General features: G+C 37.2%; 3 protein-coding genes and 2 long non-coding RNA genes across 14 annotated transcripts in view; 1 reads left to right on the forward strand and 4 right to left on the reverse strand.

The window, feature by feature from the left end:
* LOC117279599 (protein FAR1-RELATED SEQUENCE 4-like) overlaps window positions 1-2,176 on the reverse strand; it is a 2,400-nt gene extending 224 nt beyond the window's left edge. The window contains exons 1-2 of the mRNA XM_070201021.1: window positions 1,886-2,176; window positions 80-824 (exon numbers count right to left, since the gene is read on the reverse strand). Coding sequence (XP_070057122.1) covers window positions 80-824; window positions 1,886-2,175 — 1,035 coding nt within the window. The 5' untranslated portion in view covers window position 2,176. The remainder of the gene's footprint in view (window positions 1-79; window positions 825-1,885) is intronic.
* A 5,114-nt stretch (window positions 2,177-7,290) lies between these two features.
* Window positions 7,291-11,582, forward strand: LOC104108107 (uncharacterized). Its single transcript, XM_009617086.4, has 3 exons — window positions 7,291-7,670; window positions 8,287-8,417; window positions 10,430-11,582. The coding sequence occupies exons 1-3, from the start codon at window positions 7,545-7,547 to the stop codon at window positions 11,217-11,219; spliced, it is 1,047 nt and encodes a 348-aa protein (XP_009615381.1). The 5' UTR covers window positions 7,291-7,544; the 3' UTR covers window positions 11,220-11,582.
* A 1,526-nt stretch (window positions 11,583-13,108) lies between these two features.
* LOC104108106 (ENHANCER OF AG-4 protein 2) lies at window positions 13,109-36,507 on the reverse strand. 9 transcript variants are annotated; one of them, XM_070199830.1, is made up of 15 exons: window positions 35,971-36,507; window positions 34,891-34,967; window positions 32,048-33,904; window positions 31,387-31,894; window positions 29,052-29,160; window positions 27,958-28,070; window positions 27,693-27,880; window positions 24,975-25,659; window positions 24,409-24,904; window positions 22,687-22,779; window positions 22,505-22,588; window positions 22,172-22,326; window positions 21,470-21,692; window positions 14,382-14,492; window positions 13,109-13,506 (listed from the first exon to the last, which is right to left on the reverse strand). In XM_070199830.1, exons 1-11 carry the CDS (start codon window positions 36,079-36,081, stop codon window positions 22,533-22,535), a joined length of 4,293 nt encoding a protein of 1,430 aa, XP_070055931.1. In that variant the 5' UTR covers window positions 36,082-36,507; the 3' UTR covers window positions 13,109-13,506; window positions 14,382-14,492; window positions 21,470-21,692; window positions 22,172-22,326; window positions 22,505-22,532. The 9 variants fall into 9 exon arrangements, with proteins under 9 accessions (XP_070055931.1, XP_018630323.1, XP_009615377.1 ...); XM_018774807.3 differs by having other exon boundaries at window positions 21,466-21,692; XM_009617082.4 differs by lacking the exon at window positions 21,470-21,692.
* On the reverse strand, window positions 23,342-24,402 carry LOC138908966 (uncharacterized). Its single transcript, XR_011415425.1, has 2 exons — window positions 23,514-24,402; window positions 23,342-23,390 (listed from the first exon to the last, which is right to left on the reverse strand). It is a non-coding gene; the product is annotated as an uncharacterized lncRNA (long non-coding RNA).
* A 19,079-nt stretch (window positions 36,508-55,586) lies between the features above and the next one.
* On the reverse strand, window positions 55,587-57,803 carry LOC104092608 (uncharacterized). 2 transcript variants are annotated; one of them, XR_685474.4, is made up of 2 exons: window positions 57,331-57,803; window positions 55,587-55,991 (listed from the first exon to the last, which is right to left on the reverse strand). It is a non-coding gene; the product is annotated as an uncharacterized lncRNA (long non-coding RNA). The 2 variants fall into 2 exon arrangements; XR_001968538.3 differs by having other exon boundaries at window positions 55,587-56,191.
* Between the last annotated feature and the right edge of the window lie 14,286 nt (window positions 57,804-72,089).

Below are 72,089 nucleotides of genomic sequence, written 5' to 3' on the forward strand. Positions count from 1 at the left end.
AAGTTGAAAAACTATAAGTTAGTACATTATGTTAAATTATCATTAAAATAATAAGCTAAAGTAAGAACATAATACTTACATTTAAAGTAAAAGCTAAATCTATCTTTTTCTTCAATTCCTCTTCTACCAAACAAGAAACGTCATAAAAAGTTCCTTCTGCTTCATTTCTTCTTTCATAAAACCAACGTTGTAGCTTCACTTGGATGAAATCCATCATTCTTAATATAGGCAACTCCCTTACTTCTAATAGCATAGAATTCATTGACTCAACTATGTTTGTTGTGAGCATGTCATATCTTCGTCGTGGACTACAAGAACGTGCCCACCTTTCCGGTGGTTCTTCCATCAAGTAGTCAAAAGTCTTCTTATCAACTTTTGCTATATCTGACATGTATAGATCAAATTCTTTGCGCCTGTATACTCTTGCAGCACTTTGGAAAAGTTTTATGACCTCACTTTTCACTTTCCTTCGCTTTAGGTTCTGCTCCAAATGATAGATACAAATCCCATGGTGGCTTTCAGGATATACCTTTGCAATACCATGTGCAATAGATTGATGCCTGTCCGATAAAAAAATTAAATTGTCACGGCTCCCAATTGCATTGCGAAGCTCACTAAAGTACCACTCATAGGAATTGTTATTTTCAGATTCTGCAATTCCAAAGGCTAGTGGGAATATTTGGTTATTTGCATCCTTTGAAACTGAAATCATTAAAACACCACGATATTTTGACTTCAAAAAAGTTGCATCAACAGCAATCACTGGTCTACAATGATTCCAACCAGCTATTGATGATCCATATGCATAAAACATATAAAGAAACCTGAAAATACAGTTTAACATACGATTAAAAATACAGGACACCAAATCCTTAATATTTTCACTGCACATATCAAAGTTAAGGACACAATGTCCTTAACATTTTCAGTGCACACATCAAAGTTAAGGAGAACTTGTCCTTAACTTTTAGAATGCACACATCATAGTTAAGGACACCATGTCCTTAACTTTTACAATGCACACATCAAAGTTAAGGACACCATGTCCTTAACAATTTCACTGCACACATCAAAGTTAAGGACACCGTGTCCTTAACACTTTCACTGCACACATCAAAGTTAAGGACACCACGTCCTTAACATTTTCACTGCACACATCAAAGTTAAGGACACCATCTCGTTAACTTTTTCACTGCACACATCAAAGTTAAGGACACCATGTCCTTAACATTTTCACTGCACACAGCAAAGTTAAGGACACAATGTCCTTAACTTTTTCACTGTACACATCAAAGTTAAGGATACCATGTCCTTAACTTTTTCACTGCACACATCAAAGTTAAGGACACCATCTCGTTAACTTTTTCACTGCACACATCAAAGTTAAGGACACCATATCCTTAATATTTTCACCACACACAGCAAAGTTAAGGACACAATGTCCTTAACTTTTTCACTGCACACATCAAAGTTAAGGACACCATGTCCTTAACTTTTACAATGCACACATCAAAGTTAAGGACACCATGTCCTTAAGTTTTTCACTACACACATCCAAGTTAAGAACACCATGTCCTTAACTTTTTTACTGCACACATCCAAGTTAAGGACACCATGTCCTTAATATTTTTACTGCACACATCAAAGTTAAGGACACCATTTCCTTAACATTTTCACTGCACACATCAAAGTTAAGGACACCATGTCCTTAACTTTTTTATTGCACACATCCAAGTTAAGGACACTATGTCCTTAGCTTTTTTACTGCACACATCAAAGTTAAGGACACCATGTCCTTAACATTTTCAGTGCACGCATCCAAGTTAAGGACACCATGTCCTAAAGTTTATAAAACAGACTAATAAAAATCTTTTTGATTGTTTACCTGTTGTTGTCGTCTATCTTTATGTTAGTGTATGTTCCCAGATTTTTACTTTTCATCATATATAAGTATGAAGACAATAATTCATAATTCTCTTCAGGAGTTCCTCTTATTAAAGCTGAAGCACGTTGAATAGCACGCCACGCCTTGTGATAACCAATGTCTAGTCCATGCAATTTTTGCATTTCTGCCATGACAAAGGCTGGTGTAACTTCAAACCTTGGGTCTCGAAGATTGTCGATAATGTAACCACTAATCAACTTTGAAGTTGCATGCCTTTGATCAGCTTTCATAGTATTAACTGGGAAGTCATGATTTTTCTCAATCTTTACTATCTTGAATAGTGTTGAATCTTTAATTTTGAAAGCACGCACACATCACCCAAACCTATCATCATTGCATTTCAACGAATATCTTGTTGAGCTTGATCTAACAACCTTGAATTCAAAATGTCCTTTAATTGCTATATTGGAAAAACAGTTAATTATACTCTTCTTTTTGTCAAATATTGATCCCACTTTTATTTCATCCAACGAAGCATTTTCTCTTAATATCGTAGTTGGGGATTCTTTTTGTTTTGAGTTTGAGCTTTGTCTAGTTAGTTGAGTAAAGGTTTTTTCAGCAACTTCTTCTATTACTGGTGCACTCTCTAAGACTTGAATACCCAAAGCTTGTTCGTTGTCAATCTCTATAATGCTTTGTCCTTCTAATTGAATAGAATCAAATGTTTGAAACACCTCTTTAATTATTGGTTGAGCTTCAACCACATCTATTTCCATTATCTATTGGCATTTGTCTTGATTGTCTTGTTGAGTTTCTGTATTGACATGTTCAAAGGTGCTTGTAGAATCAAAAACTCTTTCCGAAATATCAACAATGAAACGACAGCCCTTGCTTGTTCCCAGATTGATATCAAACCATATCATTGCTTCAAACTTGTCTCTATCCAATTCAATAACTTCAAAGACCTGGTTAATGAAATCTTCAAATCGAATTGCCTCAGGTACTAGAACAAGCTTTGTTTGATGATCAAGATACTTATAGTCTGCAGTCCATCTACCATTAAAAGCAACTATAATACATATTGTATCCATCCTGCAAGTCAAAAAAATGAGAAATTCAGGACATATTTATACAACAATCGTGAAGTTAAGGACAAGATATACTAAACTTTATCAATACAAGTTGCAAAACACAGGACACTATGTCCTTAATATTTAGAACAACAGTCATAAAGTTAAGGATATCATGTCCTAAACTTTATCAATACAAGTTGCAAATACAGGACACTATGTCCTTAATATTTACATAGTAGTCATGAAGTTAAGGACATCATGTCCTAAACTTTATTAGTATAGGTTGCAAAAATAGGACACTATGTCCTTAATTTTTACATAGTAGTCATGAAATTAAGGACATCATGTCCTAAACTTTATCAGTACAAGTTGCAAAAATAGGATACTATGTCCTTAACTTTGATGTGTGCAGTCAAAATGTTAAGGACATGGTGTCCTTAACTTGGATGTGTGCATTGTAAAAGTTAAGGACAATTGTAAAAGTTAAGGACAAGTTGTCCTTAACTTCGATGTGTGCATTATAAAAGATAAGGACAAGCTGTCCTTAACTTTGATGTGTGCAATGAAAAAGTTAAGGACATTGTGTCCTTAATATTTAGAACAACAGTCATGAAGTTAAGGACATCGTGTCCTTAACTTTATTAGTATAGGTTGCAAAAATAGGACACTATGTCCTTAATTTTTACACAGTAGTCATGAAATTAAGGACATCATGTCCTAAACTTTATTAGTACAAGTTGCAAAAACAGGACACTATGTCCTTAACTTTGATGTGTGCAGTCAAAATATTAAGGACATGGTGTCCTTAACTTGGATGTGTGCATTGTAAAAGTTAAGGACATGATGTCCTTAACTTCGATGTGTGCATTGTAAAAGTTAAGGACAAGCTGTCCTTAACTTTGATGTGTGTATTGTAAAAGTTAAGGACAAGTTGTCCTTAACTTTGATGTGTGTATTGTAAAAGATAAGGACAAGCTGTCCTTAACTTTGATGTGTGCAGTGAAAAAGTTAAGGACATTGTGTCCTTAACTTTACTGTGTGCAGTGAAAATATTAAGGACATGGTGTCCTTAATATTTAGAACAACAGTCATGAAGTTAAGGACATCGTGTCCTTAACTTTATTAATACAATTTGCAAATACAGGACACTATGTCCTTAATATTTAGAACAACAGTCATGAAGTTAAGGACATCGTGTCCTTAACTTTATTAATACAAGTTGTAAAATACAGGACACTTTATCTTTAATATTTTTTAGAACAACAATCATGTTAAGGACACCAAATCCTTAACATTATGTCCTCAATATTTACAGAACAATCACATAGTTAAGGACGCGATGTCCTTAACGTTATCAATACAGAAAAGAAAAAAAATTAAATTCCTAGCATCTTATTCTTCAGTAACGAAATAAAAATCCACACAAACACACAAAAGCATATAGAGATATCTGAAACTTTAGAACTTACTGTAATTTATGGTGAATTTTGGCCGAGAAAGTTGAATTCTGAACTTAGACAAAAAGTTTGAAATCGGAAGAGAAGCTTCTGGAATTTTGGACGATCACAACAATTCTCTGCAAGTAAGTTTGCACGTAAGTTTGAGCTGCTGCTGATCGTGAATAAGGAGCGTATGTATCAACGATATCCTATATAGCAGAAGGGTATTTTCGTCCGGACGGATAAAAATATATTAAAGCAGTGGCTAAAGACTAAATACATTTAAAACAGTGACTTAAAAGTAAATACATGTGTTATTACTGGCTATCTGTGTACATCGCCTTATAGAGGGAGATGTGCATGGGCTAAAATAGAACACGTGGAGTATAAAAAAGCAGGTCCTTGAATTCGAGTTCGGTGTTTTTTGAACGCGGAAAGTTGTCGGTGACCATCCTACTAAAAGTTTTTTGACTTTTAGTTTTTAAATAAAAATGTTAAAGCTAGAGGAGTCCTCTATTCCCTATATGACTAATATTATTGATTATTATGAGTTCTACCCCTGTTACTTCTATAAATTCACAATCTTTTCCTCAAATTGACTCCAACTACAAGTCAACTTTGTCTAAAGGGCAAAAAGAAAAACTTACAGAATTTCTAAAAGATGTTGCACATAGTACTTTCTTGCTTGCTTAGAAAACGGACTGAGAACTTGCATATATATCTTTTTAGCTTATGCATAGAGACTAAAGAAACTATTTTATTTGGGAATTTTTTCAAGTGAAAAAGAAGAGTTAATCTCTAAGATAATTATTCAATTAATAGAAATTGTGTAAGAGGGTTTTTTTTTAGTAATAGAAAAGTTGCTCAACTAATGAAAATTTTGTCAAAAAATCACTTCTTTTGTTCTTTTGTAACAACAAAGTAACTCTCTATTTTTATTATTTCACCTACAAAGCCACTCTACACATTTAGGCACTCTACACATTTAGGTAATAATTTCGCCGGCTTTAGTTGATGTGATAATTTTTATCAAGCCAAAATTTTAGAAATAAAATATCACCTATTATATCTGTTTTATTCAGCCGCTCCAATGATTTGATCTGATATAATTATATGGATCAAATATATAATAGAGGACCCCTTTTTATTTTACTAATCGATGAATTTAGTGTTTCTTCTCTCAGGAAGTGATTTAGGATTTTTTCTCAGTCTAGTCCAAATTTTTACTTTTGAAGGTTCCTTGATTTTTCTCCTCGATCATCTATTAAATTCCATCTTCAAAAAAAAAATGAACTAGACTGAAAAAAGTCCTAGATCGCCTTGACTAAGAGAAGAAATGATGAAGCCATCGATTAGTAAAATGAAAAGGAATCCTCTAATATATTATTGACCTTTATAATTGTAGTAGGTAGGAGCATTAGAGCGGGTCAATAGAATGGTTAATTAAATTGGGTGGCTTCTTATTTTTAAAAATAATTGTTACATCAACTAAAGCCACCAGAATTATTACCTGAAGGTATAGAGTGACTTTGTAGGTGAAATAAAAAATAATTTATTTTTTTGTTATAAAACAAAAAAAAGTGATTTTTTACACAATAATTATATTAACTGAGTAACTTTTTCTATTACAAAATAGGAAAAAAATAACTTTCTTTCACAATTTTTATTAATTGAATAATCGTTTAAGAAATAACTCAGAACCGTTCGAAATAGAAAAAATAAAATTTTATCAATGTTTAAAGGTGTTTTGAGAAAGAACATTTCGTGATGGGAAGAATATCATTTTATTAGAGTTCCGAGGGAACATAAATAACCAAAGGTGATTAACCCCTAAGTTACCCACCTAAGCACAAAAAACAGGCTTGTTTTCAAAGAAAATTGTTTTCATCTAGAGGAAATCTTAAAAGTTGGAAATCGGTGGAAATTCAAATAAATTAATTTTCGTTCGTTAAAATTTCTAAAAAGTATTGGTTTCTAATCCTTTAGATTTAGACCTTTTGGATAGGTTTTTAAGTCAAAAGATAAAATTGAAATATCTTGACTATCTTGGAGAGTTGAAACGAGATTAAGAACTAAATGATCATAAATATAGTAATCAATAACTACCAATATATTGAGCATTAAAAACATTACTTGCATAAAGACCCTTCATTTATGTATTAAAAGAAAAGAACCCAAAATATTGAGACTCTTGATAGTTGATACCTTAACTTTGCACAATAACTATATCCAATTGGCTAATAGAGTACATTAAATTACCTACCAAGTTAATTTTTCTTGGTTGTTTAAAATATTTTGATTTATTATAATTCATTTTACGTTTAAATTTTAAAAATTTTCTTTTTCTTTTAAACTCCGAATTCACTCAAACAACTTCATATAAATTGAGACAAAAAGAATAATTAATAACTCTTTTCTCCCCTAAAGTCCAACCTTGTTAAATTATTTCATACTCAAATTCTTTTATACAACATGTAAATGGCTCTCTCTCTTTGTATAGATTTAGTTTATATTCACTAATAATGAAAAAATTTACATTGTTAGTGTAGTTTTTCACTTTGCAAGCAAAGTGATAATGCTCATCAATAAATTCACTTGCAATAACCTAATAAGTTGTCTGATTGAGTTAAATTTAATTACACCACACTACGTAGAACTTAATTCTTTTTCTTTTTCGTGGGAAAAGGTGTGTTGTTGCAATATATGAAATTTCATAGGCTAGCCTTGTAATTTGAGTTGAACTACTCCTATTATTCTTTTATTTATATTGTAGAAATTAGAAAATTATAGAAAAAACAAATACTAGTACTAGTAAAATAAAATAAGAAAAAGAGATTCTTGAAAAGCCGATGCGAAGAGTCATAAGAATCACAATTAGCCTTTAGCCATCATCATCCTTATTCCTTTTCCCATTCACTCTCTCTTCACATTTTTTTTTTTCTTCTTTTTCCTCAACGAGATCGGCAACGCAATCTACCAGATCTGACACCCTTTTCATCATTCTCCCCCCCCCCCCCCCCCCATTTCTTGTATGCGGCACATAATTCATCTACTATTGAATCTGAATGTGTAGATTGAGTTTTTGTTAGTTTTTTGGATTTATTTATTTATTTATTGGTGGGTTGTAATTCGGGAGATTTTTGGGTTATGGAAAGGAGAGTGAATGGAGGAGGGGATTATAGTCATAATCTGACATCCTCTTCAAGTTATATACAACACCCAGTTTCCAAATTCGATACACTTGCTGGTGTTGCTATCAGATATGGCGTTGAGGTAAATTTAATACTACCTTTTTACTTAATCTGATTTCATTCTTTTTTCTCTCTTCTGATTATTGAGTTGAATGCATTTTTCATCCTATAGAGTAGTTTATGTACAGACAATTAATGTTGGTTTTGGTAGTTATGTACATTGCATTACTAAAACGGAACCTGTGATCGAAAGCAATTTATGAACTCCCTTTCCCACTTTACTAGTATTTCTTCAACAGCTTATATATAACCCAAACACACACACACACACACACACACACACACACACACACACTAGTTTTTACCCTGACCTATTTGCACAGTATAGTTTTTCAGCGAAGGGGATTCACTTCAATTCCAAACTAGCTCCGCCACTGTCTTCTAGTGGCGTGACAAATTTTGCGAATGCCTTTTACCTTTTGAAACCTAATGTTAGGATGGCTAAAGGGTTGATTCTTGAAACTTTGTAACTGATTCCATGCAGTAATGTGCTAAAGCGACCCGTTGTTTTTTTGTGAATTTGTGTTTGCTTTGGTTTTTATGTGAAGCAAGGTGCATCACTCCCTGCTTATATCATTTTGCTATTGGGGATTGTTTATGTGAAGTGGATGATGATTTTATGTTGTTGCATGTGGCAGGTGTCTGATATTAAAAGGATAAATGGCCTGGTATCAGATCTCCAAATGTTTGCTCTAAAAACACTTCATATACCATTACCTGGGAGGCATCCCCCATCTCCAGTCTTATCAAATGGTCAAGACACACAAGGGTATTGCCCAAAAATTTTCTGTCATAAATCATAATGTTTCTTTCCTTCCTCTTTCAACTAGGCTATTGATAACATAAGACTTTCCTGTCTAAGGAACTATAAATTTATGTTTTGCATTTCTGGTTTAGATGTGTGTTTTATTACTTGTTTATGCATGACCAATTGCTATTATAAAATCTATGTTAATTGTTTGTTTTCACTGCATACTGGTATGGAATCCGTATACTTCCTCTATTTTGTATTGTGCCCAGCTGAGATGAGGTCCAAAGTTCATGGCTTTCAGTTACTTGCTGCACTCCGGTTAATATAGTTCATGAAAATTTCTTCCAAAAATCGAGCTGCACAAAGTTTTAGTTTTCGTGACATTTACGGTGAAATCATTGATGTTCCCCTCCGCCAAATTATATTTACTCCCTATTTGTTAGTTTAATACTTTATCCATCTACATATTATTATTTATGTTTGTGCTTTAATCTCTAGCTACTCGAACCATCTCTTATTGGTCCTGTGTTGTATATTGAGGTCAACCGACCTTTATTTGCTTCTGAATTTATACCGGGCGTGCTTGGTCGAGGTTTTGTTTGATGAACCCCGTGAAAGTGTAAAGCTAACAAATTAGAACTCTTCCATACACTTGCACTAATGGACTGTGTTTTGGTGTTCAAAGATTGTGGTTTCAATCAGTTTCCTGAAAAATAGTAAATAGTACTAGCCAGCATTATTTGACGGTGAAATCATTGATGTTCCCCTCCGCCAAAGTATATTTACTCCCTATTTGTTAGTTTAATACTTTATCCATCTACATATTATTATTTATGTTTGTGCTTTAATCTCTAGCTACTCGAACCATCTCTTATTGGTCCTGTGTTGTATATTGAGGTCAACCGACCTTTATTTGCTTCTGAATTTATACCGGGCGTGCTTGGTCTAGGTTTTGTTTGATGAACCCCGTGAAAGTGTAAAGCTAACAAATTAGAACTCTTCCATACACTTGCACTAATGGACTGTGTTTTGGTGTTCAAAGATTGTGGTTTCAATCAGTTTCCTGAAAAATAGTAAATAGTACTAGCCAGCATTATTTGACACTAGCTGTAGAAATAAGTAGAGATAGGGTGGCAAAGAAACCAAGCTGTTCATGAATGATTACTTCGGCTCATTTTTTCTTTTTGATAATTGAGATCAGCTTGATGTACTTAGATTTATTTATTGATGATTCATGCTTAATAAGTGTTTTTGTGAGTGATTGTTTTACGTGATGTTCTCATGGCCTTAGTTTTAAAGAGAATAGCAGAGATTCATATCAATTACAAAGAGAATGCTTTTATTTTTTCCTGTTTCAAGATTGATAAGCTTACTTGGGTTGTCGTACGAGATGTTTCTTGCACTTATAACTGTTGTCATTCACCTTCACAAGTTCAGTTAGTTCTTCCCTCGATTTAGGAAATATCCATACTGAAGGGGGAATTGCGTTCTTACATGGGATATTTCTTAAAGTTTGGAATTAGTGTCTTACATGGGACATCTCTTAAAAACATGTTATATGTGTCATCTATCAACTAGAGGCAGATGGAATTAGGGCCCTGAGAAAATGTAGGGAACTTGTTCTGTGCGGTTTCAGGTTAGGAATTCAAAGTCACTAAAATATAAACACTATATGATAATGAGAGATCATAGGAATTTATCACTAATCTGACCTAGACAAGTTGAGGGGAGAACCTGAACTGTGTCTGAAGCTCATGCTTTTGAACTTACAAGTTTCAGCAGAACTGTTATATGTACCTGTTGAAGTTACGCGTATGAGGATTGCTTAGTTTTATTAAGTTGATTTACCTCTGCATTGTGTATTTGTAGAACTGTGTAACTACATGCAAAGTTGATTTTATTTATTTGGCTTATTCAACGCGAAAAACCCTGAAACCTTCTTTCAAATATGCAAAGCTTGTCCCTTGGTTCTTTTACCTTTTCACCCTATGATTTGCAACAGTGGCTAAGTGTGACTTATTTCTTTTCAGACCTAGCTGCTCTGAACAGACCTCTTCAAGCCGTCGACACTCTGATTTATTCGATTCGTTTCAGTCCCTGAAACTGAAATGCTCTCCCCAGTCAAAAGTTTCGCCAGCCATGAGCAGCTTACAAGGTTATTATGGGCTTAAACAACCAGATCAGAAACATGCATCTGAAGGATTTGAAATGGCAGTGTATCGAAAGGGAGGATCACATTATCTGGAAGACGGCCCATTTGTCAAATCCTCTCCTCTTTCAAATCCACCACTTAGTCTGCAGAGAAAATCTAAAAGCGTAGCTAATGGTTTTATGTCAGAGAATGGAGTTCCTGCCAATCATCTATCTACACAAGACAACAGAGACAATGGTTCAGATAGATGGTTTGAGAAATTAGTGAGAAGGCGTCAAAAGTCGGAGACTGATTTCACACGTACCCCAGAAATGCTGTTGAAGGAAGATAACAGCAACAGTGGCTGGTTTTCAGCTGTCGGCAGCAAGGGCTTAGCTTTGAGACCCAAGTCAGCTAATCGAGCTCTCTCTGGAGCGGATGCTGAAGCAAGTTCAATAAGTCCTATTCCTATTGGCTTGGGGGATTCTTTCCTAAATGACAGTGCATCCATAGTTAGGAAGTCATCAAGTACATCAAATTTGCAGGATTCAGATAGCGGTACATTGTCTTCCCTGTGGAATTTGAAGCCAGATTTTCAAGCAATTTCTACTGCAGCCATTACTAAGCCAATCTTTGATGGCCTACCTAAACCAATTACAGGTCGAAGAAACAAGACTGCACTCGATTAGCTTATTCTTTCTAGATAACCTTTTTACAAGTTCCTTTCTTAAATACTTTAGACGGAGCATCCTCCGGTGAAGTGGTAACTGGAGAGCTGAAGATAGAAGCAAACACTTTGGTCGCTTCCTTTGGTTTATCAATTTTGATTGGCACATGTTCATATCTTCAATTTGTGAAGTGAACTGGTCTCAGAAGTTGAAGAGTTATAGCAGCACCAAACTTAGCAGCAATATATACGTTTATAGTCAAAATTTGCATTGTGCAAATTGCGACTCACAGCATATGTATATTAGGCATTTAAGTTCATTGATCTGAAATGGGGAGAAAGGATATTGTTCATACCTATATTATATATTCCCTGCATTATTTCACATGGTTTGTGTTTTATTTCATCCCTTATGCTTCAGGAGTGGAGATTGATAATTATTTTACGTTGAATTGCTAATTTTTTTTCAATAAGGAGCCTCAATTTTTCCATGAAGTTGTACTTCCGAAATTGTGTTGCAGTTAATTAAGGATTTGTCCCTTGAGAATGTGGGGCAGTGTCCCACTTTCATGTTTCGCGTGATGAAGACGACCAGTGGTGTTGGGTCGAAGCTCCAATAGATAGCCGCTCCCTTTATCAGATTATCGTAAGTATTTTACATTTTCTTCTGTAATACGATGATTTATCCTTTTCAATGACAGCGATTTTCCCTGTATCACAACTCCTCATTGGTTGTTTTCTGTCACCTTTCGCTTTCTCCTTTTTTTTTTTCAATTTAATTCTCATTGATACCCAACTAATTCCTTTACAGCTAGTGTATTTCTTTAGAATCCTCTGTTACAATTATAACAATCATTAAATCATGTTGTCCAACCGCTAATGTTTATAGCTCGAAAAGTCATACCAGGTAAGGAAAACAAAGCAAAGGCTGCTTCAAACCTGTTTCATTCCTTCATTTGTGCTGCAAAATTCATCAACTTGGAAATGAAGTGTTTGACTCAAAATAGTCAGATGATTTAATGATGGAAGAACGTAAGCACAAGAGGAGTTTAAGCGAAACCGAAGCAGTTGAGTTCCCATGGTCAACGTTTTAAATTTTTTTATCTCCTACTTCTTCCGGCCAAAAAAGCCAAGTAAAAAGAAAGGAGAAGACGACTTGAATAATTTTAGACATATAGGCGGTATAGCCCTTAAATTACACGAAATTTTAACTAATTCGATTCATTACCATTACGTCATCAATATTATTCAACTCTAACAAATTTCTTACTCCAATATCATTCATATGCATAATACATATCTAATCAAGATCCTCCCAAGCCTCAAGATTGTTACTACAATTAATACTGATGTGTGTATCCTTAAGTTACTTTCCAGGAAAAATGCTAGGAGTAGTTCCTTACTATTATTATTTTTGGTTGAGAAAGCTCAATACGAGAATAAAACAGAAGTGCTTGAAGAGGTGCCTACCACGTCGATTTCTTGAAATTAAGGTTGCTTCCCACGTCTTTATTTCCTGTGAAATAGACGCAAGAAGACTAGCGACGATTTTTAGTAACAGTCGACACTTCGCTTACAACTCCAGAAAATCAAACGGAAAAAAGACCAACTTTTAACTTTTGCTGTATACTTTTACTTTTTCCTTCTTCATATTTCACAGGGGTTTGTATTTAAACTTACAAAGCGTAGCTTCTATTTAGTTCAAGTACCCACTCTCCAATGTAGATGATTAAGCACTAAAAGTAAAAAGGTCAGATCCGGCTTCTGTAGTCCTCGAGAAGGTCAATGCTGAAAACTGAATCTCATAGGGAAATGCTAAACAAAGTGTAGCCACTCTCAAAATAATAACAAAACAAAAAAAAATGTTTTACACAGTATATATATATATATATTATCCATTGCAACAGCCTCTTAAACGATACAGATATTGCATAAAGCACTGTGGCTCAAGCCTACATGTTAGTAGGATAATACTTATTGGTCTTCTGTGCTTTCCGCTTTTCTTTTCTTTTTGAGTAAGAAATGCAGACTAGGGCAACAATGAACACAAAATAGCAGCTACCTAGATTTGAAATGCTTTCACAAAAATATTTGGATATATTATGCAGCATTTTACAATCATAATCATTATAAGGTAAAATACCCATAATTTATTTGCTTCAGCTTAGAACACAAGAGGTAGAAAACGTCCATACCACCTTGTCTCTATGAACGAATGGCTCTGTTAGAAGGGGCGTTATTCCGCGTCCATTCGAGCATGTTAATCTGGGTCCAAGCAGCCATCTTGATTGTTCACCTCAGCTCCAACACTTCACAATGTATTATTATTATAAATTTTTAAAAAAACATATAGAAAACAAATTTCCTACAATTTCGGTTTTTTTTTGGCCTTTATTTCACATAACCCAAAAAATTTCTTAAGTAGGTCAACACAGATCAATTAGCAATTTGCTTTCACCTCTACCTTCTCCCTCAACGTTTCTCCTTTCTCAACTCTCTTGTGGCATTCCCTTCATCCTTACCAGAACTCAAGCACAGATCATAAGTTAAACGCTCAGCACTAAACAGCAGTGAGTGAATCAGTGCACTTCAAAATTTAACAAACATAACCCAAAAGTTACCATGGTCTCAATGAATAACATCCTAAAGTGATTGATTATATAATAATCATGAATACTTCAGATGCAAACTCCCGAATACAACATCACTGTTTAGACATGTACGCTAGTCAACATCCATAAGCAGTTGCAGATAATGAAAGCTCAGATGTGTAAGATTAATATCCATAGCACAAAATCACTGCTTAAAGGTCCCAAAAAGAAAAACCACTAAAGCAGATTGCTCAATGTCAATTGGTCAATCAACAACATAGAAGTGCAAATATTTGCCGGGTGGAAAAGACGAAATATTCTGGATATCCTATTTATATAATATTTCAAATTATTTACAGAATTACCTTTTTTCTCCAAAATTTTAACTCCATTCGATGACAGATATACATGAAAATTTTACATAAGCAGTACTTTCTTGGTCAAACTATCAACTCTTCTTACTTTAAAGAAGCTACCAGTGTCATATGAACTGCAAATGCTCTTTCACAAAAATGATCGCCATTTTGTGGTGAAAGGACAAAAAGGGAAGCAGTATCACTGCTACAGTTCAGGGATCTGACTACACAATTTACCTCATAATTTTGCAGCAGAAATCTGCCAGGATCAATCAAACCTTATTTGAGTACCGCTGACCAATAAAGGGCTACAATGTTGCATTCTGACTAGCTACCTTCTGTAAATACCTGAAACAATTGACATTTGCTGACAAAATCACTCTCAAATTAGATGATCTCCATCATGTAAACACAATAAGAGATATATTTCTAGCGTTGCAAAAACACCAAGAGGGAAAAAAGGAAAATTAGGAACAAGAATCACACAAGTCAGGAAACCAATTTAAGAAAAAGAACTTTTAGATCTTCCTTAGGAAGCATACACAAGTCACTTGTACAAAGAACAAATAAAAATCGCTATAACTAGTTACTCTAATAGCATTCCCTTTAAGGGAGTTTCATTAAAACGTGCTGCAATTGCTGAAATACAATTGTACAGAAGTAGCGCACATGACTTCTGTCAACACTTCCTATCCAAGGGATTATCAAACACATTCCAGTATAGAAGGCTTATAATGTTATGCCTTGAAAACAGTTCTTTTTGGGTGATAAACAATGTTTCTCAAGGAAATTATGTAGCCAAGAGAGAGATCAGTAAAAAAAACTCAAAACCTATCAAACATTTCACATCAAAAGGCTGTTTGATAGTATTATCTCAACAAGCAATAAAGGAGGATGGGGAGATAGAGGTGATAGAATCTATTTCCTAAATTTTGAACACATTACACCTCCCATCCATGGGCCAATATTGAATAGCTGTTTACAAATGCATCAATCAATAGACAGGAATCTTCGGCCCTAGCTAACTACCAGGACTAAGATACAATGTGATCAAACATAAGATCTATAGGCATTGGACGATTTCAATATGAGCTGCAGTTTGATATTCGGAAAAAGGTCATATTTGCCACTGTAGTATTAAATATTAGTTATATATACCTTCCGTTATAACCAAATACTCAATCAGATGTGAATGAATGAAAGAGATTTGTGCCTTTTTATTGTCTAAGTCTAATGCAAAATGGTCTCTAAAAGGTAACAAAATTAAGCATTACTTTTCATTCTTTTCAGTTGTTCTACATGTTTCAGGCAAGTTCAAGTTACACGTCTAACAGAAGAGAACTAGTTCTCTTAGAAAAAGAGCAATACTTGTCAAAGTACAAAATAAGATGATATTAGATGCCATCCCTCTCAGGCTAAACTTCATTCAATTTTGAGAACAGGGGCAAAGATTCCATCAACAACATGCTTCAAGCATTCTCCATTCTAGTTTGGATTTTCCTCAAACAAGGACCCCATTATTGCTAACCCTCCTCTCTAAGAAGCAAAAAACAACTATAGTCATCCTTTCTTTCTCTTAAGAGTCTGGTCGTCTTTGGGCCTTTCCGGCATATCCAGGAGGGGAAAGGGGTCTCTTGGTTTTTCTTTTTGGGTCTCGTTGATGGATTTTTGGTTCCGGGAAGATGGGTTATTTCTAAGGGTATGGGTTGGCTAATCACCCGGATTAACAGATGACCTCCATGTGTTATTTTGAAGGTGGATCCAAGTTTTCCGTTAGTGGGAGCCGGGAGGGGTATTTGTGTTCAAAAGTGTAATGACGAGGGTAATTAACGTCGAGTATATATAACTAATATTAAATAGTACAAGGGTAAATATGACCCTTCCCGTTTAACATTTATATAGAACCTAGGCTCTCAAGCTGAAAGCATGCAACCCCACAAAACACCGTAATAATCATTTTGTAACACTAACACATCACACATCATTTGATACACAACATGACACGGACATACACACTGAGATAGCCTTTATTATGTTACATCACAAACCCAAATCTTACAGAGACAATACGACACACCCTATGTCATGATTTTACCATGCAATATTAACAAATTTCCACCCCAATAATAAAAGCGAGTGAATCATTGGGCCTATCTCACATAACGAGTCATACAAGGGCGAAGTTCATTTTGGGGCATAGCCCAAAGCAACTTCAAACTCCACATGAAAAATATTTCAAGAGTGTCCAAGTGTTAGGATGCTGAGAAAAGTACAGCAACGAGAAGTTCTGACAGATGAAACTAAATCAGCAAAGTTACTACTAGACCAGCCCATTATTCTATACATTCCAAGACATCATTTTTTAAACTGAGCGAACACGTCAAGAAGTTCATCGTTTCCTACTAAAGCAAACTTTGTCTCATGCCCCAATAAACCCATGCACAACACAACTTTAAACTAGAGCAGAACAAAATCTTAAGGCACCTATGAGATTAAAAAAGGCTTACGGTGCCTACTGAAACACACAAGTAGGTCTCTTTCATTAGCCAGGACCTGCAATTTGTTGCTTGAAGCAACAACTAATTTCATGCACTATGCTGCTCCGCAAACAATAATAGATACTTCTATACCAAATTAAGGACTTCTGCACCAAATCTTACCCATGAAAATAAACATACACAGCAAAATATGCATGCTCAAGAAGCACGTTAAAATTTTGATGTGTTTCCAATAGCTGTGCTGCATCTGCTTACACAAGTAAGGGCATGGCTGACATGCTCCCTCAGTGATACTAACTTAAACTTTTCCACAGAGCACATGTAGATATTAGAGAAAGTTAACAAGCTCTTTTGCCAACTGAATATTGAATGGTACTTTTCCATCTAGCTTCACACACATCTTCCCTTCATATACACATTTGAATATAAATGCTAAAAAGCACATCTCTTTCAGAGTTCCCACACCAAAATGTTGTTATTTCACTTAGAGGTCGTTTGGTTGAAGGGATTAGGAAAAACAGTCCCGGCATAAAATCTCACATAAAATAATACAATATTTGGTTGGATGGATTAAGAAAATAATTTCTGCATAACTAATGCAGCGTTTGGTTGGCGTATAAAAAAAAATCCCTATACAACTAATGCAACGTTTGAGTGGTGGTAATAAATAATACTCCCTCCGTCCCAAATTACGTGTGACTCTTTCTTCTTTGGTTAGTCCCAAAAGAATGACACCTCTCTATATTTAGTAATAATTTAACTTTAAAATCTCCACTTTATCCATAATGAGATGATTTATACCCACACAAATATCTATAGCTCATTTTAAACCACAAGTTTCAAAAGTCTTCCTTCCTATCTTAAAACTCGGTGGCCAGTCAAACACCGTCACATAAATTGGGACGAAAGGAGTACACGCATAAGTTATTTGAGAATCTAGGTATTATTTTATGTGGAGTATAATGTGAAATAAAATTACGTGTATCAGCAATGCAGAGACAAAAGTATTGAAAGAAAAAAATACCTTACCAAAAAAACCAAAAAAAAAAAGGTATTGAAAGACAAAAATGCTCTTAAAATAGATAATCTTTAATTATTCACTGCATAACAATCCCGACAATATTATTCGCAGTACAACAAACATATCCCTGCGTAATTATATTAGCATAACTAGCAGGTGAACCAACCCCTTAAGAGTTGTTGGGATTTCATTGAAATTCCATGTTTCAATAAAAAATGGAAGATATGATTTCGGGTGCTGTAGTCCAGGTTTGGTTCTTACCATCCCCATAAGCCTGAAAGAACCCAGTTTTACTTCCATTTTTGTGAGTCTCAATCCACACCATGCTCCATACCCAATTTCAAAATAAAATACTTAATTTCAGAATTATCAAAGTTTGTAATATTAGTATTTTTTATTGATGCCTAATTTACTCTGTAATGACCTAACCAATTACTCTAATCTTTACCTGGTTCAAACAAGTCAAAATACATTAATAGTATTTATTTTTAAATGGAACAAATAATACTCTTAAACAAAAGGCCACCGGTATTTTGTTAGGCACCATCCCTAATCCCATGGCATGAGAAGTATTCCTACTACAACCTGCAATCAAACACCCCTCTTAATTCCAGTAAAATGAAGGCTAGAGATGTCTCTGTTTAGATCCTCCACTTGCAAATAATTGCTAACAGTAAAGCCTGAACCTAAACAACCAAGAAGCTGCAATCTCAATTAGACTAAATCACAAACTTGCAAGAATCAGAACCAAATAAAAGTGCCAATTTAGCAAACATATCCATTTTCCTCCAAGTTTGGGCTTGAGGTAAGGTTGATTGATAACAATTCTCCTCGAAAATCTAGGCTGCATATAAAAGATATGGGGTCTCTCGAGAGAAACTCCAACTTCTCTCTAGAATCTGGGAAAAGAGAAAATATAACATTCACAGGTGCTCTGGCTTGGCCGGCTCTTGAAATTGAAGCCAACAGTAGGAAATTGGATGCATGCAAAGAACCACGTTTCGACTTTCACACAAACACATACAAAGAAGGAAGAAATTCTTGAGTACTTGTCTGGTTGGGAGCTTTTGTAAAGTGTGTCGGCTCTCCAGAAGCAGTCAGAAATCGGGCGGCAGTAGGTTGGGGTTTAAACACTGGGTTGAAGGTGTCTCCTTTAGGTGATACCAGATTTCTTTTCAGACTTCAAAAGTGAACAACAAGCTACTCGGGGTCTGAATAAAGGTCGGAGGGGGGGGGGGGGGGTAATAACATAAGTTTTTTTTTTTTTTAATGTTGTGCATAGTTTGGCAAAAATGAGGACACTCTTGCAAAAGCACCAATTACCACAAGATAGGATTGACGAAATCTCCCCTGAAAACCATGAGTAGAACAATAAATGATAATCACCCCTAAACCACCAAGGCATATCACATCTGTTAACCATCAAAATTCACAGGATACCCAAATAGAAGATGCTTTCTTGTGGAAGGATAATGTAATTGTCAGCAAATGTGTGCCACTAGCAACAAACTAATGCTAAACCAATCAAAAACTGTTAATCTTCTTGTATGTGGATGAAACTATAGAGGTAGGTAAAGTATTTTGATAAGAACAATCTTTATGCAGCATCTTCTTTGTGAATCCTGGAAGAAAAGTATTTGAAAGAATAGAACCCACATTCTTGAAGGCTCCAATAGGGGTTTCAAGAACAAGAACAAGGTGGTTTTGGTGATCCCGCTTCAACCAGCGAAAAGTGGCAAATCTCATACTTATTATAAACCATGCTCTCTCTCTAACCGACATGCAGAGAAAACATATCCAAGTATACTAATGTGTTCAGAATAAGTGGATCTGGGAGCCAACAGAACAAGAGGCACAATCATTCTCTGAAACATTTGTATGTGTGATTATAGGAGCTTAGTCACTCAAAACTGTCTTTTAAACCCTATGCTGAGACCACCTTTTCTTGATGCCATTTCTACTCACCCTACTCTAATTTAACTGCTACAACGTATTACACATTAAGAAACCTGCGCAAATAACACTACACCATAAAAAGAAAGAGGGGAAACACTAGATAAAAAGCGTTGAGGCATCGGTTTGATTTGAGCTTCTAAGACCAGAATTCTTTCTAGACTAGACTGCACCACAGTAACTTAATTGGACTTGAAATGCTTTCTCTTAATTTCAATGTTCATAAAGTTACATGATTTAATTCCATTGGTTCGCCCAGAATGTTCTAAGTATTAATAGTGCTACCAGATCCATACTTCACAATAGGTTGAAATGGAGCCTGTAATTTTTGACATTCCATCAACTATGCAATAAAATTGAGAACAGTTAAGTACTTTGCAATTTCTGTCACATCCAGCAGTTTTAAGAACAAGACCAGCCAATACTATGAATGATTTGAATGCCAAATAACATCAGTTTCAAGGCAGTGCCAAATGGAGGAGCTGTTTCAATAAATGTACGAAATAAAATGCTGAAATGCCGACAACACAGCTAATAAAATCAAAGCATTTCTGATGGCCAGGTAGGCCTTTTCAGATTCTTCAAAGATTATGATTGTAAGAACTAACCATCTGAACAGCTTATTTTAATACTTACTATGTGGTAACTGCAGCTTCTGAGAATCAGATTACGCGAATAATCAGATAATACACTAACCATTGTTCAATTCTAAAAGTCAGTACGGTGGTAGCTGCAGCTTCAGAGAATTGATTACAGAGACTTATCATCACCGTAATCTGATATGTAACGAAATTTAATTACACATGCTTCCATTTTTGTCCCGAAATTTTGTTATGATAATTATTAGGCTATATTTTCTAAATCAACTTCAGATGAGGTTCCAAATTATAAAATTAAACTATCGACCAAATAGAGAAGCGACTCTTTGCCAGCTATGTTGGCCGGGGATGAAAAAATAGCCACGAAGACGGGATACTGCAATTTGTAGCCCATGGGAAGAACATGTGAAGACATTATTTCAATAAAAAAACAAATGGTAGACTGTCAACTCATTGACTATATCAGATATGCCATTTTTATTGTTTACAGCTCGGTTGCGGAAAACAATGAAACAATGTTGTTTACAGCACAAGTGATGGTTTTCTTCAACGGATTCCAAAGTCAAATCTTTTAGCTCTAAAGAACCCCATCCGATAACAATTTACCCAAGGAGATTGACGCAGACTAAGAGGCCAAAAAATTAACTCTATAAACAGGAGGAAAAAGATAAAAAGAAACTCCCTTCATCCTTATGTTTGAGTGAACTATATGGAGTCTCGTAGATGTTTAAAATAATAGTTTGAATTCTGTAAAATTCAAAAAGTTGGTTACCAGATGTCGCATCAAAGTTGAACTAATAAATATTTCTAGGTTGCACTAACTTCAGTCATTACTCATTAGAGGGAAAATAATTGCAATTTATGCAATTGGGACAACTTTTTAGGGTAGAATGAACTAAAAAGTAGACAGCCTAGGATGGGACTGAGGGGTAAGAAATGCATTAAGCAGCATGACAACATCTCAATAATGGTGCATGTTAAGATTTTAGCTCAGCTATTTTTTAATTTTTTTGGGGGGTTTGGGGGGGGGGCAATTTATAGGACTCTTGATACAGATTACTGTGAAACAGTTTAATATCAGAAAACAAAAAAGAGAGAGATTACTAACTTGTTACTTTTTAAGTCAGAGAGAATTAATGAAATTATTATATTTATAGATAATAAATAACACGAGGCAAAATCAAAATATTTTCACCAAGATGATGGATATTCCAAGGTAGAGATCGGAGAAGATGAATGAAGGTTTGTACCTACTCCTAATTTGCACTATGAATCCAATCCTATCCACATAGATGTTCTTAGCCATGCGATGAGGGGATGCTTTGAAAGGTTATGTTAAAGCCCGTCGACTTTTCTTTGTTTGCATCAAGAGACACCCGAAGGGTCTGGCCATATGGTACCTTGGGAGCCCCAACCCTAATGTTCACGTGGATGTCCAATTAGAAATTTTGAATAGATAGGTATCATAAGTCTTCAACTGTAAAACAAAAGAGAGTCTGATTAACTTCTGAACTTTTACAAGGTTAGGTTCAATGAAATGTGAGCAATTGTTAAGAATGCCAACATGGAAATGCTTAAAATAAGAATCTGAAAAAGGAAAAGTCTGGTAGAGCCTATATCGGTTATGCGTCTCTCAAATCCTCAGTTATCTATGAAGTATGGCAGCAAAAAATTATATCACTCAGTGGTAAACATATTTTCGAATTATGAAGGATCCTCATTGTACATGTACAGGGTCAGTTACTCATTGCTAATATATCAGTGATTTATTCTGCATCACCTGGAGACTAAAAGGCATCACCAAATCAAATAAGATTAACCAGGAGTTTAAAAAAACACTTTTATGTTAGTAAGAAAATAAAAGAAAGATGACCAGCTAATACAAGTACTTCTCATCTGAACCGAACTCTATAACTCAGTATAGTGAGAATAATTACAAGGGTCAACAGGGCTTACACTTTGTTAAGTATATGTCTGTGAGATGCATTTGTCAGGAAAATTACAATAGTACAAAATCCTGCCAAGGGTCACCCAACTTTACAGCAATTGCTTAAATGACTGACGTTTGTCCAGATACCAATCCTGAATCCTACTCGAGTCACCATTAGATGCTGCAAAGAAGAAACACAAAGGTCATATTTCACCAAGAAAGAAGAATTTAAGATAGAAGTGCAGTAAATGACATATCCTGAAGAGCCGAAGCACTCTACATGCACAAGGCTCAGATGTAGAGATATGTCAACCAAGTCCTGTCCCCAAATAAAAAATCTTGATAAACCAAAAACTCACCAAAGATCAAAATCCACTCCAACAACTCTCATGCTGGCCTCCAGTTGAGGGCAGTTACATCCGGTCGGCAAGGCATTCCATGACCTACCACACTAGCAAGTCAGTTCCTTCTCCCACAAAGCTGAGACTGCGAATCGAAAAGCAAATTAAACTATAACAGAAATTCTTGACCAATTTATCACCTGAAATTGGAGGACCAGTAGGGAAAGCATTTGATCCAGAAGGTTGGAATCCAACATTACTCACAGATGGTCTATCGGGAGGTCTGAAATAACCTGCCATCGAAGTCACTCGTCAAACTAACCTATCGCAGAATGGCTATACCATGACTGACAAATCAAATTCAAGATTGCTCCATGTTTTCTTTTTAGTTAACAGAAAAGTACAAAACTTTTTCCAGCAACAACTTCAACATTTTACCAAGTAAAGAACATAGGTATGTATTGTAGGCCCACAAATGTGAAGAAAGTACAAACTCCACATTAAAACCGGACATAGAGACGGAGTGGAATTGGAACGGGAAAAGAAGGAAAGAGGCAAAGCCTACTAAAACTATAAGTGAGTTCCCACGCCGTCATATGAATCATTTAAATACATTTCCATCAAATGCCATGCCACAAAAGGGATTGAGACGAGCCTCTGCCATAAATATTGAAGGTTAAATTTTAACACGGCAATATTTCTCCGAATATATTGATGTTTGTTGCTGATCATGATAAGTATATGGGAGAGCTGTATTACCATCCTTAACTGTGGTGGAATGCCAAATACACTATCACTTCTCTAAGTTGCACGGACTCTTTGTTTTTGGTGCCGCACCCGTCTCGACACGGGACGGGTGCGGGATACGTCCCGGATTCGGTCAACTAACTTCGGATACTTTGACCTGAGTCCATCGACAAATTTGGGGAGAAAATTGAGATTTTGATTTCTCAAAATTAAAAATAAAACAAATTTTTTTTTTATAAGGAAAAAAATAAAATAAATTAAGACATGGGAAATGGCATACCTTCAATATTGTAGTACTTTTGTCTCATATTTGCTGCTTTGTGTTTCAAAAAAACCAAGAATTCAAGGGGTCGTGTTCTAAGTTCGGACTACTGGTAGACAGTAGCAACGATATAGATGGAGAGTTGGTGGAAGGCCTTGAATGGCTTTAGACAGTAGCAATGATATAGATGGAGAGTTGGTGGAAGGCCTTGAATGGCTTTCTTTTTCTCTTTATACCTCTATTTTTTATAATTTTGAATTTTCTTAGCTGAATCACCGCACCCGTATCCCATAACTGGATCCGCACCCCGGTATCTTAAAATTTAAATTTTGCCGAATCCGACACTCGGATCCATGCCCATATCAGATACCCACACCCGAGGCCGAGCAACTTAGTCACTTCTCTTTTCTGATTAAAAATAAATTTTACCAAGAATTCCCGCATACAAGATGTATCCAAACTAGATACTTATCATACAAAAACATGACTCTCTACTAAAAGCGCACAATCAGGTGCATAGTATTATTTGTCAACAATGAACAAGCAGCAACACCTAACTCGAATTACATGTTTCACTGGCAATAACAGACAAATCTTAACTACGCCCTGACCAGTGACAGGCAACAGCTAGGTTTTGGTAAGTCGCTTCAATGACGTTGTGTTTCAACTGATCCAGTTCAACACTTCACCAAACTTAGAGCTTGTACCAGTTTCAGCACTAACCCATTTAACAACGCAGATAAAAGCCAGCCAGTATGAGCATCATATGCAGGTTCAAGAATTTGAATAATATTTCCTAACAAAATTCATGAATCTGGGAAATTTGCTAAGAGCTAGTAGAAATTTACTATATCCAACTCCTGCCACTTTGCTTCCCATGTAAATTAACGAAAGCACAAAGAAAGAGACAAACCTTCCTGAGCAATAGTTGGACCAGGGCATGCTCTTCCTGTACCAATCCATATACCGCGCTGGTGGTCACCATTAAACTCATTGGATTGCACCCTCCATTGTTCATCACCAATATAACGTCTTGATCCATCAGGGCGCTCTGGTAATGAGCATGGTGCAGGATATGCTTGCTGTGTATGCTGCTGCACTGGGGCCCTTGGATACGAAAAACTATTGGAAGGGATTTGATGTGGAGGGTTAAGATGCACGGGCCTTGGGGCAAAAGGTGCACTACCAGGTTGAAATTTCTGTGCGGACTGAGAAACTGGTGGGTTTATATATGCATCATTATAACCATATTCTAAAGGCCGTGAACTATATCCAGAAGGTTCCCGTGAACTACTGACTCCTGCTGGTGTAAAAGAAGGTGGTTGCAATGGGAATACCTCATTCCTAATAGAAGCATTGATACAAGGACCATGAGGCATAGTTCCAGCTATCTGTGGTAGTCGATGACCCTGTAAAGGATTATAAACCTTAGTGTTATATAATGAGAGAACATAAATAACTCAAAGCAAGAAGCCTTACACTAGGCAAGCTACCAACTTCAATTGCAAGAGGAGGTTGCGAATATGCCACTACAGGTGATGATGATGGTACTGTTGGAGTGAGAGAGTGCAAGTGTTGTGTCCCTACTTCGTGTTGAAGTGGAAAAGAAGGTTGAGGGAACATCAGCGGAGGCGGTCCGGTGGGCAGTGGAGGGAAAGTATGTGGCTGAGATGGAGGTGGTGGGGGTTGTGATATAGGAAGTGGTGGTGGTGGAGGAGGTGGCAATGGAGATGATGGAGGTGGAGGTGGCGCAGGCGATGGAGGGGGTGAAGAAGGCAAAGGTGGAGTGGGTGGAGGAGAACAAGGAGGTAATGGAGGGGATCCCATAGGTAGAGGAGGCAAATCAGATATATTATCTAAACATGATTCCAGGGTTCTATCAGAGCCAGACCGGTTCACATCATCTGCAAATAAAGGTCTTTCATCTTTTGGGTGACCAGACACATCTTCCATTTCAAGCTCACCATCCACATCCTCCAAGATACAATGACGCCTGTCACTAGGAATGACCATACATCTTCCAGCATTATCACCTGTTGCAGGTGTACGTTCCACTGCTAATTCCTCAGCAGCTTCTTTTTGAAAATTACAAAGAACATCTTCTTCTTCCTCCTCGTCAAAGACGTGAGAAGATAAAAAGCCAGGCAACTGAAATGTAGCATTGCTGGAAACGCAAATGGGAATAAAATATGTCAGATATTAAAGTAAAAACATCAGCAATAACAATACTATCACTTTACTGACAACGAAAAAGCAAATGTTGCTACCGATAAGCACATAAACAGAATGCCACAGATTATCAGATAATTATAGAAGTGGAAAGGAGAAATTTTGATGGGCTGATAGATGGAGTTTGTGGCAAAACACAATTGGCTACAATCTTAAACACTGATCTCAAATTGGTGTATGACCCAACAGTCAAGGTCTTACTCCCACAACTAGTCAAATTTGTGGTCTTACTCCCACTCTGAGATTACCATTTGCATCGACAGGAGACAGATAGCATAATAATCATGCGGTGTGCTCAGACCCAAAAACAAAAACAGGGGTTCATAAAATCCCTGAAATCCATCTCTGAAATTTGTGGCCCAATGAAAAACAGGGATTCAGATTTTCAGAAATTCAATTAACACTTCCAAAAACAGAGAAAAAAATATTGCACACCGATTCCTGTCTCAAGTATTCTCCTAACATTCGAATTGGAATCTGAAACAAGAATCAAATACCTATTTCATGAATCAAAAATGAAATTGAAAGGCTCGAACAAATTAAAGAAGTATTATGGAGCAATTCCTTTATCAACTACCAACATATATTCAGTGCTATTCCAACATATCCAAATATTTACAGCTAATGCACTCGCAAGGATGGCAGTGGGATAAACCCGAACTCAAATGTTAGAGTATGGTTCCATGAGTTAGCTGGAGGAAAACACAATTTAAAATTTGGAAAAAAAAATAAGGAAAAAGGAGGGATTTACGGCGTTTAGACAGTTTCTCTACAAGTGAAAAGCAAAAGCCGACAAAGTTCCTGGGGATTTAAGCAAGAAATGAAAAGCAGAAGTCTTAGCATGCGCTAGTGTTGTCAAGGGCGAAAAGCTCTAAAAAGCGCTCTAGGTCTATTTGGGCTTTAAGGGCAAAGCGTACTTAAAGTGTGGGCTTTAGTTAAAAAAGGCACAATGAAGGAAATAAATAAAAATTATATGTAATTCAAGAACAAAGTAACAAATTCATTCATAATGTTTCCCTTAGCAGCTAATACACTTATTTCTGATTATAGTTGTTGTTTAGTGCCGCTTAATTCAAGAGAGAACTCATGGTCAATGGGGCGCACGCCTTAGTGCCTTGCCTTATATTGAAGCGCAACTAAAGCGAGGCGAAGCGCCCTCCTTGAGTTTTTCTGAGCTTCAGGGCTTAAGCGCGCCTGAAATGAGTCTTTGACAACGCCTCACTGTCCAAAGCACATGCTTCTTCGAAGTAGCGTTGTGTCCTGAGAAATAATGACCCCTAGCTCACGTCTCTATGTCACTTGACTTTTAATAAGACTGGATTTTAGCTTTAGAGCCAGTTTCTAACCATTCCAAAGAAAAGAGAATCTACAAGTTTACAGTCCTACACATGGGACAGACCACTTCAAAGAGGTACGGATAATCGCCTTCATCCCCTATCTGAAACTCATAAGTGGTTTGTTGTAGATTCACATCCAAAACTTTTTCAGTCCCAAACAAAGTTGAGTCGGCGATATGAATCCTCACTTCTTACTTTAAGCTCAACTCATATTATCACCATGCCAAAATAAAATAATAGTAGTGAAAATAAGTTTCATATATATATATATATATATATATATATATATAACAATAATAACATTAAAGGTTCTCTAACAAATTTAAAGCCTATTCCTAACTAGTAAGTATCACCTATATGGATCTTTTTCTTCCATTGTGCCCTATCTTTAACTAGTCCACAGCAACATCAACACAAAGAATTATACCGAATTCAGATCATGAATCGAAGCGGTAACGATAACAACATAGCAAGTTACAGTGCTTTGCTTTTTTCCAAAACAACCAATAAAACAAAGGGGCACTATTTCCCAGACTCCCATGACAACCAAATGAAAGTTAATAGCATTCTTTTTATAAAATTCATAGCCAAAAATATTTCAAAAGAACAAAGATGAAAGTAAGTTGACAACCTGCCATACTCATCAACAAGCATGCCTTCCATCTCTCTAATAGGATCATCAATAGCACGCTCAGCTCGAGATGGTCGTCTAAAGGATAAACCACCAGATGAATCATCATTTGCCGCACCGATATCATCCATATGACGGCGAAGAAGAGAATCAGGATATATTTTCCTCTCAAGCCATAATCGCAAAACCTGGCAGAGGAGATGAAATCAACATCATGCAGGATTTTCTTTAAATGACCAACTGGTTCTAGTGTTTGCACAATCACCTTGAGACACTGACGACGGTTTTCTCGGGCACCCACTCCTGGCGGAGCAGCAGCTCCCAAAAGACGAGGCAATGCTGCTTGAACAGCAGGAATATATGATGCTCCTGCTATGCCTAAACAAAAATACACGTAGCAAGGCAAAGAGAATCAAATCTAATTCAAGCACAGATTTCACAATTTTTTTCTAGATTCTAGCAAGTAAATAGATTGAGAAATTACAAAATAATGTGTTTCTTAACTGGATCGGTTAGATGATTTGATCTTACCACAGAAAGCATCCACCAATCTCCATACAAACCGGACTCCCATAACCTCCGTAATTTAAGGAGATGACTTAGGTCCTTGTTTATATCTTCTTAGATCAGAAAAATTTGCAAACCAAACTGAAGAATAGCAGATAACCTGCCTTATTTTCAAAATTACAAATCTCATTTTTTATGGAGGGTTACCAAATATCTTTTTTGGTAGTGTAAAATTTTCAATTCTCTGTCCGATTATGTAAGTTAAACGCTTTGGTAAACCTGGTAACATTGTGCAGTGCAGGAAGATACCTTAAGCAACATCCAATTCCACAATGTAATGTTGCTACTAAATTAGCACAAATCATCCTGGTCACACAGACTGAATTAATAGAGAATGCATCTGTAAAGTATTGGTACCCACATGCTATAGCAAATACCCTAAAAGATTTGAGAAAATGAAAATCAGGGAAGATCTCGTTAACCGGTGCAATCCCACAAAACTATGTGCAGAGATGGACTCGGAGATCTCACTTAATGAAGGGAGGTGCAATCCCACAAAACTTAATGAAAATCAGGGAAGATCTCGTTAACCGGTGCAATCCCACAAAACTATGTGCAGAGATGGACTCGGAGATCTCACTTAATGAAGGGAGGTGCAATCCCACAAAACTTAATGAAAATCAGGGAAGATCTCGTTAACCGGTGCAATCCCACAAAACTATGTGCAGAGATGGACTCGGAGATCTCACTTAATGAAGGGAGGTGGGTGGAGAAGGAATTGGTGAAATATGAGAGGAGATGAAAACAAAATTAAGAATCATAAAGGTAGTGTTCTTTGACAAGAATCTTTACCTTTATGACTATGAGAGCACTGAGTTATAGAATCCACCAAAAAAAACAGGTCCACTCTGCGATGAAAACTAGCTTCATTTTCCAACTTCCGGATAAGAAGTTCCACGACCTGCATTAAAGAGGGTTGAATGCTCAAGAAGACTACAAAAGGTGACAATAAATGTACCCATCACAAAAGTTGCAATATGCAGATATTTTTATTTATGATGATTATTTAGCAAGTTCGACAAGTTAAAATCTTAGTTCCTACAAAGTCACTCCACAGAACCCAAATCTTAGTTCCTAAAAAGTCACTCCACAGAACCCACAATTTACGTAATAAGAAAGATTCAAAGCTCATTTAAGTGGTTCAAATTTCAAAATATTTAAGAAAGAACTTTCGGTAAAAGCTTTGTCTAGATTAAAACTGACTTGAGATTATAGAGGAAAAAGAGCAGTTTTGCCAACTAAATCTTGTTTTAGGTTTTCCAAGAAGGCCTACGATATGAGATGTGTAGCAAGTTAGACTCGTAAAAAGTCTCCGAGCAGGCAAGTCAAAAGCACTTTCATTTGTTGTTTTCTCCCTGCTCACTACTCCCCTTCAATTTTCCCTTCCTTCCTTTTTTAGCTTTGACAAAGTGCAGGTACCAGATTTAACCACAAAGTTTTAACCATTTCAGCCAACACAGGGAAGAGTCCTTTACTTTTACTGGTTTAACATTTTTAAAATTCAGATCAATATTACATGAACTGCTATGATCAAACTGACTTGATTTTGCAAGTAAACAGAAACAAACTCTGTGAAGCCAGCCTCTCACCCAGTTATCTTGCTGTTTAAGTCTTAATTATCATAGCTTATTAGGTTTGAAAAGGAACCACAAGACCATCATTTGTCCTGGTTCATGACACTGTGCAACTCTTTAAGCTTTGGTTAGAAAGAAGATTTTTGTGGAAGAAGCCCAGCTCTAAAAAGCCATTTCAAAATAGTTTTTCCGATTTACAAGAATGATAAACTCATATAGCAAAAACATACCCAGAATGTCCTTGGAATAATTAACAGAAGAAATTTATCCCACAAGAATCATCGATAATGAGAACATGACTATAAGCTCTTAAACTTCATACAGTCATCAGACTCATCACTAAGCACTTCAACTATTTCTGGTCACATCACTCTTGCACAATCGCTTTTACCTCAATTAGCCACTGACACTTCATTCCACTAGATGAACCACAAGGAAATTTAAGATTTTTTCTCCTAAAACCTCCATTTAAATTTCATACACTCGAACCCTAAAACAACCAGATTACTCCTCTCTTTCTTTCTCTCTCTCTTCTCTATCTAACTCTCTCTTTATCTGATGAGTTGAACTGTTTTTTTACAGTTTATGTCTATCCGCTCCTACCTTCTTCTATTTCAGTTTTTTTTTAAAATCACCTCCCCCCAGCCTCTCTTCTCTTTCCCACTCTTTTCACCTTCTCTCTCTCTCTCTCTCTCTCTCTCTCTCTCTCTCTCTCTCTCTCTCTCTCTCACTGTTCTCCATTTTCTCTCTCTATTCTTCCCTTTTCTCCCCTTTCTCATTTCTTTCCCTGCATTTTCTCCCTTGTTCCCTTCTTGGTGTTACATCAGTCCCGCCGGCAAAAATTATCAAGTCATGAGCAGGAAGGCCAGTAAATAAAGGATCTTATCATGCAGAGATGCACACAAAGAGACAACTCACACATTTTCGAGCCATAAGGCATACTTGTACATGGAAGCACTGCTATTTACCTCGTATTAGACATCTATTTAATGAGAAATGTCAACACAGAGCCTCCCAATAATGACGCAGAAGGAAAAGCTCAATCAAACACACCAACTATGCTTTGACACACCACCCTGTACCCTTTAACCCCATGAAATAAAAGAATAAAAAAGGGCGAACAGAAGGCATGCAGATGGAAAAAGTTGGAAAACACGAACATAACATGAATAAACTTGCATATTATATATTGTGAACCCATAAACACTCCTAGATCTTGTATCAGCACAATGACAGGCAAAGAGGTGAAGAACGACCAGATCAGAATTTCTCGTGCAACGAGAAGCCCAAAAGGCAATATTGCGGGACTTATGACTAGTCCATAATGGCATTTAGAAATACTTGTATGAAACTTTTTGACACAAAAACAGTTGTCGCAAACTTTAGGCATCTACAAGTACGTCACCTAATTTTTCATTCAAGGATCAACACAGATTCTCCCAATATTGACATCAATGCCGAAAACAAATAAAACACGAAAACATAAAAATCGCAGAAGAAACTCATTAAACTTATTATTATATCAGTTAGAAAGGGAGAAAAGTGTTGCTTACCTCATTAGCAATGCCATACTTTGCACAATCAATTGCTAGACGGGTTGCACGTCCAATACTCTCTTTGGTCCGTGATAATGTTTCTATCATTCCTTCAAAAGCATCACGAGCAACAGCTGCCTCAGTATCGCCGCTGAGTGAGCCCCCAGCGGCCACCAGGCCTGAACTCACTCTCTTCTCCTCATTTTCTTCAGGCTCAGGTGGATTAATTGATGATAACTGCTGAATCTCAGACGAAGGAGATGAGCGAGGAAATACTTGGACTTCGGGGTGCAGCATGATGCCAGAGCTTAATGGTTGAGAACCAAGAGCTGGATAGGGACTCCCTCCCTGTGGTTCAGTATAGGGGGCCAAAGCACCAAGGGTATTACCATGAACGCTCTGTAAGTGAGCTTGCCGCCTTTTAGCCTGAGCAGCTGCTATAAGATTTTTCATGGACATTTGAGGGTCCAGAACTTTGGAATCTATGGAAAAATTATGCTTGTCATCTCTCACAAAGTCCAGCCTGCTTTTGCCACAAAAGTGGAACATCACATTAGAATGAACTGTCAATAAGAGGCACCAAAGTAGTTTCCTGGCTGGTGTAAAACATTTCCCTTACCCAAAAAAAAAAAAGTAAATAAATAAGAGGCATCAAAGAAAAATCAAATACCAAATGTACCTTTCTGCCCGTGTAGACATACTTTCCACAGGATTACCAGGCACAAGAGCAGGTTCATTCATGGAGGAACTGGACCGAGGAGTTGTTTTTTTCTTTTCACCGATAGAAGCCATCTTACTTCTTTCATTAATAGGTTGATCATGAGAAGGATTTAAGTTATCAGCACTAGTGCCTGTATTAGATTCAGCTACCAATTTTCTATGATCACCCTGTGCTTTACCAGGTACTTTAGCACCTTTTTGTGGCTCTGAGACTGGTTTTGCAGTGGACCCAGGGGATTTTTTGGGGGAAACAGTATCACTTTTACCTTCCCTGATCGCTGTTTTCGGAGTTCCCAATTTCCCAGGACTACATGAAACACTTGTATCAGTAGGTATACGCTTTTTCTCTACATTTTTCTGAGAAATACGTACAGAAAGTTCTTTGTGTAGTCTGGCAGATAGTGGATGTTCCTTGATAGAGCTATTGTCAATTGTGCCTGAATCTTTCACACCCAGTTGATCATTACTAGCTGTTCCGATAGATAGGTCAGGCTTCTTCACCGAATTAGGGACGCCGGAAACGGCATCCCTTTTAATAGATCCTCCATGAATTGGAGTTTTGGGCTCTTCATTTTCTTCATCCTCACACAAACGAACAGCTCTCCGCTTAGTGGGCAGTTGAGGAACAGGAGAGGAGCTGGACATAGCCTCCATTGCCCGTCGATGGCGCTTTGATGGTGGGAGAATATCTTCTTCACCACAATTATTTGAACCAATAGCACCTTCCTGGAATTTCAGCGTAGTGCAGTCCTCAGCTTTTCCCACTGGTGTTGATTTTTTAGCCTCTGATTTCACCACTTTAGCCTCATCATAATTTTTGCTTGAGTGGACTACTGTAGCGGCATCAATGGCCCCATCAGCAGATTTTATCTTCTTAGAAGGATCTGCTATTTCATTGCGTCGCAACACCTGTCCAGGTTCAACTTTCAATTTCTTGCTTGACAACTGAAGTTTTTTCGCCTCAACATGGTCTACAGCAGCATCCACCGTCTCAGGTATTCTATCATTCTGCTTTTTTGCCTTTTTCCTACCATTTGTACCTGACTTAACCTCTGGCAATAACTTTTTTGTACTTTCTTTTTTAACAGTCAGATCACTGGCAGTATCACTAATTCTTTGCTCTTCATCTGCACCCCCAGGCTTCCTCTTCGCCAGCATTGCTTTGTGTCCATTTGCCAGTTGGTTCCGACCACCATCAAGCTGCTTCACATCATAAGATGATGTAGAAGGCAGTAAATCTGGATCAGGAAAATGACTCCTCCTCTCAGCAGTTCTCAAGCTATCCTTGTGGATCAATTGCTTATCATGCTCCTCAGGATCTCTATTGTCCTCACTTTGGTTATCATGAGTGCTTTCTGGACTAGGCAACGAAGCCAACTCCTTTCCTGAAGTAGAAGTCCTACTGGGAATTGAAACCTTCTTTTTAGAAGATGTCGATGGAGACATATTACCCTCTGAATCATGTGAAACGAAATCAACTGTCTCATTTTTTATCATCGAGCAGCGCTCTAGTCCAGATCCTTCTACCAGGCTTTTGATATCTGTTTCTTGCTTAGACGTTTTATCCCCATCCATTTGATCCAACTCAGCAGCAGCATCCACCCTTCCAAAAGAAGCTATTCCACAGTTTGGAGCTATTTTATAGGCCTCATCTCCGGAAACACTTGAGTCTTTCCGTTGTAACTCTTCAAATTCTTCACAGATTTCCTTCACTGCTTGGGCAAAATATTTAACTGTTTTACCCTGACATCGAGCTGACAGTTTGTTTTTAACCTCAACAGTAAATGCCTGAATATCTGCTGGGGCGACAAATGCTCTGTTGACAAAGTAAAAGAAAGGGAAGAAAGCATGCTTCAATGACGAACGGAATCTAGAAAGGCAGAATATGGTTTTTCACATTAGGGTATTCAAATTGTAGACAACTTCATATTTGTTGCCAATTTCACATAACAATTCCTTAAATAAGCACACAAACACAAAATCGTCATATCAAAAACCTACAAATCAGGGACATTTCCTGTCCAAAAAAGGATACAAGACTTAAATATTACAATGATACCACAATGTTACCTGCTTTAGGCTACTTGAATATGTTACTAAAATGAATGTAATAAATGGAAAGATCACAAAGCATCCGGATAAATCAAAAGTTAATCCGCACCAGCCAAATTGACTACCAACTATGGAAAAAACCATGTAGTTGGATTACTGAAAGAGAGAAAAGAACCAAAAGGGCATGACTAGTTATACAAAAGAACGACACATCAATACTCATATCAGTACCTAGAAGACGAAATGAGTTATCCTAAACACATCGACGAGTAACAACGCAGCAAGCCGAAGTGAAAAATAACCTTTACTAATTCTGCTAGGAGGTCTGAAGCTAAGACATTTTCAAAGGTAACCAACACAGAACCTCTCTAACTGTGTATGCACCTGTTGAATAAACATTCAATCACGCCCCAGATTTCACAGCTCAACGAGCATGACATGTGAATGTCAGTTAAAAGAATGGTGGCGGATGTTACTTGAGCTGCAGTAGCATTTTGTAAAGCATCGTTCCATAAGGAACATAATGAGAAATTCAGTTAAATAAATGTTGGCATACACTCTTCTCTTTCCTTTTTCCCAATAACTGGCCTGGGCAGGTACTCCCATATACCAGAAGAAGTTTACAAAGCTTGCCTTGCTTCCATATTTCAGTGAAGTTAAGCAAAGGATGTTATAGTGTAAAAGGAAATCCTACAATAAACCATTTATCTTCACAAACAAGCATGGAAAACAGATGCAGGAAGCACTTACATTTCCTCTGTACCATAGAACTGGACAAAATACTTTTTAGGATCAGGAGCTCGATCCCAATCTTCTGGTTTGCTAATCTGGAAAAATTGAAGGTAACATAAATAAAACCACAACACAAAGCGACAAAATGGAAAAACGACAACGCGACGAGCACCGAGACAAAAGCACCAGAACTGACAAAACAATCTCCCAAATGTTCTGTACTACCAAAAAGGACAACCCCAAGATCTTATTGAGAAACAGAAATCAATGAGGAGACTGTTAAACAAAATAGCAACGTGTCAAAAAGCAAAAAGCGCAACGAATAAGCAAACAAACACCACATTTCAAAGTCTCCGAAACCAATGAACGAGGACCACTTACTCTACTGGTCAACATAACTTGGAAAACAGGAACACAAAAAGGGACAGACACACAAGTTCCTTACAAAGAGCTTTTCTACCACAATTCACAGCAGAAAAAAAATCTCAGGAGCAACAGGAGATGTAGGAACTTATCAAATGACATCAATTACAAACAAAAAGGAAACAGACAAGCATTCATGGGTATTTAATACCCGTGATAAGAGGTCAAGAAACTAAGCAAATGCATTGCTGATTTGCCCTCATCCTTTCAAATAGAGTTGTCATCTGAAACTTCATGAACTGAAACATACTAGACAACCCACAAGATCCATTATTTAAAGAAAATCAATATAACTCCTTAATAAGAACTCACATCCAGTTTTACGATTCTCTAAACAAAATCGTAAAACAAAGATAGAAAAAAACCTCATTCTTAAGTCAACCAGACCTAAATTTCCAAGAAAAGTCAAGATAAAATCTCAAAAGCTAAATAATACTTATGTACATATCAACTAAATGAAACTTGATATCTTTTCACCACTAAATTCACTCCACACACTTCAAGAACCATTTTCCGAGATTATTATCAAGATCGAGAAACAATAATCAAGTACAGTCAAAAGATTAAGATTAAAGCAACGACCATCAATAAATTTAACTGAACGCTCCTTCATATAACAAAGTACATTGAGATGAAAAATTGATGAGCATTGTATCGGGGGTTTTGTTTCTTTACCTTAGCAGGCCAAGCAGGGAAGCCTTTAACCTTAGCAAGGACAAGATCACCCACACTCAACTCGCTCGTCGTCTTCACTCCTTTAGCTCCACGTCTACGCCCTGGAGCCATCCCCTAATTCTATCAAAACCCTAGATATATATATACTACTCTCCCACCAGGTCTCCTTTTGCCGTCCGATCACAAACAAAGCCGGAAATAGAAAACCTAGCTATACTTCCGGTTATGAAGTTTCCGCGACTGTGCTTTTTTCGACTTCAGAATTCGATTGAAAAAGAGTACCGTCCACAATTGCAACTGCGGTTAACGAATGAAAAAACCTAGAACTCAAGAGGAAAGATATGGCAAGAACTTCGCCGGCGGTGAATGGGCGGTCGACGGAGAGCGGAGCATCGGAAACGGCGGAGTTGCACATACAGAGTTGCTGCTCTCTACATTCGAATTTTGCATTTAGAGAGAGAGAGTGGGTTTGTGTGTGGCGGTGGATGATAGAGCGAGAAAGAGAGAGAAAAGACCGCAGTAATGGTTATTGTACGTCGTATATGGAAATGGGACGACGAAAAAGGAAAATAGGTGACCGCAGAGAGGGTATAATGGGGAATTCGTATTGCAACTGCTGACACGTTGCTATTACCTTGGGTTACTTGCGTCTTCATTGATCAAACCATGGTTAACGTGATTTTTGTTTTCTTATACAATTTTTACTTTTAACCCTTTTTCATCACATACTAAAACAATGGTGCGAATCATCTACACCTCCTAACTTTTGTGATTAAACTTTTTCTCTAATTTTAAGTATGTAATTTTAGTATAGGTGTATTGCACTTATATTCTATTCTATCAATAGAAAGTGTATAGAGTGAGAATGAACTATGTATTTACAATGATCATTTAATTAAATAATATATATTATACATTGACACAATAATTAAATTATTACATCAGCTATAACTACTAACTATGGGATAAGAAAATAAATCATATATAATGACTTGATATCATCCACCATCACTAAATCATGTCAAAAGGAAAATTACAGAAAGAAAGAAACAAATGGAATGAATATATTGGATTGGAGGAGAGAGCAAAAAGATTGAATTAAGTACAAAATGAAGTATTTATAACTTTAACCTTGATAAATTATTAAAAAAATAACTCACAAATAACTCATGATTATAAAGATAGCAAAAAGAGGAAAGCCAAAATAGATATTGGCTTTAAAGAATAGCTCAGAAGAAACATAATTAGGCAATATTTAAAATTTTTTTACATAAACCTAGCAGAGTAGGCAATTAACATAAATGGCAACTAAGTAATTACATTACTTAATTAAAACTTATAAATCTGGTCCGAGAATCACGTTCAAGGAAATCCAAATCGATCCAATTCCTAAAATAATCAAGCTGACAAGATTCACGGAACAAACAATCCTAAACGTTTGCTTCCTATTTCTTTGCTAGGTAATATTTTCAAGAGAATATATTACAACTTTGACCGGTGGTGCTTATATGTTTTATACTTAAATGGTATATGTGATAAATTATATAATAGTGGCATATATAAAGTATAATACACATCTATAAAGAATATGTATGGTATATTTTATTTATTTACATATTATGATGTGTATATATATAATTTATATATGTGGTATAAAATACATATAAATAATATATATAACATATTGATGAAATATTTACATTATAAATTATCACAATATAATATGCTTAAAAAATATTAAAGGTATATTCTGAGTAAAAAAAAAAATTGTACAGCAAAAAGTTTAAAACTTAAAGAAAAAAAATAGTACTAAAATTCTCATTGTGCAACCTCGTTAAAGACGGGATTATTTTTTAGATATTCTTTTTTTAAAATCATTGATATATTTGGATAAGTGTTATTTATGGAAGAGAAGAAAAAAATTATGGAAGAGAGAGGAAAAAGGAAATGCAATAGTAAAAGTGTATTGATGTAGAGGGATCCCTTAGTTAATGAGTTATCAATATGAAAGTGCTAAAGAAGTAAAAAAAAATGTGCCAGTTTTAGAATAAACAAAGATTACTATCATTTATGAGAATAGTTTTTAAAAAGGGAGTGGCCATGTAAAAATCTCTAAAAAATATATATGACATATTGACGGAATATTTACATTATAAATTATCACAATATAATATACTTAAAATATATTAAAGGTATATTCTGAGTAAAAAATAAAATTATACAGCAAAAATTTTAAAACTTAAAGAAAAAAAATAGTACTAAATTTCTCATTGTACAGCCTCGTTAAAGAAGGGATTATTTTTTAGATATTCTTTTTTCAAAATCTTTGATATATTCGGATAAGTGTTATTTATGGAAGAGAAGAAAAAAATTATGAAAGAGAGAGGGAAAAGGAAATGTAATAGTAAAAGTGTATTGATGTAGAGGGATCCCTCAGTTAGTGAGTTACCAACATGAAAGTGCTAAAGAAGTAAAAAAATGTGCCAATTTTAGAATAAACAAAGATTACTATCATTTATGAGAATAGTTTTTAAAAAGGGAACAACCATTTAAAAATATCAACAAATAAATTTACCACCTCTTCTTCTCTCCTAATCTATAACTCTTCTAGATTTGCTCCCCTATATATATAATTATTGTTATAATATTAGAAAGAGAACCAATTTATATAACTCATTGATCACAAAAAGAGGGGGGAAATATTCACAAGCCCGCTTACTAAAGGAAAAAAATTTAAAAAATGATTTACACAACGCACTAAACAAAAGAACTTAAGAATTCACAGTAAATCACAAATATTCACCAAAAATCCAAACGAAAAACATATACCCCAATATCATTCTCATAAATATCTTGAAAATATACATACATGAAAATGAACTCTTATCTTGAATATAGGTAAATCATCTTTGAAATGGATCATAAACGTTGAAATTGCAACAAAGATTCGTAAAAAAAAATTAAACTATAAAGATATTTTATTAATAAATCTTACATCAACTGTCTAACCAATTTTTTATTATGAATTATAATGGTCCAAATTGAACTAGTAAGGAAAAATATGCATGATAAGTACATTTTGATGTTATTGAATGGGACAAAAATATAGATTATAATTATGAGCATGAGGACATATGTGTTCATACAAATACTTATAAAAAATAGTATAAAATATCATTGATGAGAGTAATAGGCAGGAGATACAACCTAAAATTTGTGATGAGTGAAAAGTGAAGCAACATCCAAGTACTTGTTTTCGCACTAATAGAATCATAAAATTATTTTTATTTTTATTTTTTGTAAATAAAGAATTTTATTATTATTTGTGAATATCTAAAGCTCAAAGAATAAAGAAAAGAATATCAAACAAATAGGAATTGGACAGAAATCCCCAGTTTCATATCATCAACAACATAAACTCCATATCACCATCCCTAACTATACATGGATTAAAAATGTAGTTCAACAGCATCTTGGGGCGGACCCACGTAGGGTCAAGAGGGTTCAAATGAACCCGCTTCGTCGAAAAATAACACTGTATATATAAGTATATTTTATATTTCTAAGAACATTTTATGTATAAAAATTATTTTGACCCCGCTTAAAATATTGATGACGAATAGCCTGTTGGCAAAGTGGGTTCAAATTTTTCCCAAGGTCTTGAGTTCGAAACCAGTCAGAATTATTTTGTTTTAATACGTATTTTCTATTTAAATACGACGTCGTTTATGTCTAAAATACAGTGACCTAACCCATTCCCAAACTAACACCCCCAATTCCGAAACCCTTCTCTATTTCTTTGTATATTTCATAAAAAATGCTTGTTGTCTCTCTCTATCTCCCTCCCCTTTCTCTCTCTCTCTACTGAATCTTTTAATTCAATTTCAAGGTCATATTGCTTCCTTCCATAGCTGTCTCCTGCCATTAGCCTCTCACTCTCTCACCGTCAACTATTACCGTCAGGTTTCTCTCTGATTTCTAAATTTTTTTCTTGTACATATAAATTAGGTCTATCTTATCAATTATCATTAAGTGATTTAGGGATGACTAATTGACTATAACACATTGGATTCAGATTAATTTTATTTTTTAAGTGTATGAGTGTATTATGTATATGTGTTTGGCTAACTGCATTATATAGGTGTTCCTTTCAATTAACTCAATTATTCTATGATATAAATAATCTGCTTTTAAATACTTGCCCATCACTAGAATTTACATTGCTGATTTTTTTATTTGTTCTCTTTATTGCTTCAAGAAAAATTATGATGAAAACAATAACTCTTGTAAAGACATTTTGAACTTTCAAAGATGTGGTCCAAAGCTATTTAATGATGATTAAAATCTCATCTAACTGTTTTATAATATAATGATATGTAAAATAAAAAAAATTAAATTATTGGTGAAGAATGAATAAATGTTAGTTTAAATTTAAGTTTAATTAAATTATTCTTCTAATTCGAATTCTAATTTGGTAATCCAGTTTATGTTACAATGAAGAGATTTTATCCTCCGGTATCTTTCAAGTTGCCACAATCAAGTTCATCCTCTCTAATTGTTACTCCCGTGGAAGAAAATTTGAACCAATTAGTAGAACAACCTCAATCCTCTAAAAAACAAAGATAAGGAATAGATCTTGATTCTTTAAAGACTGATCCAAAGGAGAGATTACCCATTAGAAACTTTCATCCAAATGAGCATGATGAGATTATAAGAGAATACCTCTGAAGAGGTCCTTGCCAACCCCGATATCATAAGTTTCCTCAAAGAAATTTTCCGGGCTTAAAGCGTCGTTTCAATCCTAAATGGTTTAAAGGATATCATAATTGGTTGGAGTATAGTGTGATTGAAGATGCAGCTTACTGTTTGTATTGTTACTTATTTCAAGATGAAGGCATTCATCAAGGTGGAGGTGATGTATTTTCAAGTTTAGGATTTAAGAGCTAGCACAAAAAGAACAGATTAGATATGCATGGATCGAGCAGTATTCATAATCAGGCAAAAAGGAAATGTGAAGATCTATTAAAACAAAAACAGTCAATTCAAACTTCATTTGATAGGCAATCCACTCAAACCAAGCTCGAATACAAAATTCGCTTGAAGGCTTCAATTAAGGTGGTGAGACTCCTATTGAATCAAGGATTGGCATTCCGTTGACATCGTGAAAAAGGCTCCAAAGAATGATCAGTTGACTTCTCATAAAATTCAGAAAGACATTATCATTGTATGTAAAATTGAAACAGTTAAAGCAATTATGGACGATTTAAATAGAGACTTTTTTGCATTGCTAGTTAATGAATCATGTGATGTATCACGCAAAGAGCAATTAGTTATTGTCATGCGATATGTTAATAGATGCAGATCTGTGGTGGAGCATTTTATTGGGATCGTTCATGTTCGTAATACTACTGCTTTGTGCCATTTATTATTTTGCATACCAACTTCAATTGACTCTTGTTGCGGTATCCAAAAAGTATCTTGAAGTGGGAGAACTTGTATTATTGGTTTCTAATGTATTGAATATAGTGGGAGGTTCTTTTAAATGTATGGATGATCTTCGAGAATCTCAAGCAGAAAAAGTTCAAGAGGCATTAGACATGGGTGAACTTGAAACTGGTAGGGGTTTGAATCAAGAACTTGGTCTTGCTAGAGCTGCAGATACTCATTGGGGTTCGCACTACAAATCTTTTAAGAACTTTATTTCTATGTTTGGCTCAATTATTGATGTTCTTGATACTATCGTTGTTGATGCCCGAACTTTAGAAGAAAGAGCTAAGGCAAAGGGATATCTTAGCACTTGTCAAACATTTGAGGTTGCTTTCATGTTGCACCTAATGAGAGATGTTTTGGGGATCACAAATGAGCTTAATACATCCTTACAAAAAAAGGAGCAAGATATTGCAAATGCTATTCTACTTGTTGAAGTGGCAAAGAGACGGTTGCAAAAGCTAAGAGAAGAAGAATGAGATTCACTTATTGATAAGGTATCTGCATTTTGTGTCAAGTATAATATTTTGATACCAAACTTTGATGACCTCTATGTTAACTCTGGAAGATCTCGACGTAAAGTTGCTGATTATACTATTTTACATTACTATCGTGCTGATATATTTTTCAAGATTATTGATTGGCAAGTTCAAGAACTCAATGCTCGTTTTAATGAGGTGACAACGAACTTGCTTGTTGGAGTAGCTTGCTTAAATCTAATTGACTCATTTTCCAGTTTTGACATAAACAAGATATTGAGGATGGCTGAATTATATCCTGATGATTTTGATGAGAATATAACGGTTACACTCAAGAATCAGCTTGAAACTTATATTGTTAATGTTCGTGATGTTGATGAAAGGTTCTCAAATCTACAAGGACTTGTTGATCTTTCTGAAATACTAGTTAAGACAAAGAAGCATTTGAATTATCCATTTGTGTTTCGCCTTGTGAAATTTGCTTTGGTTCTACCTGTTGCCACTGCTACCGTTGAAAGAACTTTTTCGGCGATGAAGTTGATCAAGAGTGAATTGCGAAACCGAATGAATGACGAATTCATGAGCGGTTGTTTGGTACCTTATGTAGAAAGAAAAATATTTAACACCATTTCTGATGAGACTATTATAAATACGTTTCAGGAAATGAAAACTCGTAGAGGACAGTTGTAATAATATATTTTATTAATATATTTTTTTGTTGACCTCTTTATATATTTGCTTCTTCGTATTTTGAACCCGCTTGATAAAAATTCTGGGTCCTCCACTGATCTTGACTAAGTGAGGTTTCCTACTTGCTCTGTAGAAGACATCTTGAATAATCACCCTAGTAATAACACTAGAACTGTATTCCTTCCCCGTAAATACCTTTTCTCTCCATCCATACATAGTAGATGCTCCCTGTTAGCACCATCCTGTATAATTCAACATTACAGTTATTACCATTAAAATAAGTTATAGTCCAGGTGAGCTCTTCATCCAACTTAGTGATTGCCTCTGTATGCCCTGCTAACCCACATCTTTTCACTTATCTCAATAGCACTAACACACTTGAAATACAAGTGGAAAATACTTTATCATGTTGATGACACAAGGGGCAAATTTGGTTCGAGACTATGCCCCATTAGGCTAGCCTATCCCTTGTATACAACCTCCCATGCGCAGCTAGCCTTAGAATAAATATCCATTTTGGAGCACCAAAATTATTACATATTAATCTTCTCCGAGGAACCTTTTCAAAATCACCTTTGAGCTTCTTATATATTTTTCTGATAGAGAAGTGCTCCATAAATAGAAATTAATTCATTGTGAGCTTACATTGGTCAAGTTACTTTCCAGCCTTGACAATCTTTTGAAAATACGAGGATGCTTTCTTGCAAGTTATTTTCGTGATGGGATCACCTTTCTAATAGTAAACATGTACTCAACGGAACCAAAGCTCGTCATTCTTCTTGCATAAGTTTCAAAATTGTTTGAGCATAGTAATTCTATTCCATATCTCTGATGGTAATCAACCTCCACTTCCAACCAAGAGGTTGTGAATTCGAGTCACCCCAAGAGCAAGGTGGGGAGTTCTTGGAGAGAAAGATGCCGATGGTCTATTGGAAACAACCTCTCTAACTCATGGTAGAGGTAAGGTCTACGTACACACTACCCTCCCCAGACCCCACTAGTAGGATTATACTGGGTTGTTATTGTTGTTGTATCTCTATATCAATAAAGTTAACACCAACAACAGACTGTGTTTGACATAAGATATCCCAAGCTAATAATGTCTTATTAGATTCCATCTTGTTACCAATCCATGAGTTTTCTACATGTAGATATGATCAACCTGGTAATCTTTTTGTGAAGCACAAATATCTAGGACCAGAAGGTTTGAATTGAGAATAGGACACTATTAATTAGCTAGATTCTACTAGCATATGAGATAAATTTAGTGGTCCGACTGGTAATTTTACTGCGCATCTTATCAAACAGGGGTTGACATTGAGTAACAGATAGCCTCTTTGAGCTTGAAAGTACTCCAAGATGTCGGAAAGAAAGCTCCCATTTGGAGTAACCCAACATGTCAAGAATTTGGTGTTGCACTACATGTTTGAATCCACAAAAATACGTTGAACTCTTAGGAAATCAGTCCTGAAGCTCTAGAGAAAGCTTGGAAGCAATCAGACAACAATTGACAAACTTTTTTTCTCCTTTGCAGAAGAGTAAGAGATCATCTACAAATTAAAGTTGAATGATTCTTGTTTTAGCACATTTTGGATGGTATTTGGACTCTGTAGTCTTAACCATTCTCCTCAGCATCCTATTCAGGTATTCCATGACCAAATAAATTATTTGTATTTAGAAATTTATTTTTGGTTAAGGAATTTGTAATCATTCAAATTTTATTGGATTTAAATCCATAAGATAATTTGAATTATCTTAAATTCAAGACATTTGTCCAATTAAATTTGTGGCTAATATGTTTGATTTGACTATTTATGTGCAAATATATTGGGATAGTCCATTTAATTTGATTGCAAATGGTAAGCTCAATTTATTGGAGGAGTTCTCTTGGTCACACTCCCAATAGAGTAATTTCTTTTTTGAAGGCCCAACGGATGGTTGAGAATGAGTATTTGGCGTATCTGAATTTTGTTAGAGGTATTAGTGTTGATACTCCTATTGTTGATTCGATCCTGATAGTGAGGGAGTTTCCAAATTATTTCTCGTAGACCTACCGGGCATGCCACCTAATAGGAGTATTGACATTGGTATTGATTTGGTGCAGGGCACTCAACCCACATCTATTCCACTATATCGTATGGCTCCAACTGAGTTGAAGGAGTTGCAGGAGCAGTTGCAGGAGTTATTGGATAAGGGGTTTATAAGGCCGAGTGTTTCACCTTGGGGTGCACCGGTGTTGTTAGTGAAGAAGAAGTATAATTTTATGAGGATGTGTATCGACTATAGATAGCTGAATAAGAACAAGTATCTATTACCTCACATTAATAATTTATTTGATTCATTTCAGGGTGCCAGGGTATTCTCGAAGATTGACTTGAGCTCACGTTATCACCAGTTGAAGATTAGAGCTTCAGACATTTCTAAGACGGCTTTCAGGACTCGTTATGTGCATTATGAGTTCTTGGTAATGTCTTTGTGTTTGACTAATGCCCAGTAGCTTTCATGCATTCGATAAACATTGTGTTCTAGCTTTATTTGGATTCATTTGTTATTGTATTTATTGATGATATCTTGGTGTATTCTCTTTGCAGAGAGGAGCACGAGCAACATTTGAGGATTGTGCTCTAGATTCTGAGGAAGAAGAGTTGTATGCTATGTTCTTGAAGTGTGAGTTTTGGTTGGACTCAGCAACATTCTTGGGCCACGTGATGTCTAGTAATGGGATCAAGATGGATCCAAAGAAGATTGAGGTAGTTCAGAGTTGGCCCAGACTTTCTATCGCTACAGAGATTAGGAGTTTCTTAGGCTTGGCTAGTTACTATTTTCACAATGCGGATGAATTCTCATCTATTATAGCTCCATTGACCAAGTTCACTCAGAAGGGTGCTCCGTTCATATGATATGGCGAGTATGAAGAAAGCTTTCAGAAGCTCAAGATTTCTTTAACTACAGCTCCACTTTTGGTATTGCCCTCAGGATCGGGGATGTATACTGTCTATTGTGATGCTTCATGTGTTGGCCTTGGGTGTGTGTTGATGCAGTACGATATGGTGATTTATTATGCGTCACGCCAGTTGAAGCTCCATGAGAATAATTATTCGATGCATTATTTAGAGTTGCCAGCGATTCTACACGTACTCAAGATTTGGAGGCATTACTTATATGGTGTGTCTAGTGAGGTTTACAATGATAACCAGAGTCTTTAGCATTTGTTCAAGCAAAAGGATTTGAATTTGAGGTAGTGGAGGTGGTTGGAGTTGTTGAAGGATTATGATATCACTATCTTGTATCACCCGGGCAAGGCTAATATGGTTGTGGATGCCTTGAGTAGGAAGGCAGAGAGTATGGAGAGTTTGACATTTATTTCAACTGTGGAGAGGCCTTTGATTGTGGAAATTCGGGCTTTGGCCAATAGATTTGTGAGATTGGATATTTCTGAGCCTAACATAGTTCTTGCTTTAGTTGTTGCATAGTCGTCCTTGTTTCACCGAGTTAAGGCTCACCAGTATGGTGATCCCCATTAGCTTGTCTTTAAGGACACGGTGTTGCGAAGTGGTGCTAAGGAGGTGACTATTGGTGATGATGGTGTATTGCGACTTTAGGGTCGAATTTATGTTCCTGATGTGGATGGTAAGAGAGTTGATTCTGCATGAGGTTCATAGTTCAAGGTATTCTGTTCACCCAGGTGCTACAAAGATGTATCGTGACTTGAAACAATATGATTTGTGATGGAGGATGGAGAAAGACATTATTAGGCATGTTTCACGGTGTTTGAATTGTCAGCAGGTCAAGTATGAGCATTAGATACCAGGTAATTTGCTTTAGAGGTTAAATATACTAGAGTGGAAATGAGAGCGCATTACCATAGACTTTGTGGTAGGATCGCCACGGACTTTGAGGAGATGTGACACTATTTGGGTCATTATGGACAGATTGATCAAATCTACACATTTCAATCCAGTTAAGACTTATTTTACACTTCAGAGAAGCTGGCTCGGATCTATATCAGAGAGATTGTCCATTTCCATGGTGTGCCTATTTCTATCATCTCGGAATGGGCACGCATTTTACATCGCACTTTTGAAGAGCTATTCAGTGTGAGTTGGGCATGCAGATGGAGATGAGTACTACATTCCACCCACAAACGGATAGGCAATTTGAGCGGACTATTCAGATCCTTGAGGATATGTTCAGAGCATGTGTTATTGATTTTGAAGGCCAGTGTGATCAGTTTCTATCATTAGCTGAATTTGCCTACAATAACAGCTACCAGTCTAGTATCCAGATGGCTCTGTATGATGCATTATATGGGAGGCAGTGTCGTTCTACAGTTGATTCATTTGAGCCCAGTGAGGCTAGGTTATTGGGCACAAATTTGGTTCGGGATGCTTTCGAGAAGGTAAAGTTAAGCGGCTTTGAACAGTTCAGTCCAGACAGATGAGTTATGCTAATAGGAAAGTTTGTGATGTGGCTTTTATGGAGGGTGAGAAGGTTCTTCTTCGAGTTTTGCCTATGAACAGCGTGATGAGATTTGGGAAGAAGGGCAAGTTGATCCCTGGGTACATAATAACATTTGAGATTTTGAAGAAAGTTGGTGAGGTGGCTTATAGACTTGCTTTGCCACCCAGCTTGTTTATTCGGTATTTCATGTGTTCCATGCTTTAGATGTATCATGAAGATCAGTCACATGTGTTGAATTTCAATTCAGTGCAATTGGACGAGAATGTGACTTTTGAATAAAAAGCCGGTGGCCATATTGGATAGGCAGGTTCAAAAGTTGAGGTCTAAAGATATTGCATCAGTAAAGGTTTAGTGGAGAGGCTAATTGATTGAGGAAGCTACTTGAAAAAATGAGAATGATAAGTAGAGCAGATATCCTCATCTTTTTTGCATTCTAGGTATGATTAGAGAATGTAATGACCCGACCAGTCATTTTATGTATCTGAGCTCTGTTTGTCTATTTGATGCTTCTCGTATGTTTTTTTTGTTGTTTTATGACTTGCGGGGATGGTTAGTTTGGCTTCAGGAAGAATGGAGATGGATTTGGGATACTTATCATTTTGGAAGCTTAAGTTGCTAGAGTTGACCAAGGTTTGACTTTTGAGTGGACGGTCTCAGATTGGTGATTTGATCATTACAATAGGTTCTTTTTGTGATTTTAGACTTAGGAATATGTTCAGATTTGGATTTTGAGGTACCTAGAAGGTTTTGGCACTATTTACCGAAAGTTGAAAATTTGAAAGTTTGGAGAGTTTATAGGTTTGACCAAGAGTTTACTTTGGTGTTATCGAGTTTCGATTGGTGTTCTAGGATATGGAATAAGTTTGTTTTGTTGAATAGAACTTGTGTGCAAAATTTGGTTAGAATCCAGAATGTTTAGGTATGATTCAGATGTGTTTATTGAAGTTAGAAAGTTAAGAAAGGGATATCTATCATTGATTCTTGATATTGATGTTAATAGTGGTATTTTCAGCTTTTGGATAAGTTTGAATAAGGTATTAGGATTTGTTGGTATGATTTCGGAGCTTTTTGGTGTCATTTGGAAGTTCTGATTCTGGTGCATCACTCCTGCGAAAGTTTGGGTACAGGTGCGATGTCATTGGTACGACTGGTCTGTTACATTTTCAGTATTGAGCTAGTATGGGAAATTTTCCTGTCTACGGAAGAGGGGGCACATGTGGGGAGGTCGCACATGCGGTGGGTGGAGCACACATGCGAGACTGATTGGTCTTTGGAGGATCGTTTCTACGGAGAGAGGGATCGCAGGTGCAAAGGCGCACCTGTGATGATTGTGCGTGCGCCTGCGAGGATTGGCAGCACCTGGAGATAGCGCACCTTTGAAGGTTGGACGCGCTTGCAGAGTCGCAGATGCGGTAGTGGTGCCGTTATAAAGGTCGACTAGTTAGGCGGAAGCTCGCAGATGCGAGCCTTGGACTCCGGTAGTGGTGTCGCAGATGCGACCATTTGGACTGCAGATGCGAGATCACTGGCAGGCTTCATACAATTTGAGGGTTAGCTAATTTTTTATTATTTTGAGTTTTGGAGCTCGGTAAGAGGTGATTTTTGAGAAGATTTTCATCACTACTTTGTAGGTAAGTAAATTTTCACTTAGATTTGACTACATATCTTGAATCCTCATGGATTTATAAACTTTAATCATGGAATTTTGAATTTTTTGGGGGGTTTTTGTCTACAACTTAAGAGGGTGTATTTAGGAATTTGAGGGTCGATTTGGACTCGATTTTGGAATCTATTCATATATTTGGACTCGTAGGATTATGGGTACTCAGGATCTACCCTTTGGCTCAGATTTTGAATAGTTGACTATTGTTGACTTTTGGAGAATTAAGTAAAAATTAAAGTTTTATTGTTTGGAGTTGATTTCTATAGCATTATTTAACGTTATTGAGTTGTATTTGACTAGATTTGAGGTGTTTGGAGGTTGACTTGAAAGAAAAAGCTGTGTTGGAAGGTTGAAGTTGTTACCGCTTCTATATTTATCATAACTCTGTTAATAACTTGATAATTGACTTTTGTTATTACTATTTGGTGTTGGCTTGCCTAACAAGCAGGTTACGCATCATCACGATCTTTGGTGGGATTTGGGATGTGACAGTGAAGTAAGGAGATCCCCTATCTCCTGCCTTGTTCAGCTTTTTTGCAGACGTATTATCTAGCGCGTTGAACAAGTTTTTTGAAAATAAGGATTTCAAAGGGTTTGGCATGCCTAAGCGTAGCTCCAACTTGAATCATCTTTCTTATATGGATGACACTATTATTTTTGCTTCTGCCCAATAAGAATCTTTGGAGATGATTATGTCTACATTGAAAGAGTATGAAAAGGTATCTGGGCAGAAAATAAATAGAGGCAAAAGCTCTTTTTACATGTATGAAATAGCAGCGACAGTCTTGCATAATGAGGTTCAACAAATCATACTTCACAGGTTTTTTCAAGAAGCAATTTCCTTTCACTTACTTGGGGTATCATATCTTCTATACTAGGAGGAGAAAGATGTACTACATTGAGTTGATTAAAAAGGTGAAGAACAAACTGCAATCTTGGAAAGGTACGTTGCTTTCTTTTGGTGGGAGGGGAGGGGCAATACTTAATAAGGATGTTTTGCAAAGCATACCAATCCATCTTCTATCAATATTTGATCCTCCCAAATGTGTTCTTGATGATCTCCATAAGATATTTTCTAGATTCTTTTGGAGTAATAAGGAGGATAGGATGAGTAGGCACTGGTCCTCTTGGTTTAACCTATGTCTACCAACTGAAGAAGGTGGACTAGGGTTTCGGTCGCTCTATGATGTGTCTAAGGAATTATTTGATAATTTATGGTAGAAATTTCGGATTTGCAAATTATTATGGGTAGATTATATGTGGAATAAATATTACTAGAAACAAATTCCAACCTTGGTGCAGTGGTGGGAGGATCACATGCGTGAAAAAATATTGGAGTCAAGGGATGCAATTGAGCATGAAATTTGGTGGGACCAAAAAGTTACCTATAGCATTTGGCATGATAACTGGACGAGATTGGGGGATTTGTATCATGTTGTTCTAGAGGATTTTAATATCAATGAAGACATCCAAGACATGGAGGACCTCATGGAAGATGCAAGACTTACAAAACTTGTTCCTGGCGGATATAATGGATCATGTTGAGCAGGAAATGTGTGTAATTGAGGATGAGATAGTGGGACAAACCATGGTGGATGCTAAATAATTTTGTGAAGTTCATGGCGAGTGGTGCATGGGAGTTTCTAAGGCATAAAGCTCCAATATCTCAACCTTTCAAGGCTATGTGGGTGAAGGGTGTTCCTTTCAAGTTGTCCTTCTTTCTTTGGAGATTTTGGAAGTTTAAACTTCCGCTTAATGATGTGATTGAAAGGATGGGGTATACGGTTTTTTCCAAATGTTGGTGCTACCCGAATCCACAACAAGAAAAGTTTTCTCATGTGTTTCTTCATAGCTCATTTGCTACTAGAATGTGAAAGAATTTTGGTGATGCAGTGGGTGTGCAAGGCCCTCTTGTACAACTTCACCCGTCCATATTGAAGTGGTGGAGCCTTGAGTGTGTGTGAGTAAGTTGAAGCCTTTGATCCAAGCTGCCTCTGCCATGATTTTTTGGCAACTATGGAAGTGGAGGAACACATGTATGATTGGAGGTACAATATCTTTTTGGAGAGTTGTTTATGAAATCAATAACAACCTCCACTACCTGGCTAGAGTGAGGTACCCTTGGCTTCCTAATATACATTTTTCATGGCCTTAAATGGTACAATACTTTGAAGGGTATAAGCCATTACTTGGGAGTAAGTTGGTGCATTGGTCTTGTCCGCCGGTAGGTTGGTACAAATGTAATATAGATAGGGTTGCAAGGGGCAATCCAAGCCCTAGATCCTATGCCTTTTGTGTTAGAAATATGTAGGGAGATATTATGTGTGCAAAGGAAAGAAGGCTAAGGGATGGTGGAAATATGTAGGCAGAAGCTATAGCCATAAAGGAGGTGTTAGAATTTTTGTGTATCTATGGCCTACTGTCAGTTATCAAAGAGACAGATTCCTTGACAATCAAGAAGGTTTTGGATGGAGTTTGGGAGATCCCTTGGATTATAGTGTTGGAGGTGAATAGGGTTAGGCAGTTGAGGGGGCTAGGCCAAGTGCAAGTTGCCTATGTGTTGAGAGAGGGCATTGCACTGGCTGGAATTTTAACCAACCTTGTTTTTAATTTTGCAGGTGACATATCCTTTGAAGACTTCCATGAACTTCTATTCCAACTTAAAAATATCCTCAATGTTGATAATCTCAAATCCCTAATATCCGTATTACTAAACTCAAAAGAAGGGATCCGAGTTGAAGCTTACACTTTAAAGAAGACTTCAAAGGTGAGAAAGAAAGGGACATACATGCTGCTTTGGTTCACTAGACATATGTGCATATCTTGCTTGTATGTCTTACATTACTTATGTCTCATGTTATCCTACATTCTCACTTATTTGAGGCATAGTTATTTCCATTTGCTTGGGTTAGGGTTCCTTGGTTATGACTGTCTATTGAATCCTTTCTAATATTTGATATTAATATTGAATAGTGTTAAATCTATTAGAGGAGAGTCAAATGATAGTAATGGAGTTTACTCATACTTTATGGATGCATGCTTGTGTACACCTTGGATAGTTCTTTCTTGGTTGATATATTCTGGTATGATCGTTGGGCAAAAGATACATTGCACTGCCCTATGTTGCTTTGGAGGCTTCTTCTTTTTATGGTTTGAATTCTATAGCACCTAGTGAAAGCGTTATAGGTTTTTTGAGATGACATCCAATCATGGCCTTGGGACGTTGCTGCAAGGATTCTTTTGCATTCCACTTGATTAAATCGAAGTTAGCTTATATTTTTATGTACTTAATTAGCACCAGTTTACATGTATCTATTCTTGTATTTATACCCAACTTAGGACTTGTTATCACTAAGTTGGTACTAAGTTTATTTTGTGCAAAGTTTATACTTCCTCAAGTTGTAAGACTTATTTGGTTTGATTTTTTATATATTAGTCGCTAAGCAATCTGCTTAGTGACCCTTTCGCAAAAAAAAGAAAAGAACCTATCCATTTACTGTTCATAACAAATCCTAGTTCATAATTTGCTCCAAGAACTTGTGTTCCTTTCTCATTAAAAAGATGTTTCTCAACTCACTACAACTCCCAAAGATCCATCTTAATTTGTATGTGAGTAGATCTAAAGATTTATATTTTTGAGTTCAAAACCTTAGCTTAGGTCTTGGTTGAGATTCTTGAATCTTGAGATAGGATCCTATGGATTCAGTTCACAAATGTCGTTAGGATAATATTAAATGGTGTTAGCATACCATAAATTATTACCTTGGTGATAGTTATGAAAGATATGCTCATCCTTCTCTCTAGAATAATATTCCACTTTGGCAGAAATATTTTTGCTTCTCTCTCTTCGACTCATAACATTCCTTATATAGTGACTTTGGGGTACCGCGAGGGTTTCCTCCGGACACTCACTTTGCATAGGTTTCTCTTCGATTACACATGGAATTCTTTGAACATTCGTAGGTTGCTCCTGATTCCCATGTGACACTCCGGATTCTCATGGTTCATTATGGATCTCCCGTTTGTTGCTGAGGCATCCTCATGCGCCTTCCTTTATTCTGTCTCTGCTTCTGAGCCTTGACTGACCCAAGTAGAGGTTAGGACTTTCTGAGGTCTTTATATTGTCCCCTACTTAGGAACATTCATCCTTGAAAGTCAAAAGTTAGCCCTCACTACACACTGAAAGAGTCTTAAACCGGTAGCTCGTGCCGCCCCAAAGAAACAGATCCTCACAAGTCATTCTGGGTCCCTCAACCTGTACACTTCAATTTGCTGCATTCTTGTCTTCTTCATTAACATTATCTTTGCATTCGAATCCGGGAGAAGCTAACGTATGGTCTTATATATGACATAAAATGTAACACATGAAGGAAAAGAACTCTAGTAGTCCTTATACATGTTCATCTTCTTCAAGAAACAGATGGGGATATATTTTCTTTATGCCTTTTCCCACTTCTCAAGTGGCCTCTTTGACATGTTGGTTCCTCTATAACACCTTAACGGAGGAAATTTCCTTAGTTGTCAACTTGCGAATCTACCTATCCAGAGTAGAAGTAGGAATTTCTTCATAAGTCAACCCCTAATTTACCTCAATAGATTACGAGGGAACGATGAGCGATAGGTCGCCTATCAATTTCTTTAACACAGACACATGGAACACGCGGTATACAGAAGATAATTCTTGAGGCAATTCAATCTTATAGTCTAATTGGTCAATTTTCTTCAAAATTCTTTAAGATCCAATGTACATTGGATTTAATTTCCCCATCTTCCTAAATCTCATTACACTCTTCATAGCATAAACTTTCAAGAATACTCAATCATCTTGTTTGAACTCCAAATCTCTTTATTGAATATCCGAATAGGACTTTTTGCAGATTTGGGCAGTTTTCAATCAATCCTTAATTATTTTAACTTTTCAATAGCTTGGTGAATAAGGCCGAGACCCATGAGTTCCACTTTACTAACCTCGAATCACCCAATAAGAGATCTACATCTCCTTCCATATAAAGATTCAAACGGAGCCATCCGAATGCTCGCGTGGTAGCTGTTATTGTAAACAAACTCAATGAGTAGTAAGTGATTATCCCAACTTCCTTTAAAGTCAAGAACACATGCCCTCGACATGTTCTCGAGCATTTGGATCGTCCACTCTGCTTGCCCGTCTGTATGGGAATGGAAACTTGTGCTAAGACTAACTTGAGTGCCCAGAACTTTCTAGAACTTTTTGTCATGACCCAAAATCTCACCAAAAGCCGTGATGGCCCCTAACCCGCTTTCTAGCAAGCGAAGACTCAATCAACAATAATGAAAACAGATTATCAAGTCTTTAACAGAATCATGATTATTAAGTCTTTAACAGAATACATCTCAAATCAATATCATAAATACATAAGTCTAAGACAAGGTCTAAACACCATCACAAATAATATCCCAAAACCTGGTGTCACCTCATCACGAGCATCTAACAAGAGTAAACAATATCAACTGAACAACAATATATGTCCGAAAAGGGAATAGATTGACATAATAGATAAGTAGGGAGGGGTGTCACACCTCCTATTTATGGGGATTATGAAAAGGAAAGGAGTTTTTCCAATTAAATTAAAATTATTTAAAAATTGATTAATTTATTAAGTTAATGAGTCGCCACTTAGAATTATTTATTACGGTGTTCCGAGCCACCAAATTATTAAAATCCCAATTCAAGAAAAATTTGACTCCATTTATGGTCCGTGAATACATAAGACCGGGTAAGAAATTTTGTTAACCAGGGTGAAGGTATAAGGCACTCTCCGAGTCCGTAGTTTTAGCACGACCACTTTAAGAAACTACACTTGGATTTAATTAATCTAGATTATTGCATATTTAGGCATTTTATGCATTTTTACTTTTATTTGCTTATTGTTATTTTTAAAAGAGTTATGAAACTAATCTTGAACAAGTCGCGTTGTCGCACACTTATTGTTTGTATGTATTGAAAGATCATGCCACGCATACATACTCATGATTTAACAACACGTTTATTTATTATTTTAAGTTATAGGATCAAGGCACGTAGACGCACGCTTGAATTTTGGGATTACATATCACGTTTATTTATTATTTTAAGTTTAGGATCAAGGTACGTAGACGCACGCTTGAATTTTGGGATTACATATCACAGTTGTGCCACGGAAATAATACCCACAACTATAAAAATTTACTATTAATTGAAGCGCGCCTAAAGCAACTAGCGATGTTTATTCTTCCTAGCTTGAGATTATTGTGAGGCCAAGAATTGTGGAATTTATTGGTTGATTAGGGGTGGAGTTTAGACTATTGGTAAGTTAGTTTGTTAAAAAAAATATTTTACGCCTGTTAGGATTTTAAAGGATTATTAGCAATCTGTCTACTATGAAAAAGACTATGAATTGAACTAAAGTAGACTAAAACTATGGTTTAGATATATTGCATATTTGATAGGAGCGTGAGGTTTATCGGACTTGGTGTAGCAATGGAGGCATTTAAGAAAAAACGAACCAACGATTAGTTCTGAATTTATGAATAAAATCGAACTTGCAGGGTTAGAGGTGAATCATTTACACACAACCGAGTTCAACCAATTTATCATATACTTCCAAGCCCAAATAGCCCAGAAATCTTAGAGTCAACAGACTCATCTAGAAAAACAAATGAGGCCCATATGACCTTCAGAAGCCTGATCTTAATTCAGGGGTCCAATCGAACCCCTTTACGCTAATAGTCCTATGATTTTGCGATCGTTGGCCAAACATCATCAATTGATTTCGTTTAATTACGAGTTTCAATGGCCGGCTCTACTGATAAAATTACACTTTGCAAAATATCTTTCCATAATAAAATGTGAAGCAGTATAATTACAATCATCCAGATAATTATCATGTCAAAATTTATAGGAACTCTTACATAAACAAACGCCTAATTTCGTCTTTCAGAATCAAACAAGCAAGTTTCCTAACTAACCACTCTAAAGTCAAATCCCTCACATTCTTCACATCCAGGCGTACCTATTCTCTTTTTCTGCACCGTTATGACTCCGGCATAGATTTGATTAAAGCCTTTAACAATATACTAATCCTCAAACGTACAAACATCACTTCTATGCTAGAGATCTATCCATCACAATTAATCTTTTGGTTCTGGAAGTGCAAATCTGACCCATAGATGGTCAGATCTAAAAGTGAGAACCTTCCACTGGAATTTTCATCTACTAAAACAACCTTTAAGGCATAGTGTAAGCATTAGAAATCGGAAACTTTCACAATATAGAAATTACAGCATCCAAAACTATGAACTGATAACAACAAATCAAACCTTAAAGTTCATAGTAGATCAAACACATATGCTTTCAGATCTTTATTGAGAGGCAAAGAATAAACACATGCTGCTTCAATGGACGAGTTTTCCTAATTTTAGTAACCTATTTCATTCACAATAGTTGTCAATGAACTTATAGCCTTTATTTTGAACATTAAAAGAGCATTCAACACATATTATAGTAACAAAATTTAAGTTCGAATAAATCAGCAAAGACCAAAAATAAACTGACACTTTCCATCATTCATAACAACAATAGGTACAAAGGTTTTTGTGTTTACCTATAGCAAGATAAATCATTGAAAATGGCCAAATAAAGGCTAAAAGAGAAAGGATGGAGCTAAGCAACAAAATTCAACAACATCAGGCAAATAGAGTACTAGATCACAGTCAGTTCTTGAAGCTCAGAGAAAAAGAGATTGAAAACTCGAGAATCAGCGAAAAACCAATAGCAAACTCCTAATCTTTTCTTAGCTCTTCAAAATCCTTCAAACCCCCTTTTTATTTCTATGTTTCTTGGATCTCAGCCTTTAGTGACTTCAAGGGAAGAATACTATTTCTTGCAACGGCTGACTGCGTTTAAAGATGAGTGTATAATGGGCTTATATAGATCCCATGCCCTAGGGTTCCCTCCATTTCCCCTCTCTTACTTATTTTTCCCCTAGCCAATCACAAGACTAGTTTTTTATTCTCGGCTTTTATTAGTTACAGAAGATTCTTCTTAGTTATTTTCCCATGTTATCACAAATTCTCATGTACCTATCTAATTGCAGTTGACTCACCCTCTTCTAGAACCTTCTTTTCATTTTTCCTTTAGTTCTTTTCCCCTTATACCCTTAGGCGACCTTTGAGGGGCTCGGTCAAGCTAGATCGAGCTTTGGGATTACAAGTTAAGCCCATGTAGACCAAATGAAGGTCCAACATGAATTACTAAACCACCTAAAGCCCTTTAGTACATCCCAGAAACCTAATTAGCACCCCATATCTACAAATCCTATTTGATCATCTAAAAATAAAAGTCAACCAAACATTATCAGTCAAAGATAAATTAGCCACTTGAAAGTTAACTAAAACATGCCAACTAACTCATGCAACAGTTAATTAAGTTATGAAAGTGAATTAATACCTAATCACTCATGCATGCTATTTTGTTTAAACAAAATAGAAGGAACTAAAATTAAAGTAAAGAAACAAAAACAGAAAAATAAAGAAAGAAAAAGAAATAGAGAGGTAAGAGAATACCCATCAAGGTGGAGCCAAAAATGGGAGGATTCAAATGGTGGCCGACTCGGCATAATCCGACCACCAATGGACCTTTTTCTAGGAGATCCACCTTGAAATTCTATGTCCTGGTGGATCTTCCTAGAGTAAGGCTACTGTGGGTTCGATGGGGACGGAGACGAAGGAATTGATCGATTTTGGCCGGTTATCAGTGAGTTGACCGGCGTCGATGGCTGTGAAACTTCACAAGACCAGCATCAATCTAAAGATCTTCGTGAGATTGATCGACTGATGTAGGTTTTGTTGCCATCAAGGCCTATGTTTGGTATAAAATCAAAAAGGGGCCAAAGGGCTAGGGTTTCAAATTTCGTGGCTAGATTCGTGGATTCTGGTTGAGATTCAAAAGATACTGGTATGAGATTTGAAGAGAGGAGAGCAAGGAGAAGCAGGTTCTGAAATTGGGCGCCGGGGTTTTGGAAGTGAGTTTGTTTGAGAATAAAGGTCCGACCTTTACATTTTAATTTTATTAAAATTGAAATTGGACAAAAATGACGTAGTTTTGGCTCGCAACTACATCGCTTTGATCTTTGAATTGAATGCGGGGCAAATCGGGCATTGAAAGTGGACTTGGAGCGGGTATTTCTTGTAATAATAGGCCAAATGAGCAGGCCCAGTCTGATCTAAATCCAAAACATGCCCTCTCCATCCTATTTAATTTGTAACCACATTTAAAATGTGTACAAACTAAAACCTATTTTCAATTCCAGCCTATATTGTCTAATAAAACTATTTTATCAAAATTATATAAATTATCCTAATTGACTATTAATCATACCAATTATATTTCTAAAAATGCAAAATAACTAAATGCACATATTTTTGGGTAATTTTGTGATTTAAAGTGTGCCTGATGATGCCAAAAAATGCATATAAATCTACAAATGCTATAAAATGTAAACAAACAAATAAATAAAGGATCCTAAAACTTCTATAAAAAGTTAAAATAATTTAAAAAACTAATTTGAAGTATTTTTAGGAATAATTTTGCATGGGGCAAAAATTATGAGCTCACAAGGGGGACTCCATGTGTTGCGGATCGGATCAAGTAAAGCAGCTCTCCACAGAGTCTCCAAATATGCTCCTATTCAACTGGATGGGTACCACAAGTACTTGCCTCACAACCTGCTAAAAAATATATAGAAGTGTAGTACGAGTACAACACCATGGTACTCAGTAAGTATCAAGTCTAGCCTCGAAGAACTAGGGGTAAGAGGTCGATATCGACACTTATTAACAGTTTAATAATCAGGCAGAAGCATAAATGAGATATGAAATAAGGCATGGAATCATCAAATAAGTACGAAAGCAAGAAGCACAGTGTATATGGAATTTAGGCATGCTTAACATATATAGGAGGTCAAATGAGGTGTCAAATACCTCAATCCTCGCACAAAAACATGATGCAAATCAATCAACATTTATATAAAGAGTCTATGATATGTAAATATGCATGTCAGGATCCCTTTTCAAAGGTCACAACACAAATCCATGTGCCTGACACAGGCCACGTGTCAAAACTAAGCACCAAATCTGAATGCCTATGCTCATAGGGACCAAAGTAACATGGGTAATCACCTAAATCTAGAGAGACGAATGCACATCCAAGCGTTAATCATTTTACAATTAGTGATCAATAATAGATATCCGTTCATAATACCATAGTGCCAAATTCCTCTACTTTTCACAATATCCTATTCTCCAGCTCATGCATATGTGTATGAAATAATATGATTAAGAAGCAACAGACATAACAATAGAGACGCGGATAAAAGCTCATATGGCTAAACGATGACTATGACTAATCATGTAACTCAAATTATCTCAACAATTCAATAAGTAATTTTAACATTCAAAAAGTCTTTTCATAACATTTAACATGAATAAATTAAGCCATATAACCACCAATCATGAATCAAATAAGGTAAGTGTATGACTACGACTTAGTAAGAAAGCTCAACATGCCAAAATGATCCTTTATGCCCAATTCAACAAGTCATAATCTTAAGCATGCTTCTAAGACATAACTATGAAGCATCACGTAGTCATATAATCAACGAAAAATGGATAATAAATTCACATAGTCCAAACAAAATATATCATAACCCAAACTCTACTAGGTATTGTCATAACCTAGCTACGCATATACGCACATCACCTCGGATATACGTGGCTCCTGAATCAAGTAACAGGTAGCAGATAGATCACCTATATGAAGAATTTTCTCTTACAAGGATAGACAACAGACTTACCTCCACATTTCTTTTCCTTTCAAATCCACCTCCAAACGACTCGAATCTAGTCAAATAGTACTTAAATAAGTCAAATAATGCTATTGAAATTAACTCCAAACAATAAAGCTTCAATTTTTAATAAAAAATATACAAAAGTCAACCCGCGCCCCACATGATCAAAACTCGAGTATTGGAATAGATCCCGACTATCCATCACCTCACGAGTCCAAATACATGATTAGATTCCAAAACGGAGTCTAAATCGGCACTCAAAACCCCAAATTACACACTTTTAGGTTTTAGATAAAATCCCCAAAATTTCACTTTAAAATTTCATGTTTAGGTATAGAAATCCATGTGAATCAAGAGATATAATTAAACCCAAGTGGAATTTACTTACTCCCAAAATTATGGTGAAAATCTCTTCCAAAATCACTTTTTGCCGAGCTCCAAAACTCAAAATAATGAAAAAGAGTCAAAACTCGAAATATGACATGACGTCAAGCATTTTCGCTGTGCCCAAAATGTCCGCATTTGCGAGCACCGCTTCTGTGACTAAAGCCTCGCATCCACGAGCTCCCTTTCACCAGCCAGACATCGCACATGTGACACACAATCTGCATTTGCAGAATCATAGTGCGCACACTCACTCGCAAGCGCGACAATGTATATTCTCCAGGACCTCTGTATGTGCGGTCCCCATCCTAGGAATGCCTTCGCAGGCGCATATTATTCCTCACAGGTTCGACCCTTGCACCTGCGCACCTCCCTTCACCGGTGCGATGCACCAGAACCAACAACATCAACAACTCCTAAATGGTCTAGAACTATCCCAAAATGCACCCGAGCCCCCATCCAATCCTACCAACAAGTTCGAATACATAATCCAAATTTATCCAAAGATTCAAAACACCACAAACAACATCAAAACCAAGAATCGAAGATCAAAATCCATTCTTTAATTTCCAAACTTCCTAACTTCGCCAAACACATTTGAATCATGCATAAACATTCCGGATTTCAACCAAACTTCGCACACAAGTTCTATTAAAAAGAATAAATCTCTCCAAAGTCCCAGAACACCAATCGGAACCCGATAACGTCAAAGTCAACTATCGATCAAACCTATAAACTCTCCAATTCTTCAAATTGCCAACTTTCGGCAAATAGAGCCAAAACCTTCTAGGAACCTCCAAATCGTATTTTGAACATATGCAAAAGTCCAAAATCACCATAAAAACCTATTGGAACCATCAAATCACTAATTCGAGGTCGTCTACTCAAAAGTTCAACCTTGGTCAACTATTACAATTTAAGCTACCAAAAATAGAACTAAGCATTCCAATTCACTCTCAAACCTTCCCGAAACCAAACCAACCATTCCCGCAAGTCATAAAATATCAAACAAACATACAATAAGTATCAAATAGGGGGAACATGGCTCTCATACACAAAAATGACCGGCCGGGTCGTTACATTCCCCTTTTTAAAACAAACTTCATCCTTAAACGGGTTTAAAATCATAGCTGGAATGCCAAAAAGATGAGAATATCTGCTCTGCATATCATGTTCGGTCTCCCAAGTCGCTTCCTCGACCGGTTGACCTCTCTATTGAACCTTCACTAATGAAATCTCTTTCGACCTCAACTTATGAACATGCCTATCTAGAATGGCCACTGCCTCTTCCTCATAAACCAGATTCTCATCTAACTGCATTGAACTGAAATCAAACACATGTGACTGGTCTTCATAATACTTTCGAAGCATGGAAACATGAAATACCAGGTGAACTCCTGACAAACTAGGTGGAAATACAAGCCTGTAAGACACCTCACCAACTCTCTCTAGAACCTCAAATGGGCCACTAAACCGAGGGCTCAACTTGTCCTTCTTCCCAAATCTCATCGCGCCCTACATAGGCGAAACTCTAAGAAGAACCTTTTCACCTTCCATAAAAGCCACATCGCAAACCTTCCTATCAGTATAACTTTTCAACCCGGACTGCATTGTACAAAGATGCTCCTAAATTAACTTCACCTTTTCAAAGCATCACGAACCAAATATGTACCCAAGAACCTAGCCTCACCAAGCTCAAACCAACTAATCGGAGAATGACACTGACTCCTATATAAGGCCTCATACGGAGCCATCTAGATAATGGACTGGTTATTGTTGTTGTAAAAAAACTTCGCAAATGGTAGAAACTGATCCCAATGGTCTCCAAAATCAATAACATAGGTTCTAAACATATCCTCAAGGATATGAATGGTCATCTTGGACTGGCCATCCAATTACAAGCCCAAGTATCGCTGAACAACTCTCCAAAAGTGCAATGTGAATTGGGCACCCCGATCCGAGATGATAAAAACAAGCACCCCATGCAAATGGACAATCTCTTTGATGTAGATCTGAGCCAACTTCTCTGAAGTGTAAGAAGTCATGACCGGAATAAAATGCGCAGACTTAGTTAGTCTGTCCACAATGGACCAAACAACATCAAACTTCCTCAAGGTCCGTGGTAATCATACCGTAGAGTCCGTAGTAATCTGCTCCCATTTCCACTCCGGTATCACTATCTGTCAAACCACCCGGTTTCTGATGCTCTTACTTTACATGTTGACAATTTAGACACCGCGAAACATGTCTAACAATGTCTTTCTTCATCCTCTGCCACCAATAATGCTTCTTTAAGTCGCGATCATCTTCGTAGAACCTAGATAGAGCTTCCTCAAGAAGCAACTTCCACAAGCCATCCATATTAGAAATGCAAATCCGACCCTGAAGTCACAATACACCATCATCACCAATGACCACCTATTTAGCACCATCTTGCAACACCATGTCCTTAAGGATAAGAAAATGAGAATCATCATACTAGCGAGCCTTAATGCGCTCAAACAAGGACGACTGTGCAACAACCAAGCAAGAATTCTACTAGGCTAAAAAATATCCAACCTCATGAATCTATCGGCTAAAGCCTGAACATCCATAGCCAATGGCCTCTCCATATCTAGAATAAATTCCAAACTCCCCATGCTCTCCACCTTTCTACTCAAGTCATCCGCTACCACATTCGCCTTACCCGGATGATACAAGATAGTGATATCATAATCTTTCAACAACTCCAACTATCTTTGCCGCCTCAAATTCAAATCCTTTTGCTTGAAAAAATGCTGAAGACTCCGATGATCAGTGTAAACCTTACATGACACACCATACAAGTAATACCTCCAAAATCTTGAGCGCGTGCACAATAGCTGCTAACTCTAAATCATGAACCAGATAATTCTTCTCATGGGGCTTCTACTAGCACGTCGCATAAGCAATCACCCTACCATCCTTCATCAACACATAACCAAGGCCAACGCGCGAAGCATCACAATAGGCAGTATACAACCCCGATCCTGAGGGAAATACCAAAACTGGAGCTGTAGTTAAAGCAGTCTTGAGCTTCTAGAAGTTCTCATCGCACTCATCAGACCATATAAATGGAGCACCCTTCTAAGTCAACTTGGTCATGGAGCTACAATAGATTAAAACCTTCCACGAAGTGACAAAAGTAGCCTGCCAAACCCAAGAAACTCCTGATCTCTGTAGCTATAGAAGGCCTAGGCTAATTTTGAATTGCCTCAATCTTCTCCGAATCCACCTTGATACCATAACTAGACATCATGTGGCCCAAGAATGCCACCTAGTCCAACCAAAACTCGCATTTGGAAAACTTGGCGTACAACTTCTTTTCTTTTATAATCTGAAGCAGAATCCTCAAATGCTGCTCGTGCTCCTCACCACTACGGGAATATACCAAGATGTCGTAACTGAACACAATGACAAAAGTATCTAAGCATGGTTGAAACACACTATTGATCAATTACATGAAGATGGTAGGGCATGCGCCAAACCAAAAGAGTCTATAACGAGTCCTGAAAGCTGTCTTAGGGATGCCCGAAGCCCTAATATTCAACTGGTGATAACCCAACCTCAAATCAATCTTCGAGAACACTGTGGCTCCTTGAAGCTGATCAAACAAATCATCAATAAGAGGCAGTGGATACTTGTTCTTGATAGTGACCTTGTTCAACTGCCTATAATCAATGCACTTCCTCTTTGAACCATCATTCTTCTTCACCAACAATACCAGTGCACCACAAGGAGAAACACTATATCTAATGAATCCCTTATCAATACGAGGCAGTGGATACTTGTTCTTTATAGTGACCTTGTTCAACTTCCTATAATCAATGCACATCCTCTTAGAATCATCCTTCTTCTTCAGAAACAACACCAGTGCACCCCTAGGAAAAATACTTAATCTAATGAATCCATTATCTAACAACTCCTGCAAATGCTCCTTCAACTCTTTGAACTCATCTAGAGCCATACGGTATGAGAGAATAAATATGGGTTAAGTGGCCGACAATAAATCAATACCAAAATCAATATCCTTATCTGGTGGCATGCGCAGTAGGTCTGCATGAAACACATCCGGAAACTCCCTCACTACTAGGACTAAATCAATAGTAGGAGTCTCATCATTAGAATACCTAATAAAAGCCAGATATGCCAAACACCCCTTCTAAAATATCCGCTGAGCCTTCAGAAATGAAATCACCCTACTAGGGATATGACCAAGAGAACCCCTCCATTCCAACCTTGGTAATCCTGGCATAGCTAATGTCACAGTCTTAGTGTGATAATGAAGAATAGAATAATACGAAGATAGCCAATTCATATAAAAAATCACCTCAAAGTCTACTATATTAAGCAACAGAAGATCAACCCTAGTCTCACTGCCCCAAATGGTGGCCACACAAGACAGATTTATGCGATCTACCACAATAGAATCACCAACATTTGTTGATAAATGAACAGGAATACCAAGAGAACCATGAGGCATATCCAAATAAGGAGCAAAATAATGATGACACATATGAATAAGTAGACGTTGAATCAAACAACTCAGAAACATCTCTATGACAGATAGAAACCATACCTGTAATCATAGTATCTGGGGTGACTGCCTCAGGTCTACCCGAAAAAGCTTAATAACGAGCCTGACCTCCACCTACCTAACCCCCTCCTCTAGGGGACCTCTAGCTGCATGTCCTCCCTCTCTAGCTGAGTGGGCAGGGGGTGATGCAACTGGTGTGGGAACCACTGACTGGGAACTATGAGGAGTTGTGCCTCTACTAAGCCCGAGGCAATACTTCCTCATATGGTCGAACTCTCCACACTCATAACAACCTCTAGCTGACTGAGGCTTCTGAACCTGAATCTACCTTGGTGACCTGAATACACACTAGAATAAACTTGAATAGATGAAGCACGGTAAAAACTCATTGGAAAAACACTAAAAGATGAAGGAACTAGAGTGCTAAAAGATGGTCGAGCCACTGTATCACATGCTACATATTGTGTAGAATAAGCTGACCTACCATGATGGCCTCTGCCAAACTGACCCCTACCTCCAGATGAGGTGCCACAGAAACTACCCAGAATGATGAGAGCTCTGATCTCTCATCATGGCCTCTCTCCCCTGACTGAAAATACGCTCGATCCTTTGAGCTATCTATACTACTTAATAGAAAGTTGTCCCAATCACCGACTCTCTCACCATAGCAACCTTGATGCTATATGTTAAACCCTCAATAAATTGCCTCACCTTCTTTGCCTCGGTGGGGATCAAGAAAGCAGCATGACGAGACAATTATGTGAATCTCACTCCATACTCAGTAACTAACATACGATCCTGTTGAAGATGCTCGAAGTGGAATCTCAACTCATCCCTCTTGCTGAGTGGTACGTACCTCTCAAGAAACAAGTGCAATATCTGAGTCCAAGTAAGAGGAGATAAACCCTCTGGCCTGCCTAGATCATCTGCCACTATCTCCTAGCAGCCCCTCTCAGCTGAAATATAGTGAAGTCCACCCCATTGGAATCTACCCAACCTAAATTGCGAAGCATCTGATGATATCTCTCTAGAAAATCCTGGGCATCCTTTGAAGAGCCACCCTCGTAGTGAGGAGGATGTAATCTCTGAAACCTCTCCATCCTCTTCTTCTCCTTAGCAGACATGACAAACATAATTTCAAGTGTAGCTGCTACAATAGGCCGCTCGTCACCAATTGGATATACTCCTGGCATTTGAAACATCGATGTTGCCTGCTCGGGAGTACGAGTAACAGGGTCTGAGCTCCCCCTCCAATCTGAATGTGGATGGGGCCACTAGGACCACTCTAGCCTAAGTCAACGCATCAATGAAACTGACCATCTTGTTCATAGCCTCTTGAAATACTGGTGCAACAATAAAATCCTCTAGATGCTGAGTAGGTACTGGAGCCTCAATATGATCATCCGTAATTTGATTCTCCATATGATCCGCAGGCGGTTCTGCTGCAACTTCCCTGGCATGGCCACAGGCTCTGGTGGATGCTCCACCTCTAGCTATGACTGTGTGACCCCTACGGGGGCCTTGCCCCTACCCGAGCCCTACCTCTCTGGGCTATAGCTGGTGGTACTACCTCTCCCTCACCTGCTCCTGCTACTAAAGCACGCGTTCTCACCATCTATGAGAGAGGAGAAGAGAAAGATTTAGACATAGGCAATAATTAATGCATGATGGGTAATCAAGAAAGAGAAAGTTCCTAAAGCCCTATAACATCTCGTAGATACATACTAACGTTTCTGTATCAATCCACAAGACTCTACCAAGCCTGCTCGTGACTTGTGAGATCCTTAGAACCCGTTTTTGATTAATTTTTATTATTTTCCATAGATTTTCATCCCTAAATCTAGGATTTCATAGAGTAAAAATAGGACTTTTTGGTAGAAACTTAAGATTTTGTATTTTAGAGATTTAGACCTCGATTTGAGGTCGGATCTCAAAATAAATCACATATTTTGACTTGGAGATGAATGGGTAATTAGGATTTGATCTTGATTTCAGATTTCAACCAAGTGGGCTAGGGTTGAGTTTTTGTTGACATTTCCAAATATGTTGAAGACCGAACCATTTTGATACTAGAGTAGTTTCTAAGGCTTGTTTTGACTTATTTGGGTATTATTTGATTAGATTCGGGTGGTTTGGAGGCTTATTATAAAAGGAAAGTGGTGTTGGATTGTTGATTTTGTTCTGGAAAGAGATAAGTATCGTGGTTAACCTTAATATGAGGGAACTAGGATGTGATTGGGTCTATTTGCTATGTGTTTTATGGGTTGGGGGGTAGAGTACATACAAGGTGATGAGTGTATATGAGTTTTCATGGGTTAAAGCATGCGGGTAGAACTAGTTTGTTCATGCCTTTACTAATTTCATGTCTTTACATATTTCATACATTTACCTATTACATGCCTTTACTTCTTTCATGCCTTTACTTGTTACATGGCTCTACTTGTTTCATGTCTATACTTGTTTCATGCCTTTACTTGTTACATGCCTTTACTTATTTTATGCCTTCACTTGAAACATGTCTATACTTGTTTCATACCTTACTTGTTTCATGCCTTATTCACCTATGCTATGTTGGATTGTGTGATCACTTGATTGTTCACGTGTTAATGACCTTGTTTGAGTTCTTGTTGAGTTATATGAGTGAGATTAGCTCTTGGATATGGGATTTCTACAACTCCTTGTTCGTGTTCATCTTTTCCTTAATGAATTATGCATATTTATTCTCCTCGATATCATATTATGAACCTTGCCATGTTTGGTTATTTGTTGGATGTTTCTATATGAATTGGTATGTTATGTTAGATCAGGTTGCCACTGCAATATTGCTATGATAAGGATCGGGTTGCTCGTTGTAACAATAATATGTCCATGGAATAAGGTTGCTGCCGCAACAGAATTTTTTGTATGTTGGATCGGGTTGTGCACCACAACGTAGATGTTATGAATATTGGTGTTAGTTTGTGATATATTCTTTCTTTGTTGGTTTTGGCTATGTTGTTCATGGATTTTGTTTCTTCCCCTTTGATTTGAACTGCAAAAAGGATTTTGGTTGTGTTATTCGATAAACATAGTTATTACTTATGTTATTGGATCCTTTTACTATTTTCTGCCTTTATTCCTATTATGTTTACTGTTATATCCCTTGCCATTACTATTGCTTATTAATTGTATAGGTTTATATATGGTAAGTGTCTTATCATAGCCTCGTCACTACCTCGTCAAGGTTAGGCTCGATATTTTATATTGGGGTCGGTTGTACTCATACTATACTTCTACACTTCTTGTGCAGATTCGGACATTGGAGCAAGAAGAGTCCTGAGAGGTGCTTAGACTCTACCAGACAAGCCACTCGAGGTAGAGGTGCATACTTGTCCGCAGGTCTTAGAGTCACCTTTTCATTATCTCCATTATTATTTATTGTATCTGACAATATTATATTCCTTGCGACTTTGTATTTAGTGCTCTTAGTAGCTCATGTGCTCTGTGATACCAAATATTGGGGAATGGACTAGATAGTATTTGGTTTTAGACTTATAATGTATTTATGAGCTTTCACTCTTTATCTATATTAATATATTATTAACTGTTAGCCTTGATTCTTAATTTATTATTAAGTGTTGGCTTGCCTAGCAAGCGGTGTTAGGTTCCATCACGACCTTTTGTTTGGGATTTTGGGTTGCCACAAGTAGGTCTAAGAGCATTAAGTTGCATAGGTCTCACGAGTCATGAGCAAGCTTTGTAGAGTCTTGAGGATCAGTATGGAGACGTCTGTACTTATCTTCGATAGGCTATAAGGCTTTTAGAAAACTTCCCTTTCTTTCTTTCCATCCTAAAGTTTGAATCTTTACTCTCTATTCTCTCACAGATGGTGAGGACACGCGCTTTAGCCACATCATAGCAGGAGCCAGAGCCCCAGGTTGTAGCCACTACCACGGGTAAAGGCCAGAGCAGGGGTATGGGCAGAGGCAGAGCCCAGCCTAGAGCACGTGCAGAAGCACCTGTAGCTACTCACGCTCATGCTAAAGCAGCATCATTCGAGGCTCAGATAGCTCCATATGATGAGATTCCAGTTCAGGATGAGCAAGTGGGACCAGCTCAGGTTTTAGAGGGGTTAATCACTACCCTATTGCTTCAGGACTCCTTGGTCCGCATGGTTAGCCTTATGGAGAGCATGGTTCAGGCAGGTGTGCTCCTTATGGCACCAGCCGCCTCTCAGGCTGGTGCAGGAACTTACTCTCGCTACACACACTCCTGAGTAGATGGTACATGGGTATCAAATCCCAGGGGTGCTACTAGTCGGGGTGGTTCAGCCAAGTGTTGCCATGCAGCATAAAGTTAGGCATATGATATCAGGTGATGAGCTAAAGAGTATGGATAGGTTCCAGAAGTTGTTTCCTCTTCACTTTAGTGGTGCACCTTCAAAGGGTTCCCAGAGTTCTTTGACCGATGTCATGATATATTGCGCAATTTGGGACTAGTTGAGTCCAATAGAGTTGATTTCACTGTCTTTCATATCCATGGTTTGGCCAAGAAATGGTGGCAGACCTCTGAGATGGGAAGACCAAGAGGGTCACCTCCTCTTACTTGAGCCCAATTTTCATAGCTATTCATGGAGAAGTTTATCCCCTTCATTCAGAGAGATGAGCTACATGGCCAGTTTGATCAGTAGGGTGGTATGAAAGTCACCCAGTATGAGATGAGGTTTTTGGATTTGTCTCGTCATGCAGCTATCCTAATCCCTACTGAGAGGGAGAAGGTGCGAAGATTCAAAGATGGGCTTGCTTATGGTATTAGCCTTCAAATAGCTAGGGACGTCGAGACTAAGACTTCATTCACTCAGGTGGTTGAGATTACTAGGAGGATTGAGCAAATTCGTGGCTAGAGAGAGAGATGAGACATCTGTTAAGATGCCTCGTCATTTTTGGTGGTTTCAGTGGTGCCTCGTTGTAAGGCCCCGTAAAATTTTACCTAAAACTTGAGGTTTCGTTGTGCCGAAGTAGACTCCCCAGTACTTTGGGGAGTTGAAGAAATATTTTGGAAGTGCAGGGTGTTTCTGCTGCCCATTTCGCGGTCGCAAAATTGATCTGCGGATAGCAGATCTGCCACATACTGAGGACCATTATGCGGCCCATTATGCGTCCGCATAATCATTTTGCGAGCCGCATAATCATTTTGCGAGCCGCATAATCCATCGCAGACACAGCACAAAAACATTTTGGAGTGCAGTTCTGCAGTGCATTATGCGACCGTAGAATAGGTCTGTGGATCGTAGACCGGTCGCAGAGTGAGGCAGGACTGCCCAGTTCTGGAGGGCCATTATGCGGTCCATTTTGCGGACCATAGAAGCGTTATGCGGTCGCATATGCGACCGCAGATATGTGTTGTGGCTTCATTTTTCTAATTTTTTTACCCGACCCTATTTTGATTAAAAGCCCTTGGGGCTCGTTTTGAAGGTAAAAACCTGTTATTTTTGAGAGAAGGAAGAGTGTTCTAGAGAGAGAAGAGGAAACCCTAGGCTAATTGTTCATCAATTCTTGCTCAAGACTTGGAGAATTCTCAAGGAAAACTCACAAGGTCTTCATCCAAGAGGTAAGGTTCTAACCCTAGTCTTCAATTTCGAGTTTAGGTAGAAGATGGGTAATTGTGAGTATGATTCTTGGGTATGAGAGTTGTTATTTATGCATGCATGTAGCTATGAGGATGGTGGGGAGGTAATTGAACTAGTATGAGTAAACTCTTGGTATTGAATTAGTTGTGGAGTGAAGGAAATCTTGTGAAAGAACCTTGTAATCAAATTCGCACACCTAGTGTTTGATAAAATACTCAAATGAGCTGAAACCATGAATATCTTCCTAAATTGTGTTCAATTTTGCTGTGTCTCTAAATAGATCGAAGTTGCTAGGATTTTCAAAACTGTGTAGTGAATTAAGGAAAGCTCAAAGCGAGGTGTGAAGTCTAAACTCTTCTTCTAGTATCAGAACTCCTGAATCCTTGTAAAATTCTATCATGTGTAGTCGAACTTGAAATGCTATTGATGTGGGGCATTCAAACTAGTAAAATTGATTCCTGATTGGCATAACGTGTTAGAACCCTCATGTGTTAATAATTCTGTATTTTTGACTTAATTATGTTATACCCCTTTTTGGGAAGAAGATCTTGTATGAAATCAATGTGATTAAACACTTATTTCTCATATGATGAGACTTGTGAACTTACACTTGCTAAGGCCAAAGGTTCCAAATGATTGATTTAAAAGGGAACTCTCTTGTACAAACTATTATCATTTTGGGAATCCGAAGTGTGGCATTGTGAATACACCTCCACCCGCATATATTGGGGTGAGGCGGCAGGGACGCTTTGTGTAGTGTGGTGGTATTGTGAATACACCTCCACCCACATACATCGGGGTGGGGCAGCAGGGCCGCTTTGTGTAGAGTTTCTGGTATTGTGATTGCACCTCCACCCGCATACGTTGGGGTGAGGCGACATGGTCGCTTTGTGTAAAAGTAGTTGTAGAGGATCCCCGACTTATGAATTTATAAATGTTATTGAAAGCTCTTAATAAATTTGCTATGGTTTTAACGACTAACTAAGCCTTTTATTGTTACCATGATTCATCATATTCATGTTGTATTTCCAAGTCCTTGTATAGGTGTTTGGTTTTCATACTAATTCTATTCGATATGTACTAACGTCCCTTTTGCCGGGGGTACTGCATCTTTAATGGATGCAGGTGGTTCCATAGCAGGTGGTATTGATCAGTGATAATAGCACACCCTCTCCTCAGCTGACTTGGTGAGCCCCACTTCATTCCGGGCTCCTGTATCTCTTGTTCCATGTACATAGTGTTTTGAGGTATAGCCGGGGCCTTGTTGTTGGCACTGTCGTAGTACTCTTTTGTTTCTGTTAGAGGCTCCGTAGACATAGTGTGGGTTGTATCCTGTTTTGGGAAGGTTGAACTAAACTTGTTGTAATTTTACGATCTGTCCCACTTTAACTACGAATGTATAGTGTACTATTTTGGGACTTGTTAATGACGTAATGGAAGTGAACTGGTGTTAATCACATGACCTCTTAATGTTTAATTAATGATATAAATGTATCTTATATTTATTCATGGGCAAGTTAAGTAGAAGGTATTGTACAGGCTTGCTCGGCCGGGGTATCCCTGTTGAGCATCAGTCGCGCTCCTCGAGGTCGGGGCGTGACACTCATCTAGCTCGTTTGGAGGCAAGGGTTCTTTTGGTAGAGGTCATTCTATTAGGCTAGTCTAGTCAGCACTTGAGGTTCTAATGGTACTTCAGGTGGCCATGGCCCTTATGGTCCTTGTTCTAGACAACTATCATTTAGTGCGTCTCCGGCTCCCATTAATGCAACTCTAATACACAACTTCTATAGTGGCGATTCAGGCTGTCAGGGACAGCCTCAGACTCAGCAGCTATGTCGGGTGAAGGATTGCTTCGAGTGTGGGAATATGGGGCATTAGAGTAGGCATTGCCCAAGATTGCAGTGTGGAGAACATCAGGGAAGTCAGGCCA

Source organism: Nicotiana tomentosiformis, chromosome 4 (genome assembly GCF_000390325.3).
Source record: "Nicotiana tomentosiformis chromosome 4, ASM39032v3, whole genome shotgun sequence".
Lineage (NCBI taxonomy): Eukaryota > Viridiplantae > Streptophyta > Magnoliopsida > Solanales > Solanaceae > Nicotiana > Nicotiana tomentosiformis.

Bases quoted from the DNA above. Each gene is read 5' to 3' on its own strand.
- LOC104108107 (XM_009617086.4), top strand. From the start codon at position 7,545: ATGGAAAGGAGAGTGAATGGAGGAGGGGATTATAGTCATAATCTGACA. The intron at 7,671-8,286 runs GTAAATTTAATA...TGCATGTGGCAG, and splicing joins CTATCAGATATGGCGTTGAG to GTGTCTGATATTAAAAGGAT. The intron at 8,418-10,429 runs GTATTGCCCAAA...ATTTCTTTTCAG, and splicing joins AATGGTCAAGACACACAAGG to ACCTAGCTGCTCTGAACAGA.
- LOC104108106 (XM_009617082.4), bottom strand. From the start codon at position 36,081: ATGGCTCCAGGGCGTAGACGTGGAGCTAAAGGAGTGAAGACGACGAGC. The intron at 33,905-34,890 runs GTAAGTGCTTCC...CTTTGTCAACAG, and splicing joins TTCTATGGTACAGAGGAAAT to AGCATTTGTCGCCCCAGCAG. The intron at 28,071-29,051 runs GTAAAGATTCTT...ATTTTTGTTTAG, and splicing joins GTGCTCTCATAGTCATAAAG to GCATAGCAGGAGCATCATAT.